The sequence below is a fragment of the Benincasa hispida genome, chromosome 4 (assembly GCF_027475165.1).
Source record: "Benincasa hispida cultivar pf3 chromosome 4, pf3_genome.v1.1, whole genome shotgun sequence".
In the NCBI taxonomy this organism is placed as follows: Eukaryota; Viridiplantae; Streptophyta; class Magnoliopsida; order Cucurbitales; family Cucurbitaceae; genus Benincasa; species Benincasa hispida.
In genome coordinates, this window is record NC_143481.1 from 43,288,524 (window position 1) to 43,360,612 (window position 72,089).

Sequence of the window (72,089 nt, forward strand, 5' to 3'; positions counted from 1 at the left end):
GAGCGCGTGAGACGTTGCAGAGAGCGAAGGAGGAAGATGGAACCTGGATTAGCCGGTTGCCGGTCAATGAGAGATTATAATAAAGTTAATATTTATTTATATAATTCTTTTGTTTTGAAGTTTCTAGATACTCTACACCTACGGCCGGCCTCCACCCCTGTCTCCAAATGCCGTTCTTTTTTTCTTTTTCCAATATAAATGTTTTTATAATTCTATCTCAACCGCATTTCGAGTTTTATCTGTATTTAGGGTGTTGAGTTATGGTAGATTGAGTCCGAAACTCTATTTGTGATGTACAGTTTGTCGATTTGAGTTTAATTGGAGCATTTGATGTAGTTTTTCTAAACAAATTTGCTTGTTTTCAAATATTTATAAATATTTTCAGCAGTTTTATCATTTGAAATAATTTCTTTTATTAAAAGTTTTAATACTAAAAAATTCTTAATTTTTTTTCTATTCTTAAAACATAACAAATTCTTAGCAAATAAATATATGCTAGGCATAAATTTTGAATTCAATTTTTGAATATATATATATATATATATTTATTTATTTATTTATTTATTTTTTCATTCCTAAACACCAAGAATATTCCAAACAAATGAAAACTTTTCACTACTACTTAACCCTCGATGATGAACAATGAAGAAGCTTATAAATTGGACAACTTTTTGTTTTTCCTTCGAAAAAAAAAAGTAACATATTTTCACCACACAATTTAAATACTCAATTACATAATAATTTTATCTACATCTCTAAGTCAGGTCATATTCCAATAGAAATAAACATTTTCTCTATCCTCTATCCTCAATTTTTAACATTGAATTAATTTTAACTCAACATAAATTTCGATTTAAAAAGAAAAAGAAAATAAAACCAATCCTTATCTTATTTTTCTGTCTTTTTGTGGAATATGAAATTCAATTTTTATAGTTAATGGATTTTTTTCATTTTTTTGTCATTCTTTATATTTTACATGGATAGAACGAAACGATTTTTCTTTTTTTTTTTTGTTTGTGTATATTCGTTCTTTGCAAACATTTTATTGTGCAAATGTCGTCTTTTACTCATTTTTTTCACAGATGGTTGTGTTTGGGTGAGAGAAGTACAAATTGGGATAGAGATGACTATAGTATTAGGACTACGATAGGGGTAGTCACTCTAACGCGATACATTATAAAATGCAATAATGTGTTGACATAAGATTTGATACGTTTTGGAGGGTCGGGTCATTAATCATAAATACGTTTGTGAATGAGTCATCCATACAAAAAACTCGACATAGTGCTTATATTAACATCCTCTATATTAGAGATATCTACGAGGCAAGGTGGGGCCAGAGATGTCATTCCCCATCTCATTCCCGCTTCCCATTACATTCTCCATCCCCATGAAATTTTCCATGGGGATCGGGGCGGGGATAAATTTTTCCCGTTAGGTTTTTTTTTATTATTGTTTTGAAAAAAACCAATTAATTTAAATTGAATGGATTTTAATTAAATAATTAACTCTATCATTAAATTGCTTATTAGTTTTGCCTAACAATTTGACCTAAAAAACTAATAAACTTTTATTATTCACGTATATAATCTAAATGTAAATATTTAATTTAAACATATTCATTCTCTGGATGAATAAACAATAAACTTGAAATTTAAATGTAATGTTTACATAATAATAATTATAATATAACATTAAATAATTATACTAAATAAATAAATAGAGGCTAATCGGGACGGGGTGGATGGGAACCCGTCTCTTTTAACTCTTTTGTCCCCCACTCTCTCCCCCATTTCTCGCCTAATCGAGGAATCACACAGAAATTAGACATCTCTACTTTAAATGCTTAGTTCCCCCACCAAAAATAATAATAATAACAAATTATATATAAGGGTTTTTTTATAGCAAAAAGTTCCAAAAGTACTTCTACTTTTGTAACTTGTTGCTATAAAGTGTAAATATTTTTGGAATTTCCCTTTTATATATATATATATATTTCCAAAAATTGATGTGACTAGTAATAAAATTTAGAGAAAATATTAATTTAAACTCCTAAATTTAGAGATGATATTGATTTAAACTCTAACTAATAACGATATCAATTCACACTCTTCATTACTTTTTATTTAGAAATTTTCATATGAAACTTATAATTGTATCAATTAACTTTCTAAACTTTTAGAATTGAATCAATTTATGGTATGTTTGGAATGACTAAAGGAAAAAATCATTTTTATTAACTTTTTTGATAAAAATTGCTTAACTTTAAAAATAGTTTAAAAACTATTTTGAGTTGGTTATCAAACACTTCAATTTTTTTCCAAAAATAACATACTTTCAAAATTAAACACTTGAAAAGTTAAACCACACACTCTTAGACTCTAAAAAAAATTCATTGTGAATTTTTGCATATACTCTAATCGTCTGTCTTGTAAAAACCAATATTTGAAGAAGTCTACACACGTGTTTGAGAAATAATGCATGGATGATTTTCAAAGGCAATTGTAATGAATGGTCTAAATTGATTGGTTTATAAAAATTTAAAAGTTTAATTGACTCAAATTATAAATTTCATACGATATTGATTGAATAAAATTTTAAGGAAAGAGTATATTGATACACTTATGAAAATTCAAGATTTAAATTGATATATTTTTAGTTCATGGTTTTAATTGATACAGCTTAAAAGTCGAGAGTTTATTTGTTCCTCAGAGTTGAAACAATCGTATTGAAGTGTTTGTTTAATAAAAAATGACCATATCAATAGTCAAACCAACAAAATTGATCAACGTATTAACCGTCACATCAACATTCTATTAGGTCAATTAATTGTCGATTAAAACCAAAGATAATTTAAAATTATTTTCTAAACCTCACGAATTGAAGTGTTTATTTTGAAATTTATGAATTAAATAGACATCAACCTATAGAATGAAAGTGCATTTTATCTTATATATGCCACTGATTTTACCCAATAAATTGTTACAAATTTGAAACTAGAAAGACTAAATTGTTACCTATCAAAATTCAAATACCAAATTGATAGAAATAATTACAAATTAAAGTATATGAACTAAACTGTTACTTTTATGAAAGTTGGGGCCAAAATTATTTTTCAACCTGATTTTTATTATAAAGTTGAATTTCCATTTTAAAATTGGGGCAAGACTTTAAAATGATATTAGAAAAAATAGACAAATAAAATTTTAGAAATAAACTTAATTCGTAAAAAGTGGATAACTAAATACAATTATTATCCAACTGAAGTTTAATTTGCAAAATTTAGTTTGTGTTTGCTAATATATATATATATATAGTTGAAATTTTTGATGGGGAAGTTTGGGGTGATTTGATCGCATTCCAACGTTTGTACAACTTGTTCGCAAATAAAGATCTTACCTATTAAAAGATTATGGAGATTTTCAAAAATAAAAATAAAAAATAAGAAAAACTATTTACACAAAATAATAAAATTTTAATTTTTTTTTAGAGAGGTTGATAGAAGTTATCAGTGTCTATTAATGATAGAAATTAATAGAAGCCTATCATCATGTTTTTGTTGTTATTTGTATAAATAGCTTGACATATTTTGTATATGTGAAAATTTCTCAAAGATTATACTACCTTCGATATATTTATAAGGTTTAAATACTATTCTGGTCCCCATGCTTTTAATTTTTGTTCACCTTGATCCCTACACTTTCAAAATGTTTATTTTAGTCTCTATACTTTCAACTTTGGTTCATTTTGGTCTATGTACTTTCAAAATCATCATTTTGACCCTTATACTTTCAAAATGTGACTATTTTGGTCCATTCATTCCTATTTTTCCTTCATTTTTAAGGGATCAAAATAGTCACTTTTTTAAAGTTTAATGACTAAAATGAACGAAAGTTGAAAGTTCAAGGATTGAAGTGAACATTTTGAAAGTATAGAGACTAAAGTGAACCAAATTTAAAAGTATAGGGGATAAAAATGAATATTTTAGAAGTATAAATACCAAAATAAACAAAAACATTTTCATTCGCACATGACACTTTCATAAATTAATGTTTAAACAAATAAATAATAAAACAATAATCTTAATTATATGCCTTGTACAACTTTGCTTTAATTAGGCCAAACTTTACTAATAGCTTATGAAGCCTCTTAGAAACCTTCCAAACAAATATATAATACATATTCAAACCACACACTTTAAACTCTTTTTGGCCCTCTCTCCTTTGCTTGCTTCCTAAATTCCACAATTGAAATTAGGAGTATAAGTAATCAAATTCTACATATCTAAAACACAAGGCTGGGCTTATTGCTTAGTTTTAAAGATTATGAATAATATCTATGCCATTACCTATATAAAAGTTCGTGTTTTAGAACAAATCCATTCCGAATACACGTTAGAATATTCATAAACATTATCTAAAAATCGTAAACATAAACATTCCGAATACCCAACTCAATCACGTTAATGTAGATCAATACGCACAATTGACATCTCCTTTTTATATGTGTAGATAGTAGTCTATCACGATCTATCACAAATAGATAATGGAATTTTACTATATTTATAAATATTTTAATTCATTTTCTTATAATTAAAAACAGTCTTAAATGGGAGATGCAAATAATATTAGATACAATTCCAACTTTAGTCCTTGAAGGAAAGTAAGAGATGGAATTCAGGAAGTTTTATTTTTCTGTTTTTAAAGGTGAAGCTTACAAAGTTATTCAACATAATAAGGACAAAAAATATGACCACAAAACTACAAAAGGAAATCCAACTTATGCAGTAATATTTAATCAACACCCCAAAAACTGGAGGGTTCTTCGGCAAAATTTGGTTAATATTTGTTTCCAATAATCAAATTGAAGAAGCAACATGATATAAAATATCGATTATCATTTCAAAGATCAATTATTATATTTATTAAATATTTCCTTCAAAATATTTTGTTGACGAGATACAATTTTTATAACTCGACCCCAAAAAGTTCGATTTTTTTCCCTAAAAAAATTAACTTGAAAAAGACATAAACATCTAAAATCTTTAACATAATAAAAGCAAATCAAACTAGGTATAAAGTGCCCCAAACTCACTATGCCCTCTTTCGAGGAGCTAACTTCGTCCAAAGAGAATATATTTTCGTAAGATCCACACACTCTCAATTCATATCGCTTTGATAATGTCAGATGAATCTAACTCAACATAAAGGGAGAATAAGCCGAATCTTTGAAGAACTCAAAGAAACAAGACAAACCATGAATCATAGTCGGTGCTTCCAAATCCTTAATCGACCACGATTTTCTTGCTTGTCTACAACCTATTCCAACCAGAGACCTAACAAGGTCAAAATTTGAACATATATGTAATGTATCGAGTTATTTAATTTATCTAACTTCAAATTTAACTAACATAAAACTAGATTAACAATAAGAAATTCATATTTTGTATTGCATATTAATTTTTACATATCATAAACTCACAAACTTAACATGGTTTTACACAAACTCATTAGATTATTTGGGCAATTCAAACTTAAATTTACACAAAGCATGAGCTTTCCAACCTAAAAACTTTACTTAAAATGGAGAGCCAATTAGTATATATATATATATATATATAAAGATATCAACTTTTCTAGGCATTTTTAGTAAAAGCTTTGGTAGGCATTGATAAAAACATATGAGTAATACTTAAGAAAATAGTCTCAACTTTTTTTTATATATAAAAAAAATCAATTTTTAAAAATTATGGTTGACCTCGGTTGCAAAAATAAAAATAATAATAAATAAAACCCAACCAAAATATTATCTAATACAAATAATAATTTTGTGATACAGTTCAAAAGTAACACCACTCAAAATTCTCAAAATAAAAATGAAAAATAAAGTTAAAATAATATTTTGGTACGTTCAATTTTAGTCACTGTATTTTTAAATATTTACTTTTATTCTCAATATTTTTAACTAATCTTAATTTTAATCAACTACTAAAATCGAATAAATTCCAACCTATAATACTAAAATGACATTTTGACCGATAAAGGGAAATTTCATTGTAATAAACTTTAGAAGTATAATGAATATTCATAAGAACAAGATGATATCTCGTCATCATAAACAAAAAGATCCTAAACAAAACAATATCAAAAGCTTAAGGCTTCATTATTGTTTCTTGCAAGGTTGATATTCCATTATATATAAACAAGTTCATTTTTGGATACTAAATAACACAAAATTATTGGCTTGTCCCAATTCAAGATTCCATAATAATGTGGACAAAATTTAGGCATTCAGAAATCAGAAACAGTACCAAACTTTCTCAATCGATCATAGCTTGTTTTGCACATTTGTGTAATTTTTCTCAAACTCAACCCGTTTTTATTTCAATTTTTGCAGATGAAGAACAAGAAATTGGAAAGAAACCTCAAAAAAGCTTCAATGTTAATGAGGAATACCTTTGTACATTGAGGACCAAATCCTTCAGTGAATTTTTCACAAAAGCTGAATTCATTGTCGATGAATCGCCGCCGTCTATAACCTCCTCCTCCGCCGCCGCGGATCGCTGCCGGAAATTATCGGAAACAATCTTGCTGCAGCCTGTTCGGTTGGAAGCCGTTCCTTCCATTCTCGAATCGTCATTTCTTTTGATGTTACCAGAGCTTAAAGGCCTGTTCATCGATTACTTGAATGTTAGTGCCAAAGCTTCAAATCTCTGCACTCGTCTCCTCACGAACGTCAAATCAACTCGATCTAAATCCCGCTGCATTCAACAATCGCTCGATTCGATCGAGAAATGCTTTTCGTCGGAGACGATTGAATCAATCGCCTCAGATCTTCTCTCATTGAGAGCGCCATTTTCCGATCTGGACAAACGCGATTTCACGCTAATCCACGCCGATTACACGGCGATTTCTCGTCGTCTAAACTGCACGAGGAAGAAAGTAGAGAGAAAAATCAGAACGATCAAAATCATCGATGGAATTACCTGCGGATTGAACAGTATTACAACTCGCACTCTGACTGACTCAGTAATGGCGAAAGATCCAGGTCCAGTAATTTTCGGTTACCGACTGAAATCCTTGGGCAGAAAGCTTGTCCGGCATGAGATGCTTAGAAATGGCGGTCTTGAAAAAGTAGGAGAAAAAGTGGAGGCGGCGGCGAAGGGAAGTTATATAATGAAGAGAGAGTTGGATACGACAAGCCGACTGGTGGTCCGGCTCGGCGACGCCGTGGATCATGGGAAGGCGATGTTGCGGTTGTTTGGGGGAAGGAAGGAGGATAAATTTGCAGTGTCGGTGGCCATGGATGAGGTGAAGAAGAACAATGTTAGCATGAGAAAGCAAGTTGAAGATGTCGAAGAGCACTTGTATTTGTGCATTGTTACCATTAACAGAAGCAGAGCTTCTGTGATTAAACAATTGTAGAAGACAACAAAATTAGGGATTCTTTCGGATTGGGACCGATAAACCTTACAACAAATTTCTATAAAATGTGGATATTCATCGATATTATATTTATTTTCTGCCCTTTTTCCCCCGTATTTCATGAATGTGTTTTAAGATACATTGGAAAATGTTTTGGGTTTAATTTTTATTTAGTTTTTAAATTTTAAAATATTATACATTTAATTTTTAAGTTTTGAGTTTGATTTTAATTAGTCCATAAGTTTCAAAATATTATAATTTTACCTTTAAGATTTGAATTTTACTTCAATTTGGTCTCTATGTCTCGAGATTTATACTTTTAATCTCAATTTTTCACGAAATACTCACTTTCTGTCTTTTAGAGTTAATTTATGTTAATAAATTAAAATTCGTTAAAAGAATTATAATTAAGTTTCACTATTCTTATCACTTTTATAATTAAATTTAAAATTTCACTTCTAATTTTTCACTTTTAATCTTAATTTTTCATTAAATACTCACCTTTTGTCTTTTAGAGTTAATTTATGTTAATAAATTAAAAATTGTTAAAATAATTATAATTAATTAAAATTTCCTATTTTTATCACTTTTATAATTAAATTTAAAATTTCACCTCTATTTTTTCATTTTTAACCTTAATTTTTACTAAATATTCTGTCTTTTGGAAATAATTTATGTTAATAAATTAAAAATCGATAAAAGAATTATAATTAATTAAGTTTAACTATTTTTATCACTTTTATAATTAAATTTAAAATTTTATTTCTAATTATTTTTAATTAATTAATAGAAATTAACGTCAAAGATTGAAATTAGGTATTAATAAAAAGTTGAGGTTAAAATGTAAAATCTTGAAATCTATGGACAAAATTGAAACAAAATTCAAATCTCAATGGTAAAATTATAACATTTTAACACTTAAGGACTAAATTGAAACAAAACTCAAAACTTAAGGACTAAATGTATAACATTTTAAAACATAGGGACTAAATAGAAACTAGAGCCGAAACTTAGAGACTAAAAAGATATTATTCCCAAAAATTTAATAGCATAATATATACATACAATGATATATCCACAGTGAAAAATTTCAAGATTTTGATAGCTTCTAAACGCTGATAGCGAAATTTCATTTTTTTCCCCATTTCAACAAATTTTTGAGAAATTTTTGTTTTTTCTATTAATTTTCATACAACTACCTGAAATTTTCATCGACATTAATATTTCCATCAAATCGGGATGTCGATATTTTTATCGACATCAGTATTTCAAACCTCGATACAACTTTAAATTTAGTACTAAAATAATAGTAATAATTATAATTTAGAGAAAGCTATTTTATTACCTGGTTTATTATTTTGAGGTTAAAATATCATTTTTGGTGTTGGTAGTTTTGTTTCATTGTGTTTTTGTTATTTTCTTTCTAATGTCTCTCTCTCTATATATATTTGTTATTATCATTGTGTTTTCCAAAATCAATTTAATCTTTCAACGTCTTTAGGTGAAGGAATATTGTGAACTCTACTCCTTATTTGGTCAAAGTAATTCGTAGATTTCACTACTAAAATATATTGATTGCCCTATTAACTTCTTACACTATGAGTCTCGAAAGTTCATTACTCTCCAAATTTCACAACTTCACTCTACTTCGAAGTCTTCAAATTCACGTGATGTCTTTTTCTTACCTGATTTATTATTTAACCAATTTCTATTAAGAAAATAAAAGAAATTTGAATGAACAAATTCGAGATTTATTAAAAGTATATAGACCAAAATTTTATTTGTTTATTATTTTTATTTTTAGAACAGCCATATTTGTTCTTTTTCAATCAAGACAATATTTTGCAAGATCATGAATTGGTATTACAATAATTCTTAGAAGGATTTTTTTAAAGCAGATTCTTAGAGGAAAATTGGAGAGATATTATAGTTGCAAAGAATAAGAAGATTGATGTGAGATGACCACATTTTGTTGTATTTACTTCTCAAGTGTTACCTAGGAAGTAGAAATCTCCCATGGATCATTATTGTTACATTTTTTTACAACTATAAGAATGAAGTGCAAAATGTAACTGAGGAAAAAAATAATTCTCAAATGAAAAATAGCTATCAGTATTTTAGGTTCCGTTTGATAATCATTTAGTTTTTTAAAATTAAGTCTACAAATACTACTTCCGCCTTCAAATTTATTCATTTTTTATTTACATTTTATCAATGGTTTAAAGAACCAAACCAAAATTTGAAAACTAAAAAGAGTAGGTCTCATTTGGTAACTATTTTATATTTTGTTTTTGTTTTTGAAAATTAAGCTTATGGACACCATTACCACCTCCAAATTTCTTCATTTGTTATCTACTTTTCACGGATGGATTAAAAATCAAGCCAAAATTTGAGAATTAATAAAAGTAGTTTCAAAAAGTTGCTTTTGTTTTTTGACCTTGGCTAAGAATTCAATCATTATACTTAAGAAAGATGCAAATCATTGTATGAAATATAGATGAAATAGACTTAATTTTTAAAAACAAAAATAAAAAACTAATTGATAATTAAACGGGATCGTAGTTTTTAAAAATATATTTTTTTTGAATTGTACTGGAAATTCAACTATTGTACTTAAAAAAATACAAACCATTACAAAAAAAAAATGGAGAGAAAATAACTTTAATAAATAAAAAATTAAAAATGAAATGGTTGTTAAATGAACTTTAATAATTAAAAAATTGTATAGATAAGTACAGCATTTGTGAATATTGAGCCAATAACACAGTAAAATGAAACGATGAGATGATACTAACAATTAAATAGTGGATATTAATTATTGTGATTGCTGACAAGTTGGTCTCTATTTTCTCGACACTTGTTGGTAGGGATGATATTTTCCTTTGATTTTTCTTATATTCTAGACATTTTCATTGATTGCTCAATAAAGTAGCAATAAAGAAAACCCAATAGGAAAATTTTCAAGGGACTTGTCAGATGGAAAATTTTAAAATAATAAATTTAATAAAAATATAATTTATATTTCATATTTTCATATATGTGTTTGATAGCAGAAACAAAAACTAGATTCTGATTTAAATAGTTATTTAAAATGTGTTTGATACTAATATATAAAATATCAGATTAGTTGTAATTATCTACTAAATAATAGTTGACAGTAAACTGTATTTGCTCTGAAATTGAGAAGCACAATAAGAATATGGATACCAATAAAATATAATATTAAAATAAATATAATATATTATAATAATAGTATATAATATAAATAAATAACAAAATAAGATAAAATAAGATAAATAAACATTAAAATAAATAAAGCATGATATAAAATAAAATATAAAAATATAAAAATTATGTAAATATAATATATGCAAATTTAAAATTCTCTAAAATTCTCCAATCCTTTCTTTACTTTTCTCACCAATGTGTGTGTTGGGGTTGATGCCCTAAATCTCGTAGGATCCTATAGTTTGTAAACATTGTATGAACAAACTCTTTATGTATTTAATAAAATATATGATATTTTATTAATTTTCTATAAAATATGTGATATTTTAGTTGCATTAGCCACAAACCAATAAACTAATATCCAAGATTATCTTTGTAACTTAAACATGTATATGGAGACATACGGGTGGATCATGTTTAAGTGATAACCTAAATAGTCTATAGTATATGGATAAGGTTGGGCACCTTATCCTTGTGACACTACGAGTATGACCCATTTTGTAGGTGTTACAATTGTTGTAAAGTGCTACAAATGATCTGATCCTGATCATTCATGTATTAGACATGCGAGTAGAGATATTCTATACAAAGGAGTTTATATAAGACCGGACCACGAAATGTTTAGTCTCATTATATAAAGTCGTTCATAATTGAGACTTACATTTCACCAGGATGACCATAGGTAACATGACTTGAATCCTGAGTGAGTTGTGAACTCTTACCTATGAGCACGGTCCTTTGATTTGTATGGGTGAGAGTGGCCAGATCGCCGACTTAACAAGCCTACCATTTTAGGGATTCGTCTAATTGGGGAGCTGAGAACATAGCTACACAAGATGAAATTCACTCCTTCCCCAAGGCAGGGGTAAGTAGATAAATTATTCCCTTAAGGGCTGATTATAGGTCTTGAATAATGTGGCACCACACCCTCTCCTAGCCCACGAGGGGTTTAGTCATAGTGGGATTATGATATATTATTCATTAGAGGGATCAATGGTACTTAAGGAGTTAGATGTAACTACAGGGGAAAAACAGTAATTTGGTCCAACTATACTTACGAGCAATTTGTGAAAGGTCATCGTACTGTTGATTGCTTATATCCAATGTACACAGAAATATAACTATAGTGCGAACAGTGCAACTGTCGGTCTTTAGTGGAGTGCCCGACAGTTAACGGATGGTGAATAATGTAATTATAGAGCTTAATTAATTATTCAGGTTGAATGATCTCTTACCGAAGAGTTCCATGAGCACGTTCGGATCGCTCCGATCTCACCGTGATCGAAATACACATTATACATTCAAAACATACAGTTATGCAAACAAATATTAATTAACGGCATGTTAAGAACAAGATATAACAAGGGAGAGAGCTCCATACCAGTTGAAGACAGTTTTCAAACTTTGAAACTCAACGCAGTGGAACCCTCCACACGGTCACCAACGGTCAACAGCAGCATCAACAACAGTAGCACGAACAACCGCAAACACGAATACTGGACGACACCACCAGAAAAGAGCCCCGGGTATTCTCAGAATGAGAACCCAAAGCGTGGTCTTTGGTGAATTTGGTAGAGGAAGAAGGAAACACGAATCGTGTAGGCGATAAGCAAGTGGGAGGGAAAAAAACGCTATCGCATAGCAAAATGCTTCTCGTTTAGGAAAAGCTACACGATCGTGTTGGTTTTACTAAACGATCTAGGAAATGGTATACAATCGTTTAACAAAATCGGCACATTATACGATCATTTAGAGAAGCTATGCGATCGTATAGGAAATAGTGTGCAATCGTTTAGGCGCGATGTAGACGATCGTTTAGGCGGAGAGTTACTATCGTATAGGCTCTCGAAAAAACTTAAGCGATCGATTAGATTTTACCAACGCGCGCTCCACTTTTTCTTTTGGACGATTGAACCCTCAATTAAAAAATGAAACCATTTCATTTTTTATTTCATCTGTTACAATAACCGAATCATTCCCACTAACCCACGTCCAAACGTAATTTTTGGCTTAATTATCATATAATTAACCAATTAATTAATTAATAAATATATTCATATTATATTTTTATCCTATAGTTTGATATCACATATCTACTATAATATTTTCTCCTCTACTTGATATAAATCATATTTATATCTAATTTCCTCCAAAATAATGTATCTCATACATTTAGTAATTATATCATATATAATTAACCAGTCTAATTATATCATATATAATCGAACTTTCTTTTGTCAATTTGAACATTTCAAATTAACCCAAACACTAGTTCTCAACTTTATCCAAACTACCCAGGGGACCTAATGAACCTGTGGCTCGAAGCTCCAACGGTCCGTGAATAGCTGACTAAACTCTTTAGCCACGAGATCCACTATCCGTTAACTGTCAGGCATTCCACTAAAGACCAACAGTTGAACTCTTCTTACCACAGATATATTTCTGTGTCCAACGGATATAACCAATCATGAGTACGATGACCATTCACAGATGCTCGTAAGTATAGTTGGACCAAATTACCGTTATGTCCCTGTAGTTACATTTCACTCCTTAAGTACCACTGATTCCTCTAATGAACAATACAATATAGTCCAACTATGTGTGAACACCTCTCGGGCCAAAAGAAGGTGTGTGGCGCCACATCGTTCAAGCCCTAGAATTAGCCTTTAATGGAGCTATCTATCTACTTACCCCTGCCTTGGGAAATGAGTGAATTCCATCTTGTGTAGCTGAGTTCCCAGCTCCCAAATTACACGAATCCCCAAAATGGTAAGTTTGAATCTGCAACCTGGCCACTCGCACCCATACAAATCAAAGGACCGCCCTCAATGGCAGGATTTTCCAACTCACTCAGGATTGAGGTCATGTTACCTATGTTCATCCTAGTGAAGTGAAGTCTTTGTCATGAACGGTGTTATATAACGAGACGTTAACACTTCGTGGTTAGGTCTTATACAAAATCTTTGTATATGACGCCCTCACTCGCATGTCCCCAACACGAATGATTAGAATCAGACCATCTGTGACAAGTCACAACACTTGTGACCATTCCACAAAGCGGGCCGCATCCATAGCATTACCAGGATAAGGCTTCCTTCCTATATCCATATACTACAAACCATTTTGGTTATCACTCAAGACATGATCCACTCGTATGTCACCACATACATGCTTGAGTCACATACAGATAACCAGGGATTTTATGTTTATTGGTTTGTGGTAAAGCAAATAAAACAAGCAACTGATAAAAAATACAAGATGTGAAGTAAATATCATATATTAACAACACAAGCGTTCATACAAACTATTTACAAACTGCAGGACATGAGACTTTAAGGCATCAACCCTAACACATGTACCATCAGAGCTTCAAGCTATAGGTCCATGAGGTCCCCATGGTAGCTTAAAAGGATTTATTTGAGAATAAGTTTTTTGATTAATTTGAATTTTTCAAATTAATAGAGGGATTTAATTATATATGATATGATTAAATTATTTCAATTATATGTGATATAATTGTCATAATGTATTTGATACATTAAAGCTTAGTGGGAGAAAATAAATATTTGAATGAGATTCAATTATATTTTCCATGGATGAGATTCATAGTTGTTAAATTTAATATAAATATATTTATATTAAATGTCATATAACAGAGAAAAGAAACTATAGTTTATATTGTATGTGATATAATATTAAAACTATAGGTTATATAAATATAATATGATAAGTTAGTTATCATATATTTTTATATTATATTATTATTATTTGAATAATATGGAAGGGACTTGCCCCATCTTTTCTCTCCACTCACATTAGTGGGTGGTGGTTATCTTTTATGGCAAGAGAAATAAAAGGAAAATGGTTTTTCTTCTTCCTCAACATTTTGCCAGTGTGTTGGATGATTGAGAGAAATTTATAGAAGTGTTTTGTGAGTTTGCCTAGTGTAAAAAAAAATCTCAATCTTCTTCCTCCTCCACCCTTAATCTTTCCCTAAAAAACCAAAATAGACAGAGTCCACCACTCCTGGATTCTCACCCTGAGAATATCAAGGTTTCACTGTGGTAGTGTCCGAGTTTTTGGTTCAAGATTATCTTGAAGAAGGTCTTCAAGTTGTATGATGCGTTGTGAATATGATGAAATAATGGTGTATATTACGATGGTGATGTATGTGTTATGCATGCAAGTTTTTCTAAAAAAATCCAAGTATAAATCCTACTAGGTTGCTTGGTAAGCCCAGGGTCGAACACAGGGACTATGGAGACAGTATGCGACGGTGATTTCTGATTCCTTTGCGGTGACAAATAAAACAATGAGTTGGTTGATATGTTTGTTTGAGGTATAGATTCTATGCAGCGGAATTGAGAAAAGAAATGATAACAACGAAAGTTACAATGAGTATGCGAGGAACGGGTTGAAAAGGGATTTAGCTAACACTTCCTAAGATTGCGTTCAAGTTATGCGATCATGCCACACACATACAACAACAGGTCATCTCTCAATGCAAATGCTATAGCTTCTAGTTTTAGGACGCATGCGAAGTATACGATGATGTCTATAAGACTTACGTCTAAGCCTCTATTCTTGTTTATGCGATGATGAATGACACACACATACACAAGGCGACCGCATACTACCATAACCTATTTCTAGGGTGCATGTGATGCATGTTAGCAAATAGAACTTATCTTTAAGTTTCTATCTCTTTCTTATGCGGTTCTAATCTTACTTTCTCAAGCCTAGATTTTAACCTAGCTCTTTCAAGTCTAGGTTCTTTCTTTAGACTCTTTCTCGAGTAGCTCTAAAGGAGTGATGGATGCATACATAAGACAAGATGATTGCATGAAATGAAGATCTTAGGTCATACTAGCTAAGTGTTTCTCGACCTATTCAGAAGTTTAATTACTCATGCATAATGTAAAGAGAGTGAACAGATGTAGAGATACAATTTCAATTTTATAAATGAAATCAGAATACAGAATGATAATGGGAAGTAAGGATAGGGAGCCTGGTAGTAATGTCTTGCTTCCTAAGGCTTTTACATTGTATCTTTCTCTACTCTGCCCAAAAAAATATTCTTGCTTTCGCAAGAGTCAACCCTCTATCTGTTCTCAACGCTTCCCGATACTCTCTCGAGCTCACCAAGGACGATTTTCTGGCGTCGTCTCTCTTCCCTCGCCTCCGCCTTCTAAGTATATAGAAATTACAGACTACGGCTATCTATGTATATTGCGGAAAAGAACTACAAAATTCTAACTGCTGAACTGGAACCGAACATACTTCTTTAATGAAGGTGGCCTTCGGTATTTATAGAGCTTCAAGGTGAAGAGCTTTTCTCTCAAATGATTGCGCTGATGGGATGTAATTAATTCTCTGCCTGATGCGCTGATTAATTGTCACCGAAAAGTTGAGTGTACTTGCTACAGTGTATCGTTAACGGCTTGTTAACTAAATTCGGATTCAACCGTCATCAGCTTTCTATCCCATCATGATTTATTAAGCTTTCACCTTGATGCTCCGTCTCTATGCGGCTACCTTCTTGAGCAGATCTTCACGAACGCATACGATCCCATAGCTTTGCGGTCGCAATCTTCTAATGCGCTCGGACGCTGAATTCCTTGGATCGCAATTTTGTCTTGCGCCAACGCATTTTCCTGCACAAAATACGTAAATTAGCTACTTTAATGCGATGGGTGCATGCGATCGTAATGTTCTCAACTTAATGCTTTTGGACATGATTTTACATATTTTTACTGTCACAATCCTACATTGTTTTACATCTTTGTGTTGTAATAACGTGTATTTTTGGCCGTTATCATTGTACGTGCCCGTTCGAGGGAAATTCGTAAAGAAAAAGTCTTCAAAGGTGAAGTTTTTTTGGAATCCTTTTCTTGTAAAGCATGTTATAGTTTAATTTAAATGCATATCTATTTGTATGTTTACTGTAAACTTTGTATTCAATAATTAATGGAATTTGGTCGATCTGCTTCCGCTCAAGGTTCTCCTCATACGAATTCCTTCAATTAGTATCAAAGCTAGGTTATAGATTTCTGATTCCAAATTCCATTATTGTATTGAATTGTTTTACAGTAATGGCGGGTTTTATAATTTGCATTCTATTTACGCGATGAATGGTTATGGATGTTTTTGTTGATGGATGTTTCGGGATAAAACTTTCTGTTTAAGGCTTTCTTTATTTTTTTTTACAAATTTGGTTTGTAAGGGGCCTTACGTTTTTGGGCATTAATATTGCAATCAAGTCTATAAATTTGTTAGTTTTGAGTCGCTTGTGGTGTTCCAGAGGCTTCAAAGAAGAGTTGCAGATCGGTGTTTCAATGGAGAAGACGAAACAGAGGTTCCAGATTTTGTAGCTACAGCTAAACGATCGGGTAGCTTTTGTTATGCGATCATGTAGAGTTTGCTACACGACCGTGTAACATTTGCTAAACGATCGCATAGTTAAAGCTACATGATCGTGTAGAGTTTACTACACGATCGTGTTGCGTTTGCTATAAGACTGAGTAGGTGCTCGCTGAACGATCACGCAGTTTTTTAGATGCTCAACGCATGCTTGCTTGCTACACGATCATGTAGACTTTCACGCTCATCGCATTGTCATTAGCTACGTGATTGCATAGGCTTTCGTGCTCATCGTTTAGCTGCTCAATGCATGGTTGCTTGCTACATGATTGATAACTTGTAGAAATACAAGTTACTTGTACCACATTCTTAGAATATGCGACAATAGATAGGAAGAAAATGCGCTGGTCATTGCTAAATTGGTATAAAAAAGCAAAGTTTTATAAAGATATCGCAAAACACACCCACTGATTGCATTTCATGGGCAAAAAGTTGTCAAATTCTATGTTTTGCAGGAAAACATGAATCATCGTATGCGACAACCCTTCAAGGAAAGATGTAAACAATGCATGCCTTGAGATTTTTGAAATCGTACAACAGATACTTTGATATACGTCCTAATCGTTGACCATGATGCAACGCTGATACTCTCACCTACCTCAAAAAATGATAGTAACCAGTCAGATACTCTTATCAAGGTAGACAAGTGCATGGCTCTAAAAATAGAGCCTCAGCACAACAAAGTGACATATAGCGAACAAGATCAGAAAGCCCAACTTTTACAGGGAACCTTCTATTCCAAAACTCCAAATCCCCATATAGAAGGTCACCAGAGAATTTACCTGAGAAGAAAGTTCACCAATCCACTCCACGAGTCACATCACGCCAACAAGATTTCACCATCAATCCGTTTTGTCAAGAGATTGACATTAATCTTGCAACCATTCCATTCTCTCTGTATTATCATTTTGTAGAACATTGTTAACTAAGATATTAGTTAAATTTGTATATGAACGATTTAGTAATTCAATATTATCATCATGTTCATCTCCATCTTTTTCATTTCCTTGTTCATGAGTCACTAAACCCCCAGGGTATGGAGAAAGGTTAATCGAACGACTTGATCCATGTCGTGAAATGTTATCGAGTTTGCTTAACACTGGCTTAAAGGCATACTCACCTGTGAAAGCAGAGTTGAGTATGATAATCAACTTCTCGAAAGAGAAAGGTAATAGAACTTGTTAAGAAAAGTAATAAGTACTTCTAGAGATAGAAATAACCTTGCGTTCTACAACACTTCCCTTTTTCACATCATAGAGATATGACTAGTGTGGTAACCACCGAAAGGTGTGAGCCAATGGGAAGTAAAAACCACGATCGCGTCTCCTGTATGGATTAATGATTTCCAAATAGCCTTCCCCTTAACCCATTCATCTCTATAGATTCTATTCAAAGACTTGCCGCATTGCTCATCCGATCACATCCTGTATTTATTAAGCTTTCTGAGACATCGCCTTTTATTAATGTATTACCAAAAATTAATGCATCTTTATTATTGTCGCATGATTTATCACTTTACAACACTACTGGATCTTCAATTAGAGTTGTTGAAGAGCCTATTACCTCAACAAGAGTTGTTAAAGTAGGTTCATCTAGTAGGTCAAATCCACCTCAAGTGTTGAGGGAACCTCAACATAGTGGGAGGGTTGTGAACCCACCTATTCGCTATATAGGTTTAACTGAAATCCTGGCTATGGTAGCTAATAGTGAAGTTGAGGATCCATTGTTTTATAAGAAGGCAATGGAGAATGTTGACATGGATGAATGGATCAAAGCCATAGATCTCGAAATGGAGTTTATGTACTTTAATTCTGTTTGGGGTCTTGTAGATCAACTTGATGGGGCTAAACGTATAGGTTGTAAATGGATCTACAAGAGAAAACGGGGTGCTGATGGGAAGGTGCAAACCTTCAAGGTTAAACTAGTGGAAAAGGGTTATACCCAGGTAGAGGGAATCGACTATGAGGAGACTTTCTCGCTTGTTGCCATGCTGAAATCTATCCACATTCTCCTATTCATTGCCTCATATTATGACTGTGATATATGATAAATGGATGTCAATACTGTTTTTCTATATGGCAATCTTGAGGAGACCATTTATATGGTGCAACCCAAAGGATTCATAGTCTAAGATCAATGGCAAAAGGTTTGCAAGCTGAATCGGTCCATTTATGGACTGAAACAAGCATCTCGATCTTGGAATATAAGGTTTCATACTGCGATAAAATCTTATGGCTTTTATCAGAATGTTGATGAGCCTTGTGTCTACAAGAAGATCATCAACAATTTAGTAGTTTTCCTAGTGTTGTATGTAGATGATATCCTACTCATTGGGAATGATGTAAGCTTACTGACTACAGTTAAGAACTAGTTAGTGACCCAATTCTAAATGAAAGATTTAGGAGAGGCTCATTTTGTTCTTGGCATTCAGATCTTTCGGGATCGAAAGAACAAAATGCTAGCATTGTCTCAGACATCATATATTGACAAGATGTTGATCAAATATTCGATGTAAAACTCCAAGAGGGGCCTATTGCCTTTCAGGCATGGAGTTACTTTGTCTAAGGAATAGTGTCCTAAGACACCTCAAGAGGTTGAGGAAATCAGACGAGTCCCCTATGCATCTGCCGTAGGCAGTTTGATATATGCAATGTCATGTACTAGACCTGACATTTGCTATGCAGTTGGGATAGTTAGTAGATATCAATCTAATCCAGGAAATGATCACTGGATAGCCGTCAAGAACATCCTCAAGTATCTTTGGAGAACGAGGGACTACGTGCTTATGTATAGTTCTAAGAATTTGATCCTTATGGGATACACATACTCTAATTTTCAGAATGATAGGGATACTCATAAATCCACTTCAGGATCAGTGTTCACTCTTAACGGAGGCTCTTAACGAAGGGGTTGTAGTATGGTGAAGCACCAAGCAGGGGTGCATCGCGGACTCCAACATGGAGGCCGAGTATGTAACGACTTGTGAAGCTGCTAAGGAGGTTGTTTGACTCAGGAAATTTCTGCCTGATCTAGAAGTTGTTCCAGACCTGTCAAAGCCTATCACACTTTATTGTGATAATAGTGTTACTGTGGTGAATTCCCGTGAGCCTAGAAGTCATAAGTGCGACAAGCACATTGAGCGGAAATATCATCTCATCCAAAAGATTGTGCATCAAGGGGACGTGATTGTCACAAAAATAGCTTCAGAGCATAATGATGTTGATCAGTTTACGAAGGTTTTCACGGCTACAGCGTTTGAGGGTCACCTGCAGAGTATGGGTTCATGGGATAGACCATGGCTGGACTAGAGCAAATGGGAGATCTTATACTGGGTGTGTTATGCCTTAGTTTATTGTTTTGTGTACTTGTAATTTGATTATCTTGTACACCACATTAACTTTAGGACAAGTGGGAGATTGTTAGGGTTTATGCCTTAAATCTCGTATGGTTCTATAATTTGTAAACCTTGTATGAACAAATATTTCTGTGATTAATAATATTTGATATTTTATTCACTTCGTCTATGAAATATATGATATTTTAGTTTCATTGACCACAAATCAATAAACCAATATCTAAGATCGTTGTAACTTAAACATGTATATGGAGACATACGGGTGGATCATGTTTAAGTGATAACCTAAATAGTCTATAGTATATGGATAAGGTTGGGCACCTTATCCTTGTGACTCTACGAGTATGACTCATTTTGTAGGTGTTACAATTGTTGTAAAGTGCTACAAATGATCTGATCCTAATCATTCATGTATTAGACATGCGAGCGGAGATATTCTATACAAAGGAGTTTGTATAAGACCGGACCACGAAATGTTTAGTCTCATTATATAACTCCGTTCATAATAGAGACTTTCATTTCACTAGGATGACCATAGGTAACATGACCTTAATCCTGAGTGAGTTGTGAACTCCTGCCTATGAGGGTGGTTCTTTGATTTGTATGGGTGAGAGTGACCAGATCATCGACTCAACAAGCCTACCATTTTGGGGATTCGTTTGATTGGAAAGTCGGGAACTCAGCTACACAAGATGAAATTTATTCATTCCCCAAAGCAGAGATAAATAAATTGCTCCCTTAAGGGTTGATTTTGGGTCTTGAACAATGTGACGCCACACTCTCTCCTGGCTGGGGACGGGTTTAGTCATAGTGGGACTATGATCTATTGTTCATTCGAAGGATCAGTGGTACTTAAGGAGTTAGATGTAACTATGGGGACAAAATAGTAATTTGGCCCAACTGTACTTACGAGCAATTTGTGAATGGTCATTGTACTGTTGATTGGTTATATCCAATGGACACAGAAATATATCTGTAGTACGAAGAGTGCAACTGTCGGTCTTTAATGGAATGCCCGACAGTAAACAAGTGGTGGATAATGTGATTAAAGAGTTTAATCAGTTATTTACGTATCGTTGGAGCTTCAAGCTACAGGTCCATAAGGTCCCCTTGGTAGCTCAATGGATTTAGTTGAGAATAAGGTTTTTGGTTAATTTGAAATGTCCAAATTAATAAGAGAGAATTTAATTATATATGATATAATTAAATTAATTCAATTATATATGATATAATTAACATAATGTATTTGATACATTAATTAGAGGAATAAATATTTCAATATGATTCAAATATATTTTCTATGAATGAGATTCATAGTTGTCAAAATTTAATATAAATATGATTTATATTAAATGCCATAAAATAGAGAAAAAGAACTATAATTTATATATTATATGTGATGCAATATTAAAACTATGGGTTATAAATATAATATGATAAGTTGGTTATCATATTTATTTATAATTATTAATTATTTGATAATTAATTCCCTTTTTCTCTCTAGCCACCTTAGTAGAAAGTTAATTAGTTTTATGACAAAATGGAATAAAACAAAATATGATTTTATATTCCAAGGGACAAGCGTTACACGATTTGCTTGAGAGCCTATGCGATAGACTCAATTCTCTAAACGATTGAGAGATCTTTCTATGCGATAGACTGTTGTCTTCCTCGATCATATTCCTCCTCAATCCCACAAACACCCTCTAACTAAAATAATCAGAGTCCACCACTATTGGGTTCTCACACCGAGAATACCAAGGTAACTAAGTGGTAATGTCCTCTACCTTTTGGTTCGAGTTTGGTTGCTGCTTGTTCGAGGAGATTTCGCGCTTTTTCAACGCGTTCATGAACGTATGAGGGATTTATTTGAAGAAGAGTTCTTCAAAGGTATAATCTTTAAACCCTTGTTTCTTATTCAAAAGCATGCTGTAATTTATGTTTTGATGCATAATCTGTATTGTTGATTGTAAATGTATGCGTTCAATCGAAATGGAATTTGTTAGCAATAGTTCCTTCAAAGAAATATTTATTTTTCACTTCATTCAAACTTTCTTTTCATTGAATTTTTACATCATGTTACCTCAAAATTCAACTGATGTGAGTTTTTTTTTTCTTTTACCATAAAAACCTTTCATTTTAAAGAAATCAAATTTGAGAAAAATAATATATATTTATTTTTAACTTCATTAAGACTTTTTTCATTCAATTTTTACTTAATTTCACCTCAAAATTAAATTAATATTATTATTTTTTTGTTTCTTTCACCATCCAAAGCTTTGATTTCCAAGGAACCAAATATGAGAAAAATAACATATATTTATTTTTTACTTCATTCAAAACTTTTCCATTGATTTTTCACATCATTTCACCTCAAACTTTATAATTGATGTTAATTCTCTAATATTCTTCTCATTTTCTCTTAAGCTCTATCTACTTGTAGAGTTTTCTTTATCTTCTTTATTTTCCATTATGTCGTGTTATGTTTGATATTATTCTTTTTGTATCCCTCTTTTATTTACTGTTATGTTTTTTATATCCTTATTATGTTATGTTATGGAAGTTTAATGCACGTTATGGTTTTCATTTTTGTATCCACTTCATTTTATAATAAACAATTTACAATTATTTTGTACGTAAATATTTCATATCCTTTAATTTTGTAATTAATTACTAATATTTCTATTATCATTTTTTCCATTTATTTTTAAAATTTATTCTCTCACATCGACATTTACACATATATTTTACAACATACATCTAAATACCATTTTGCTTTATAGAAATAGTAATTAAAAATGGTCAACTATATTCTAACTGAAACACAATCAAAGTTTCATCAACTAATTATAGCAATTTTCATCAATTTTAATAAAATTTTCTGAAATTTCCATCACTATTTCTATAAAACCAAGACCTCGATATTTCAAGCGTTAGGAGTAACATTGTGATATATACAAACAGATCATAAAGAAGAAAATTTGAATTTTCCTTTAAGGCTTTAACTAAGTTAATCCAAACCTTTTTAATTTTATTATTTTATTTCTTCTTCTTTCTTCTTTTTTCTTTTTCATTTATAACAAAATTGATACTAGTCTTCTGTCAATGTCTAGTTCTAATATTCATATCATTGTTAGAGAAAAAAAGGAGAAGAAACTAAAATGAGAGAAGTAAATTTGAAAATATTTCGGATCCAAAAATGTATATGAATGGATTATAAATATTTGACATCTGCCCTAAATCCACGAATCAAGCGAATTTATATTTACTAACAAGTCTATCAGTGATGGAAGCATCGATATAGGTGATAAAAGTAAAATCAAACTTGTGTTGCAATCAAAATCAAGTTTGTGTATTTGATAATCATGGTATAAAAGTGATTGATCAATCCAAAAGGGAATGAAGAGAAGCTTTTATTGCTATTGTTAATAGGCCATGGAAGAAATCACACAAAATGCAACCATTGTCCACCATTGGCATACTATCGACCTCAAGGTTTGAGGTTTGATTTTTCCATCCCACACTTTAATTACAATACCTTTCAAAAAAGAAAAGAAAAAAAGAACATTGCCTTTTTTTACTATCATTTATACACTAAAGAATTTGTTCCATCCAACATTGATCAAGAAAATGATAACCAAGATTGAAGAGTTTAAATCCAAAACCATTCTCACCATAAGCCAAAAAAATTGGAAAAGGGAATTAAGAGTGGGCATCCCAAGAACTCAAGGAAACTCTATAAATGAAAATCTGAAAAGAAAATAAGAGTTTCCTGAAAATGAAAGAGTTGATAAAAAGCAGAAAACTATTCTAAGAAACTTTTTGGATTATCATAATATCAACAATTTTTTAGCAGTAGGTTGAACTATAGTCCTCCCATTCCTCGTGAAAATCTTTTGTTGGAATTCTCAGGGATTGGGTAACCCTAGAGCATTCCAAAGATTACGAGAGCTCTGAAACAAAGTGTAGTATTAAAATCTCTAATTGAGTCAGAATTATGAATGGTCTTGAAGGATGTTTCACAGTCAATAATGACTAGTGAAAGGTGGTTTATACTTATTATGAAAAAAAGAGATCTTTGTTAATATTGGTTCATATTTTCCTATTCACATGGATACTAAGATCGGTTGGAACAAGAAAGTTTGAAGATTTTCTGGAATATATGGTATATCAAAATCTAATAAGAAATACATCACATAGAATCTTATGAGGAGGCTTCCTAATTGTGATGATTCGCCATGGATTATTAGAGGGGACATAAATGAAATTCTTTGGAATCATGAAAAACAAGGTGGACCCGTTAGAGCCAATATTTATTTAGAGAATTTTAGAAATACTTTAGATGATTGTAATTTGAAAGGTATGAATTTCAATGGTAATATGTTCACATGGTCTGGTATTAAAAGGTGTTAGAATATATGAAAGACTTGATAGATTTCTTTGCAACCATGCCTTTGAAGATTTATTCCCAAATCTTAAAATTTCTCATCATGATTGGGATGGTTAGATCATAGACTAATCTAATGCAATTTAATATCTAATCAAATTCAAAAAGGCAAAAATGACAATAAACGTTTCAAATTTGAAGAGTCGTGGACGTTACACGAGGAATGCAAAGAGATAATTTCTTCTGCTTGCAATTGGAGAGACTCTCGTATGCCTTCTCACTGTTTAGAAGCAAATCTTCACTCTCGTACTAAACCATTGACAGTATGGGGGCGAGAAACTTTTGAATCAAAAAAGAAACATAGTTAAACAATATAAAGATGCATTGAGAGAAGAGTATGGAAAAAAAATTAGAAGATTTTAATAAGATTCACTCTCTAGAGTTTGAACTTGATCTTTTATTAGAAGAGGAAGAGATATATTGGAAACAAAGATCTTGTGAAGATTGGCTCCGATATGATGATCAAAATACTAAATGGTTTCACAAAAAGACATCAATGAGCGGGAGTAAAAACGAAATCCTTGGAATTAATGATTGCAATGGAAATTGGTGTGAAGATCCTAAAATTATCGAATATACCTTTTTATCCAACTTCGAAGGAATATTTACATCATCAAATACTTCTCCAGTCAACATTGAATCTATCTTGAGTTCTATTTCTATTAAAGTCTCCAAAAAGATGGATGAAGATTTACTTGCTCCTTTTACAGAAAAATAAATCATAGATGTTGTTCATTAAATGTTCCCAACTAAAGCTCCTGGTCCAGTCAATTTCTCAGTTATATTCTATGAAAAATATTGGAATATTGTGGGTAAAAGTACTAAAAATAAATTGTTTATAAGTTTTAAATAAAAGAAAAGGTATCAGTTCTATTAATACAACCCATATTGTTTTGATTCTTAAAACTTCTCATCCTTGTTCTGTTAGTGAATATAGACCAATAAGTTTATGCAATCCTTCTTACAAAATTATTTTCAAATCTATTGCTAACAAACTTAAACCTCTTTTGGAGCATTTTATTTCTGTTTCACAGGCAGCTTTTATCCTAATCGAGCAATCTATGATAATATCATTTTAGGCCATGAATGTTTACACTTTCTCAATGATCACAAAAAAGGTAAGGAAGGCTATTCAACTATTGAGCTTGATCTTAGCAAAGCCTATGACTGAGTAGAGTGGAATTTCCTTCCAGGAATTTTAATTAAAATAGGCTTTGATCTTCTTTGGATGTCTTTAATCATGGATTGTATATCTTCTACAAGTTTTTCTGATTTATTAAAAAGGGAATCTAAAGGAAAAATTATTCCATCAAGAGGTTTCTGTCAAGATGATCCGCTATCACCCTACTTTATTGTTATTTTTTGTTGCTAAAGGTCCATCTTCCTTAATTTAAAATCCTATTTTAACTAACAATCTTTCAGGTCTTCGTTTGAATAATTCTAATCCAACTATTTTCCATTTACTGTTTGCTGATGATAGTCTAATCATTTTAAAGCATCTGAATTAGAAATGATTAATCTTAAGAATATTCTCATTCTTTGTGAATTAGTTTTCGGGGAAAGTATTAATTTTGATAAATCTATTATGATTTTCTCTTCTAACATTAACAAAGATCGTGTAAATTTTTAAAGTAGTTTATTAGGCATCTCAAATGTTGATAATTTAGAACAATACTTGGGTTTTCCATCTTCACTCACAAGAAACAAATCTGCTGAACAATATCTAAGAGAATATTCAAAAAGTTGTCCAAGGATGAAAGATATCCTTTTTTTCTAAAGCCGGAAAAGAAATCTTAATCAAAAGTATTGACCAATCAATTCCAACTTATGCAATGAGCTTATTCGAACTTTCAAGGTTTTTTTTTGTGAGGACATAACCAAATCATTTACAATATTTTTGTGGGGATCAGAGAGTAATAAGAAAAATATTCATTGTATGAACTGGAAGAAGATGTGTTTACCAAAGGCACTGGGTGGACTAAATTTTTATGATCGGAGTGGTTTCTACCGAACATTAATTGTCAAACAAGTTTGGAGAATAGTGAAAAATCCAAATGCTCTGGCTTCTATTGTTTTAAAAAGCATTTACTTTGCTGATTGTTCAATTATAGAGGCAGTTGTGAGTCTTAATTCATCCTTTATTTGGAGAAGTTTTGTTTGGGCGAGAGACCTATTATCCAAAGAATTATGTTACAAGGTAGGCAATAGAAAATCAATACGTTTTTTTCTCATATCCTTGGTTACCCAGACCAATCTCATTCAAACCCGTCTGTCTTAATCCACTATCCTCATTTTTATTGGTGGTTGATTTTTTACATCCTATGGGAAGCTAGAATGAGGATTTATTATTTTATTTACTAATTGAGGATGATGTAGAATTTATCAAACATTCCAACAAATAGATGAATTCTTGACAAGTTAATTTTGGCATTATGAAAAGTCTAGTTCATATACCGTTAAAAGTGGTTATCGACTCTTTATGAAGAATATAATCGACATGGAAAGCTAGAGATGTCTAATTTCTCCACGGGGACCCATCCCGAACGGGGCGAAAATTCCCCGATTAGGCGGGGAATAGGGGAGGGAGTGGGGGAAAGAATTCCTCGTGAGCTAAACCGAGACGAGGATAGGGAACATTCCCCATCCCCGCCCCGATTAGCTTTTACATATTTATTTAGTATAGTTCACTAATATTATGTTATTATTATTATATAAATATTACATTTAAATTTCAAATTTGATTATTTATTGGGAAAGATAATGAATATGTTTAAATTTATTTTATATATGTGAATAATTTGATTTATGTTTATTTCTTTCTATTAAAAAAGATTAGTTAGCTTTTTTAGGTCAAAATTTGAGTAATTTATCTTTAAATTCAAATTGTCATATAAAACTAACCATAATAAACAATTTAGTGATAAAGTTAATTATTTAATTAACATTTGCTCACATTAGTGATTTAAATTAATTGGTTATTTACAAAAAAAAAAAAGAGTAACAGGAAAAAATTTTCCGCGGGAATCCCCGCTCCGATCCCCATGAAGAATTTCATGGGGATAAAGAATGAAATGGGAAGCAGAGAGCGGGGAAAGGGATGGGGAATGATATCCCCGGTCCCCCGTGGACATCTCTATGGAAAGCTCTAGTAATAACAAAATGGTTAATGTTTGGAAAAATCTCTGGAAATTGAAAATTCCAAACAAAACTAAACACTTTTTTTGGAAAACATTAAATAATATTCTTCCTACCAGGACAATATTAAAAAGAAAATGAATGGAAATCACACCTTATTGTCCTATATGTAATGAAGAATTTGAAACCATCGATCACACGTTGTGGATGTCAAAGAGCCATTGAAATTTGGAGTCGGATCTCTGATTGTCCAATTATATTTGACGATTTCAATCTCAGCTTCATCGATAGATGGATTCACATTAACAATTCATGCAATTAGGAAGAACGTGGTCTAATTGTTGTGATGTGCTGGAGTATTTGGTCTGATCGGAATAAGGTTGTGCACAATTCCGATATTACCGATTCTTCAATCCGAGCTTCATAGATTCAAAATTACTTATCAGAATTTTCCAAATACAAGATTCCTATAAATGAATACCCTAAATCCACTTTAAATTTTATTGTGTCAAGCCATTCAAGATAGTTACGACCTCCAAATGATGCTCTGAAAATTAACGTTGACGTTGCTCGAGGGAAATCTCCTTCAATTTTAGGGTTGGGAGTAGTATGTAGAAGCTCAAATGGAACCTTGAATGGATTAGCTCTTGATGCTTATCCTATTCCTCAATTCCCCCTCTACCTGAAATGAAAGCAATTTTAGAAGGTCTTCGATTGGCAAAAATTTGGGGAATTTCAGAGATTCAGACAGTTTAGAAGCAATAAATTTGATAAATGGGAAATCGTATTCTCACAGTGAGGTAAAATGCTTACATGCAGAGATTTCTGAGCTTGTTGATAAATTTTAGCCATTTCATTTGAATACATCATAAGAAATCTAAATTTTATTGCCCATGAAGTTGTCAAAAGAGCTGGAAGATTTTGTATGTCTGGTGTTTGGCGTAATTAATTTCCTTTATGGGCTAGTTCTCTTATTTCTAAAGATATAAATTCCAAAGTTGCCCTTGAGGTTTAATAAAAGTATACTTTTTCTAAAAAAAAAAAAAAAGGAAAAGAACATTTTTGTTCCATTTTTCATACTAAATGTAGTATTATATTTTGTTTGTTACTAAAGTTGATGGATGATATCCTTCCATTATTAACTATAAATTAAAACATTGAAAACATGTGATACTTGTAAGATCATACCATAACACTAGAAAGGGTGAATAAAGTTACTTAAAAAATAAAGTTTTTTCTATAAATTTAAATTAAACTAATTCAATCTAAATAAATAAATAGGAAAAAAAATATTTAACACAATGAATCAAAACAAATTACTAAGCATGCAATTTCTCATAAAATAATTAGGGCATAAAATAAAAGAGTATGGAGAAAGTGATGACACCGATAATTTTTATAGTGGTTCAAAGTTTCAATTCCACTCATCCAGATTCCTTTGTGGGTATTTTAGTATAAGAATTCTCTTAAGGGTGAAAACCAAATCAATTTACCATTCTTTTTTTGGATTCAAGAGTGAAACCACAATTAATCCTTTTGTAGGTTTAGGATCCAACATATTTCAATCTTTTTCAATGAGTTCAAGATCAACTACAATCATTTTTTGTATTCACGATTAACCCACTACTATCAAATCCTTTTTTGAGTTTAGGATAAACCACTACATTGAATTCCAAGGTACTCTCATGCCTTATTATAAATTTATAATGAATTGATAAATTTGTATTCGCACAAAAAGAAAACTTTCACAAGAGTAGATTATCCAGATTTGACAACTAGTATGCACTCCACAAAACTTTCTTAATAAATAAAATAATCAAGATTAATTAATTGGGACATATTTAAGATTTTTAGGCACTTTTTGAAGTGAAAAAAAAAAGTGGTGGGATTGAATTGGTTAGTGGAAGCATATAAAAGTTTTTATTTTGATTTAGGGGTAAATGAAAATTACAAACTAAATTAAAATACAGACGACTTATGTTGTGATTAGTTGTTAAGCATAAAAATGAGATTATGACAAATTTACTTTTGAAGACCTTTCTTCAATAAATCTCAGTAGTGATTCCTTTACGAATTCTCCTCCTTCTTCTACGTTAAATGCTTCCAAAAAGCCCTCCTCGCTATATCTCTTAACAAGGACCAGTTTGTATGAATCCTTTCGAAAGAGGAAAAATAGATGGAATTAAAAAAAAAAAAAAAAAAAAAATCCTTCCATGTATTTTGAGAGAGAGAGATGTGAATATAATGCAAAGGGAGAGGATTAACTCCCCACTCCCCACTCCCCACTCCCCACTCCCCCTTCATTAGGGGGAGTTATTTAATTAAAAAAATAATAATTAATAATATATTAATTAATTATCTTTTTTAAAATAAATTAAAATTTTGAATTATATTCAAATGGTATATTTCTTTCCTAACTTGTAGTTTGAATGTGGATCTCATTCATATTAATATATAACTTATAATTTTAATATAAATCTCATTTATATTAAGTTAATGTTTGAATCACATTCAAATATAATAATTTTTCCATACTATATAGTTTTAATTATAAATCAAATTTATAATTGACTATATGTAACAATGTATCTATATATATTATATTTTGTATTAATCATATCATATATAATTAATATATGTTTCCTTAAACTAATTTGAATGATTCAAATTATTCTTTCAAAACTTTATAAGCTCAAATGATTCAAGATTAATTAATTTAATTAATTAATCAACATTCATTAACTATGAAGCAAACTACTATATACTCATAGTTGCATTCTTATGCACTATAGGACATGTTGCGTTCATGGATATAACCATCATGTAAGTTGACCTTTTATGAGTTGTTCTTAATTACAGTTGAATCAAATGTCTGTGTAGCCCCTCTATCCTCTAATGAACAATTTGTTTATGGTTCAACCCTAAATCATGTCCCTCTTAGGCTAATGAGAAGGTGGAGCCCATTATTCAAGTCTTGGAGTCAACACTTAAGAGAATTACTCATCTACTTACGCTATATGAAAATGAGTGAATTTCTTTTTGTGAAATTATGTTCCCAGCTCCCTATTTGATCAAGTCCCTAAAATGGTAGGCTTATTGAGTTGGCGACTCGGGCCACCCTCACCTATGTAAATCAAAGGACAAGTCCTCATAGGTAGGAGTTCATAACTCACTCAGGATTAGGATTGAGTTAGATACGATCATCCTATGAAATATTAATATCTTCAACAAACGGAGTTACAGAGAGAGATTAATGATTTCACCGTCCAGTCTTATACAAATTCTTTGTATAAGATACCCCCACTCACATGTGTCTACATGAACGACTTGGATCACATCGTTTGTAATACTTACAAAATGGGTCATATCCATAGTATCATTAGGATAAGACACCCAACCTTATCTATATACTATAGACCCTTTAGATTATGTGTCTACATAAACGACTTGGATCACATCGTTTGTAATACTTACAAAATGGGTCATATCCATAGTATCCCTAGGATAAAACACCTAACCTTATCTATATACTATAGACCGTTTAGGTTATTACTTGTGTAGGAATCGAATTCTTTGTCCAGAAGCGTGTAATTGTTGTTTGTCTTAATCGTATTGAGTGGATTTTTACATATAACAATAAAATAGAGGAATTTAACATGCTATTACGTAATTGAAAGAGAAAGTATTGTTACCTTTAAAGATCAGTCTTCAAATTCTTTTCCCTCTCCAAAGGAATTGGTGTTTCACAGCATAGACAAACAAGAAATATTGAGCAAAACACCACCAAGAAATCTTCTTTGCTATTTTCTTTGGACAAGGAGATTGATGGGAACCTCTGCGGAAGGGAAGGAAAAAATAGACAATGCTTTCTCTGAGAATGAAGGTTGGGGAGAATTGTGAGAGTGTGCGAGAGAGACGAAAAAAACATGTGAAGTCGAGCCCTTCAAAGTGCAGACCATTCTACAAATTAAAGGTAAAGGGGGAGACGGTAACTGCCATCTCCCCATGTTTCCCTCTTCCCCATTCTCGGAGAGTTAAAATTGAATTTAATTAATAAAAATAAATAAAATAAAATAAAATAAATATCAATATATAATTTAATTAATTTCAATCCTATTCTAAATATGCATTTCTCACATAATCTATAGTTTTAATATAAATCTTATTTATATCAATTATAATCCATAGTTGTACTATAAATCTAATTTATATTAATTTTTTATTTGAATTTTATTCAAATGTTTATATTCTCATGTTTTGTAGTTTAATTTTGAATCTAGTTCAAAATTAATAATGTATATTAATTGTATCATATGTAATTAATCATTATATTATAAATTGCTATTGATATACTAGGTTGCTCATTATCCATACGAGTTTTAGGTATGAATACTTTAGTTGTCTTTTATTTAACAATCTAAAAAATATTACAATATAATTAGGTTCTCAAATTGAATAAAAAGTAAAACCGATAGAAATCCATCGTTAGCTATTATTGGTAGACTCTCATTATATAATATGGTACAGTAATTAATTACTGATAGAATTATATAATAAATAAAAGTCCGTTACATTATTGACTATATTATTGAGTATTACTTTATGTAAAATTAAAGTCTATCAATGATAATTAATAATAGACTTCTAACTAAAAAAAGATTATTACTCATATATTTCTAATATCTTTCTAAATAGAACTAACACTTCTATGACAATATTAAAATAAAGTGAGATTACCATTAATTATTGAATGCAATTGAGGTTGAATTTTGTGGGAAAAAAATGAATAAATTGGTAGTGGTGATGGTGAGGAGATTGGAGAAGAAACCAACTTCTTGGTGATGATGAAAAAGAAAGAAAACTATTTTCACATGAGTATGATTCTTTATTGGCCGATATTTTATAGAACAATGATTGGGTACAATTTAGATTGTACATCACATAAAAAAGAAAAAAAATATTTTTTTACAAAATGAAAATACTACGAAACAATATTTCATTAGACCATATTTGGAATGCACGCATCAAAGGAAACACCCAAATTTTTTTCTATTTTATATGCATAATGATTAGGTGGAGCATATATACAAAAAAATCAAAAAATATTTGTTTTAAAAAAATGGCCACGTGTCATTTTTTCATTGGATGTAGCTTGGGCTGCATCTAAAATTCTTTTCCATTTTATATGGGCGGAATATCATTTTTGATACGTATACAATTTATTCATTATTTTTTTTAACATTTTGCTATATTTACAATTATTATAAGAGTGTTCATTATTTAATTTATTAACTTGCTTTATGTTTTTTACTTATTATTTTATAATATTATATAATTTATAATAAATTATATAATACATATTTTAACTTTTTTAAAAAATAAATTGAATTTATAACATAAATTACTATATTGTTATCTTTATTTAATACAATTCTGTATTTTAAAATTTAAAATTCAAGATAAAAAAAATATTATATTCAAAATTTATATTGCTTTAGACTTTGAATTATGAAAAAAAACATAAAATAAAATCCAAATGGTGATACTAATCACGTACTTATATTCTCCTTTATTTTATAATTGACACGTCGTTAGATATTATTTTTATTGAGTGGTCCCACTAACTTCTTAAATACTTATTTCATGAAATAATAAATGAAGATAAATATAAATTATTCTAAAGTAATTAAAGCCCACGTGTAAATCGTGATGTGTATTGTATTATTATTTTTTCTTTTTTTTCTTCATAAATATAGAAAAATGAATTAAAATATTTATGAATATAGAAAATTTTTATTATCAGATGGAATTATAATATTTTACTATTATTTATAAACATTTTTAATAATTTTATTATTTAAAAATAATCTCTCTCATAAAAAAAAAAAATCGCAATCTACCAAACTTTATATATCGAAACAAGATAGAGTGTGATTGATTTTTATTTGTCAAACCCACCAAAAATCTGTCAATATTTTCAATTCATTCCCAACAATATGTTTGGTGAACTTTAATTAAAGTGGACCATAATAAAACTTTCAAAATATATAAATTCATCTCAAATACATACAAATTACATTGAAATGAAGGTTATTTTTATTTCATTTTTAATCATCTAAACTTAAAATTTAAATATCTAACCTCTTTATCGAAGCTAAAATATCTCAATTATTTAAATTGACAAATTAAAGTTAATGTTATAATTTAAAATACAAAATTAATCAAATCACGTTAAATTAATTTTAAATTATGTATATTTGTAAAATGTTTCGCTAACGGTTTTTAAAATAAATTTAATTTCCATTAATCACCCTTTTATAAATTTCGAAAACATAGTCAGATGATGTTTTTATTACGTCAAAATTAATATGATCGTTTAGCCAATTTCTATAGAATTAATCAACTTCAAAATATTAAGTCAATGTGAGTATAGGTCAACTGACATCGTGATCACAAGATCCATGTTTTGGATCATTCTATTCTTACTGTACTAAAAAAACTTCAAAAATATTAAATTTAACATCTATCGTAAGCATAAATTTGAGAATGTCAAGTTTTATCAATTTTTATCTCAAATTTTAAATTTCCTTAATTTATCTCAAACTGTTGTAATTTTAAGGATATGGTTTCCAATATCATTGAAAGATTTATTTTTATTTATTTTTTATTTTTTTTATCTTGTTTGTTATTCCATGTACTCACTCACTACAAATCTTAATCCGTTATTTCGTTAATTAGTTGTAACTAGAAAACACATGCGATATATGAAGTCAATATAAATTTTTAAAAACAAAATTAGATTTTTTCTCTGTTCTGTGTTGAAATTGTGTGAATTTTAAAAAACTACATAATATTATTAGTTAATTTGATAATAAAGACACTGTTTGATTTTTTATTTTCATTTTTGAAAATTAAATCTATAGACACTATTCCCACTTTTAAATCTCTTATTTTATTATCTACTTTTGATTAATGGTTTAAAAAATCAAACTAATTTTTTAAAAGAAAAAAATAATCATAATAAGAAATAACGAGAAAATAGACTTAACTTTAAAAACTAAAAATAAAAAAAATTAAATAATTATGACAAAAAAAATTATAATACTTATTTGAATTCAGAGTTTTAATTCGATAAAATTGAAAATTCATAGTTTAAATTGCCAGTAAATTTAACATAAAGTTTTTATTTATTTATTTATTTCTATGTGGGGATGGGTTCATGCCAACAAAAAAAAATAGGAACTTTCTATTGAGAAAAAGTGTAATGATAAAGATTAGGAGTCAATAGGTTGAAGAGAAACGATAAAAAATGCATCTCAATTTTCGATTCCGATTCACTTTGGCCGACATTTGAGTTTTTCATTTTTCTCCTTTCAAGCGCAACGGCAACAACTTAAACAGTAATACCCAAATTATGATTCACGTGATCCATTTCCAAGCTTAATTGCGCCTCTCAAAGTTTATTGGAACCATAATTTCAGTACCACAGACGACGCAGAATGCCAGATTATCCCCCCTTCGTGCCTTCAATTCTGTTTCTGTTTTCTGTTTCATCCCTCTAGCGATTCTGAATGCTGAGTTCTTACGTTCAACTGGGTTTCTTTGACTTCTCCTGCTTCTCGGAGTTAGTTGTCTGGGTCTCTCTCTAATTCTTTCGTTGAGATTTTTTGAGACTAAGGCGCAGCTTGTGGGAGTTCTTGATTGGCAGTGTAGTGGGTTAGTTTTCTTTTCCTTTCTTTTTGGTTGCCATTGTTGAAGGCACCCTTTGGATTTATTTGAACTTTGGTTTATGCTTTGGACGAGGATTGCTTGCCTTAAGTGCGAAGAACCCATGTTGTTTCTCTTCTGTTTTCAGCTCAAACTGTGCTTAATCTAATGATTTGTGACTTTTGGAATGTTGCTTGAGACTTTTTGGATTGTGGGGTTCTTCTATTTGGGGCGTTCTTAACTGTGAGCTGATATTGAAAATTGACACAATTAGGTGTTAATGTAGTTTTGTCATTTCTCTGCTTCACCATGCTTTTGAAAATCTGGCAGAAGGAGCTAGCACTAGCAGTATAGAAGTGAAGAAGGATGTGTCTGTGGCCAATGGTGTACGTGGATCTTTAGTTAGCAAGCATTTGCGTGAAAATTTTTACTGGGTAGCTGTTGACACATAGCCAATTCAGCTATTATCAATTTTTGTGGCCTTCTGAGTCTCATGAGTTCAAGAATGTTGGTTCCTTTACTTGAAGAGGTCAGTGTACAGCAATCTCAAGTTCTACTATTCTTTACGGTTACATATATTTTGAACATGGAAACTAGGATAACTGGGTATTGAAACTACTGACTTTGGAATTTGTTTGAGTTTATTTTTTATTGTTGCTTGCTTTTAGTTCATAATACTTTAACAAGCTTTCTCTTGTAAGTATAACTATAAGAAATAGTTTATGTGAATCACTTGATCACTCTTTGATGAAATTAGTTTGTTAATTATACATGTAATTCTTAGTGTACAGTCGAAATCCTAGGTCACTAAGAGTTTTTCATTTTTGTTTTTATTTATTATTATTTTTTAATGCATCTCTGTCTATAAATTATCTCATTTGTTTTCACTTTGCTTTGTAAAAATATAATATTCAGATGCTGAATAATTTTCATGGTAGTGTAAATATATTAACATTATGTTTATTCATGAAAATAATGATTATTCTGGGATTACTTGAAAATGATTTGTGTGGCATCCAATATTTCAAATATTTTGTATTAACCTTTTCTCTGGTTGATCTTTTCTAGAGTACCCATTGACGTCTTAAGAAAAATGAAGTCATTGACATTTTTGTAGCTACTGATATATATATCCTAGGGCACCTGACAACAATAGCTGAGTTTTTTAAGTAAATGTTTTAACTCTCAATGTTGTGCTGAGAATTGGAACTTAACAATTTAATTTGGCTGCACCTCCAAGAATTTGTGCTGTTTTTTGTCATATGGCAACGACATCTCTTATTGGTTATCTCCTTTCATGTATCTCAATGAAAGCTTGATTTATTATTAAAAAAATGGTTATCTTGATATCTTATTTGAATGTCTGAGATTTTTACTTGCAAATTAGTTAGAAAAATTTTGCATCATTGTTATTTCTATAGCTCTTGCAGTTTAGACTACTAATTGCAATAGGTTGAGATGGAACATAAAATGGTCATCTTTTGCAGAGCACCGCAGCATATGGAGGACACAGGCAGCATAGTAATTTACTATCACATCAGTGATAAAGAGAAGCACGATAGGTCATTTACTTGACTCTCCACAAAGACAAAAAATCTGGATTTTTTCCACATGCGAGGAACTTACTACTCCAGTGCTCTTCAATCATATTCTAATGACTGTGTAATGATCAATCACAATGTGAATAACACGTATTTGGAAATTGGAGGTTAGATTACTTGGAAGACCATTTCCTTCATAATTTGAGGATTCTAGATATCCCCGCTCATGGAAAAGGTTGTTCTGGGAATTTTAGGTTAGGAACAGCGTGTTAGTGCACCTATTGGCAGTGGAAAAAATCTACTATCGGAGGAGGAAAACGTCACTTTTTTCAGATCCATGACAGAGTGGATTGGTACACAGAGGCCCGACCTAAAATTTGATGAATTGTCAGGGGAAAAACAGGTACTTATTGGAATATCACATTCTCCTTTAAAAAAAATTGAGCACATACATCTACATCTTGATATGATTGCTTCATCATGCATGACGATAAATGTGCCCGAATGCTCCCTTGTAACTTATTCTAGATGCTTCTTGCTTCTTTTTGTAATCCTTCTAATTATCTAGGTGGAAGATTCCTTTATCCTCGGTCCTAACTTCTTGATTGAGTGTTTCTGAGAGAATGTATCGATAGTCTTGCTCTTTTATTATTCTTTCTTTTTTGCTCCATGTTCCTTATTCTAGATATGCTTTGACTCAATGTTTGTTATGTGTTGGGTGGCAGAAACAATTACTTGCAGATCTAGTGAAGATACAACGTGATGGGACTGTAGAAGTTGATATAGAGAAAAATGCCCCTGCTGCTTCAGAACTGTTAAAGCTTCATCCTACCTCGGAAGGGTCATCTCCCAGAGTTGATGACATCATTTCTGAGTCCAACAAATTGATTCCAAGGTTGAAGATTGCAATACTTGTGGTTGGAACAAGAGGAGATGTGCAGCCTTTCTTGGCCATTGCAAAGAGGCTCCAGGCATGTTGAAATAGTTAATTAGTTTTCACTGCTGGCACTTTATTTTTATTCTCTCTCTGTTTCACCATATGTTTTTTTTTTTGAACTCTTGATCTGACCATCTTGGAGGTGCGAGTGAATGAATGTGCAGATAAATTGTTTTACTGGATTTTATCTTCACAATTTGTTATAGAAGATTTTGTCATTATGAAATTTATATGACAGTGAGTCGTCCTGATTGAAAAAAATATGTTGCGCTGAATTTGACTTCTCTAGCATTGCAGCTAGAGTCTGTACCTCATCCATGTTCAATTTCAGGGATTAAATAGAATACTTTTTTTTAATCCATTTCCCATCACTAAAAGATCAAATTATAAATATAAACTCGATGTGGTTGATGTTTTATAGTGATTTCTTCTTCTTCTTCCTCTTCTTGTCTTTTCTTTTTCTTTCTTTCTTTATTCTTTTTTTTTTTTGGGTGAACCCTGTATAATTCTCTGAGCCTGCTTGCAGGAATTTGGTCACTATGTTAGGCTTGCCACTCATACTAATTTCAGAAACTTTGTGAAGTCTGCTGGTGTTAACTTTTATCCTCTGGCTGGTGATTCTCGTGATTTGGCTGAATGTAAGATGCCCTAAATCTTGAAGACTTTGAGGACACTAACATTATGGCAGAATTTAAATGTTTTACACGTGTCTTTACCTGTTATTTAGTTGGAGACTCATAAGACTAGAGATAATTGCATAATTATTATAGAATTTATCAGATAAGCGACCAAAAATTTCGATAAATGTAAAACAACATTTTGGATAGATTTTTTCAACGAGAGCCAGTAACTTTACCGGCAAATTTATGTCTCCATCTTCTGAAAGTCTGTTGGTTATTGATGCTTTTGAGGTGACCAATTATGTCAGAAGGCAATCATTTAGACATTATTCGTTTATTATTTCACTACCTCTTATTGACCAGAAGCATCTTTTATTCCCCTATAAAGAAATTCTCTGATCTTGCAATGTGTCTGAGACTGATATTGTTGCTACTGCCCGCCAGAAGCTCTTTAATAGATTTGATCTTGCTTGACTATGTATAGATCTTTCTACATTTGAGTTTGATATCTTGATTTACTTATTCATGTCCTTTATAAGAAACTGACTTTAATTTCATCGACATGATGAAATTTAATAGACAAGAACCCTCTACAAAATTGGTGCAAATAGTAGCAAGATCACAATTACCAATCTCTTCATGGAGAGTCTCCAAGAGGAGAAAATAACACTATTGCTCTAAAATTCCTCATTGATGAACCTTGAAATAGATATCCTATTTTTCTTTAGTCACACTTTGCAAACAGCAACTCTAATTGCATTGACCCACAAAATTTAGCAATCCACATTAGAGGAAAACCACGTGCAAATGTAAGTGAACAGAAACTTTCTTCTAATAGAAAATGAAAGGTCATTAAAGGAATAGTTGATCAATTGATTTATCTTGTCCGCTAGGACGTCTTGGTTGAATCTTGTCTTGAGTATTCAATCTTCCCAATCCAGACATTTTTTTTCTTCAAATTCTTAGGATAAGGATGTTCCAAATGCCTCTCTCAATCTCATAGGAAGCTGATTTATCTCTTCAAATGATATATTCATTTCTATTAACTTTGATATTCTCATGGGGGTTCTTGTTAAAGGAAAAAATTGCTGATATTATTATATTTATTTCTCTAATTTTCCCTGCTGATATTATTATATTTATTTCTCTAATTTTGCCTGATATGGTTTGGTATACTCATTTGAGCTTTTTCTCTTCTTATCCAAAAAAAAATTAGAGCTTGCTCCCTTACTATCTATCCTTTTATTCTTTCTTTCTCAGTTGCTTGTCTTGCATTAATGATTTTGTAAAATTCAATTTTAGATATGACCAGAAACAAAGGTTTCATTCCATCTGGACCGGGAGAAATATCTGTTCAAAGGAAACATCTAAAGGTCATTATAGAGTCCACACTTCCTGCTTGCACTGAACCAGATCTAGAAACTGGGATGCCTTTTAGGGCTCAGGCAATTATTGCAAATGCGCCTGCTTATGGTGAGTGATTGTAGGCAAAGTTAAGCATCTCACTTCAATATCATTCTTCAGGTGTGTTTTCCAACAGATGCTTGTCGACCATTTGAAAATTTGTTTAATGTCCAAAAATAGGTCCAGGTCATTGATATCATTTTGTTAGTTGCTTTTCAACTACACCTTTATTATTATTATTATTTTTAAAAAAATCATGCGTGCATATTTATATGAGACACACGATGAAAGTTTAGAAACATGAACTGTAAATTATGACCAAAGCATCTCTTTCAATAATATTGAGATTTTAGTTGTTTTAAATTATTAAGCTGTAGCTGTATCTTCAATTATTAATTAAGAAAATAAGATGGACAAAGAAAGGAAAATAAATCAATTAGATAAGCAGACAATTTCCCACAATAAAGTCTATCATTAAACATTTGATTCATATAATTTTTACTAAATTAGTAATTGATGGGTGGAATAGTACTTCTATTGAAGGGTTAGTTTTCAAATTTCACATTGTGCTTGTTTGATTTGGGTTGCAGGACATACACATGTTGCTGAAGCTCTTCGTGTACCTTTACATATATTCTTTACAATGCCTTGGACGTAAGTTGATTATAATTGTCATGTTGTGCTGATGTTGCTAGTTTCCAGTATACATTTTTGGCAAAAAAATATAAGTTCTAATTTTGTGTAAAGGAAAGATCAGTGACCTTCTGTTTAGGATTTCGCATCAGGTGTTTGGTTTGGATTATGTTTACTTTTCTTTTTTCTTCTTAAAATAAGAAACCAACACATTTACAAAAGCTCCCAAATACAAAAGTGGAAGATAGTAATTCTTCCAAGCAGCCATATAGATTACAATATGGCACTCCACTTGACCAGATTGAAAATTAGGACATAGTTATAAAGAAGTTTGAGTTGAGTGTCTAAAAAGATCTCAAATCTCAGGGGAGCTTATTCTATTTGAAAATTTCTCTAACTTACAATTGGACATTGTTTTTGTCCACCACTGGTGGTCATTTCATTCATCATTGAAATTCTTGTTTCTTCTTCACAAAAGATTTCTCTGTTCCTGCCATCTATGTTTCCAAAGGATAGTGTAAAAGCATTTGACAAAAGGACTTTGAAGTTTTGGTTCTATTCAGTGATTTGGATTACATTCTTAAGGAAAAACAATTGCTGTTTTACACACCTCAATCCTTATTTCTCAAAATTTTCTCTTTCACATGCCTCATTATGAAAAAAAAAAAAAAGAAGTTTGTTTTGACTGCTAATGGTGAGTCATATTTTACCATGCAACTACCTAGTGTTGATTAGGTAGGTTAATCTGTGAGGAAGTCGTTCTTAGTTCTAGTTGCATAGGTTGGGCATCAATTCAAGCCAGGAATGGGCCAAATGTTTAAAGAAAGGAAAAAGACCTGTAATTCTTGAAGCTTATTTATGGTTATCATCTCCTAATTTTCTCAATTAAATTAATATTGATAAAAATTTTAAGATCACACCTTATGTTTTCTTGATAGGCAGGCCAACAAATGAGTTTCCTCATCCATTGGCACGTGTACCCCAAAATACAGGTTACTGGGTATGTACTTTTGTTTGGAGTCCGAAGTCTCTCTCTTTCTCGTACTTGCAAGATTTTCTTTTTATGTGTCAGATGTTTAGCTGATTTCACTAATGTTACATCACCATTATTGCATTATCCAGCTTTCTTATATCATAGTGGAACTACTGATATGGTGGGGAATAAGGGGATCCATTAACGAGTTCAGGAGGAAGAAGTTGAATCTTGCTCCCATTGCATATTTTAGTACATATCGGGGATCAATTTCTCATTTGCCTACGGCCTACATGTGGAGTCCCTCTGTTGTGCCAAAGCCAAAGGGTACGATGCAAGCTTTGATTTAATTAAATATTTTGAAGAATTATTTTTATTGATCTTTTTCTTTATTGGTGTTTATTATGTCTTTGCTTTTATATGATTTACTGTCTTAGTTAACACTGATATGGTCGTATCAATTGAATATGCGATAATGGTTTGTTAGTTAGTAATTGGATGGATGGTCAGGGCTAAAGCTATTAGGACAGAGTTCAATTGAAATTTTAACAAAGTAGCAATACGTTCTTCTCTTATTGCTGGCTGATGTTTATCCGAACAATTTGGTTAACTCTCTGGAGGTGAGCTACGGAGGAAAACCTTGGATTCTGTCATGGCATGGATGCTCCTACTGGAGTACCGGGTGTTCATTTCTCTCAATCATTGTGCAAATTTGCCGTGGGTTTTACTATTGTGAACTGGGTATTTATAAAAATTAGATGGTCAAAGAGATGACACCCAGTTGAATTATCATCCTCTGCTTGCTATCTCCAAATCATTGGATGGGGGCCGATTTAGAAATCCTCGTTACTGGGCACTCATCCATCTTGGGCTGAGATCTAGATTAATAGAAGTTGGAAACTATACTCAACTATTATGATACTAATCTTGTTTACATTTTTAGTCTGAAGAAAACAGAATGTACTTCGTATCCGAGAATCAACAAATTCGACTCCGCATTGTTCACAAAATTTCGAATCTTCTTTTTTATCTCCGATTACTCGATAATTTCCACAAGCAAAAATCGTAAAATTCTCGGAAAACGCCAACGAAGAAGTGCCTTGACGCGCCGCAGCCACTACTTCTCCTCCTTTTATGCAATTATGAACTCCACGAAACTTTATCAATTCCAACGCAGTGCCCAGTGTGCAGTATTGAGGAACAGTAAGATTATTAAAGAAAGAGATGATTAGAGCTTGACTTGGAAGGTTTATCTGGTCGGGTGTTTAAACTAAGATAGAAGTAGAGAACTAAGATAGAAAAAACCTCTCAGGTATCTTTCTGTCTTCTTCATTCACTATTTTTTACCTCCTTGCACATAAAAGAGTAGTTTAATGACCACTATTCATATGACTTTCATTTTTTTTTTTTTGAAAGTGAACTTCATCTTCTTTTGCTCACCTTTTATTTTAATAGTTTAGGATATCTTGCGTCATTGCCGACTCTGATTTCTACCTATATTCTAAGTTTGCCGTGCTTGGAGTTTGTGAATACTTATAATTATGTTTTATACATATGGTCAATTGGTGTAACTTATTTGCAGATTGGGGGCCTTTAGTTGATGTTGTTGGCTATTGTTTCCTGGACCGTGGATTCAAGTATCAGCCTGAAGAGTTGGTCGTGCAGTGGATTCAAAAAGGAACAACACCCATATATGTAGGATTCGGGAGTATGGTATGATAACCTCACCACAATATATGTAGTTATAACATTTTTGGTCAAATCTCAAAGGTTATGGATTCCATTTTTCAGGGAATCCATTTTTATCTTGCAACCATTGGATAGGATCCTTGGTTGTAAGTGTACAATTTTAAAATTCTCTGATAGGAATTTTGGTGGAGTGTTAAAAATTATTAGTAAAAGATAATTGTTACCCAAACCTACGAGGCAGTAGGTTTATTCACAGTGATTTAACACTTCTTGATTGTTATTCAATGTGCCCGCGGACTTTTCTTCTAAATATTTCTCAAGTATGTGAACCTTTGGTGTCAAAACTATTGGACTTTTGTTTTTGTTTGGTCAGCCTCTTGCGGAGCCTCAGAGGACAATTCATATCATATTGGAGGCATTAAAGGATGCAGGGCAAAGAGGAATAATTGACCGGGGTTTGGGAGGCCTAGGCAATTGTACGTGTATTCTTCCTTTTTGCATTTTAAAATTATCCCAATCAATGGCTGTATCCTACATCTCTTCACTGCTTTTAGTTTATATGGACGCTCTATAGCCATCCTTTTTTAGTCACCACAAGCTATGAATTTGATACTTGTCAATGGTGTGGTTGGTTAGGCTGTCACTCTAGTGAGAATATTTATCTGTTGCATCTCTTTCTTTCAAACACAAACAGTTATTCTTTCGACAAGCTTATTGAGGTTTTTTGTTGTGCTTTCATGGAGTAGAGACCCAATGATCTTTGTATCTTAAATCATCAATTGACCCTAAAGCTTAAGTTAACGGGTGATGACAAATTTAATATTATAACACTCCTCATTTATGGGCTTGAAATATGAAGATCCAACAAGTAGAAATGAATATTAAATGGGGAGGAAATAACAATGTAGGGGCTTGAACACAAGACCTCCCTGGACCACCTACTTTGTTGACTCAAAAACTTAAACTGATGTGTGAAGATAAATTTAATATTATAACAGTTGTGATAGACATTTATAGCAATTTTTGGTTCTTGAAGGGGGAATTGGAAAGAAGGGATAGCATGCAGTAGGTTTTGAGTGCAACACACGTTCTGTTACTTGAAGAAATTGCAAATGACTATTCTTGGCGAATAAGCTTTAGGCATGGTATTCTGGTCTCTACTAGGCATGGCATGTAAGCAGTTCACCTTCAGGTAGGGGGATGGATAAAAATGCATATCAAATGTAGACCGAAAAATGGTATTCTGCAAGTATGTTACATGTTCGGTGTCCTTTTCTTTCACACATAAAAGCAAAAAACTGTAAATTCTGCAACTACTACTTCAAATTTTCATTTAATATAAATGAGAAACTTGGATTAGCGGATCCTTTGTAACCATCATGGGTTGGTCTAGTGATAAATAAGGGAACATCCCCTTGATAAAGAGCTAAGAGGTGATGAGTTCAATCCATGGTGGTCACCTACTTAGGATTTAATATCCTACGAGTTATCTTGATATCCAAATATCGTAAGATCAGACGTGTTGTCCCATGAGATCAGTTGAGGTGCACGTGTAAGTTGGTCCGGACACTCACAAATATTTAAAAAAAAAAAAAATTAGAGGATCTTTTGTTGATTGGAAAGACTGGTATCTTGGTGAATCATGCCTCAAAGTACCAAGCAAGGTCATCATATAGACTTGAATTGTAACGTATATGTTAGAAATAAAACAATTAAATAAATAAAGGAAGAATAATTACGACGCTCATCGACATACTTGTGGAACCATGGCAAATGATTTGAAAAGTGATGGTATAATATTTAGACAACCTCTTGATGAGGAATCTGAAATATTCAAGTTCGCTGATGTTGATATGCTCAACTATAAAGATGTTGATTTTGTTTGTCTTGTTTATATAATGCCTAAATTTATTTCTTGCACTTATTAATAGTGAGAAGATCTCTATGCTGTGAAGCCCTTGCAAATGTAATAATTATCGTTGATGAGTGATGATGATACAACAAAAATTAATAAGAATCTTTCAGATTTTGGCTGCTGATATTATTCTGATCCTATTAACTTTGATGAGTTTGGGGATTGTAGTTATGCAATTTAGAGAGAGAAGTTCCTGAATAGCACTGTCTTGTACAGGTACAGAACTTCCTGAAGATGTACTCCTTATACAAGACTGCCCCCATGATTGGTTATTTCGTCAATGTTCAGCTGTGGTGAGTAGTACCTTACTTTCTAAAACGTTATCCATGAAGAAGACTCCGAAGGCTTAAGCTTTTCAGCATTCTGTCACGCTCTGTTCACTTCCACAGACAATCCTCAATATACATTATTTTTGGAGGAATAGGCTCATCACTAAAGACTATCAACTGAACTAATGATAGGAAATTACTTTAAAAAATGTCTACTTATGGAATACTGTATTAATGCGTTTTAAGTCATCTATTTATATTATATCTGGGCTTCAGGTTCATCATGGTGGTGCTGGAACTACAAGCACAGGACTTAGAGCTGGGGTAAGAAGTTTTTTGATGATTCAGTTCTGACTTCTGATGTTTCCACTTTCCATACTGTGAGAAAGTATGGTTTAACTAGATTTAGTATTAACAATGCAGCTGATAGATGTCTCATGGGGATATTGTTTTATGATATATATATTTTCTCTGTTCTGATTTTGAAATTTGAAATTCAGTGCCCTACGACCATAGTACCATTCTTTGGAGATCAATTTTTCTGGGGTGAGACAACTCATCAGAAAGGCCTTGGACCTGCACCGATTCCTATATCTCAGCTAAATCCCGTGAATCTGTCCAATGCTATTAATTTTATGCTCCAGCCTGAGGTGGGATCATCAATAACGATTGCTGTTAAAAGTAGCATGTTGCGAGACTTGTTTTCTTTTTGCAGTATTTCATTTGTTTGTCAATCTTAAAGCTTCTACAACTTTTGATAAATGCAGTTTTTCAAGTTTCAACTCAGTTGAAATAGAATGTTCAATTTTGTAAAACATACTCAATCTTAACGAGATTCTAATGACCCAGGTTAAACTTCGAGCAACTGAAATAGCAAAACTTATCGATAGCGAGGATGGTGTTGTGGCAGCTGTTAATGCATTTCATCATCATTTACCTTCAGAGCTGCCTCTTCCACCTGCATCCGAAGAGGAGGAAGACTTTGCAAGCCCTCTGCAATGGCTTCTTTTAAAAGTGGAAAAATGGTGCTGCCTTCCTTGTGGTCTTAGGTTTTGATCTGCAATGCCATTTGAGGTATAGGTACAACAATATATTCTTTTCATTCTTAGTTTTTGTATTTCATTCATTCAAATATCTAATTCATAAAACTTGGTAGATGAAAATAAATTATTATGTTCTTTTAGTAGTGTCTCAATGGTAGTTCAGAATAAGCAGAATGTAGAGACTTGAGTATTTAGTGCAATAGTATTCTTTGACAAACACTTGAAATTCTCAAGATACAGATAAAACATGAACTCATAGTAGCTAGTGGCTCATAATTATTCTATTGCAAAGATCACTTTACTTTCTCAAGGAGCAAGACCTTCAGGCGCAATGGATGGTGGGAGTGGAAGTGATGGTGGTGTTGGAGGATTGCTTCCTTTAGTATCACAATAGACCGCTAGAATGTTAGCTTCTTCTACTGTATATCCCAATGAGCCGAGTAATGTTGACCAACACTTATGTTGGATGATTTCGATCGATTGACAACAGTTGGGACTTAAGTTAAATTTTCCGCTGAGAGAGAATGTGATAATTTCACTGCTACATGCTTCGAGTTGAAACAAAGATCCCCAACAATTTGATGCATTGTTTTCTAAATTCAATCGTGTTGCTAGGCTTGGCCTAGACTCGACCATGAATGAGAAGGCAAAAACTAGAAGACATGTGAGAATTAAGAGCTTTGAAAGGTAAGCCATTTTTTTTTCTTTTTGAAGAAACTAGGTAATAGATGAGAAGAAGGCTAAATTTCTGTGTTTGCCATGGGCTGTATGGAGTAGGGTTTATATAGGGGCATGAAGATTTTGTTTATTTTATGTAACATATAAATGGAAAAATGAAGGGATTTCATTTATTTATGAAATGAAGTTAATGAGTTTATGTAACTCACCATTATAAGTGATCCCCTTAATTAATTATCTTTAACTACTAATTAACTCTACTAATCACAATCATTCTCTTTGCAGTTTCTTTTTTCCCTTCTTCCTTTGAGCTTCCCAACCTTTCAAATTTCAATTTCTCAACCGGGAGATTTTTCTAAACTTTACATTAGGACATTTTTTTTGCTGGTTTATTTGTACATTTTGCATTGAATTGTACCTTTGAATGGAAATTACATATGAAATTAGCATCGAATTTAATTATCATAGCCCATTAGAGAATTCAACACAGCAGAGTAAGAGATTGAACAATTGATCTTGGAGATGGTTATAGTACTGTATCCATTAAACTATGTTCGAGTTAGCAACAAATTAGAATTTAGGAATGAATCACACGGTAGGGATGAACATGATAGACCGAAAAAATCGAGCCAATCGATTGAATCGAAGTCGGTCGGTTGGTGCTGGTTTGGAAAAATTCCAAATCGACAAAGGTCTCAAAAATCCAAAGAGTAAAATCAACCGATTTTTACTCTTCGACGGTCGATGTCGATTTGAACATTTACTAAATCGAGTATAATCGATTCGGTGGCAGTTCGATCGAAAAACTGACTTCCTCTAGCGCATGGATAATTTTGCTTTAGCTCTCTATGTTGGGTCTCGTATGTGCACACCTTGGCTTGGATTGTAATCATTGGGAAGAAACTATTGGAACTCTTTTTCCTCCTGTCAGTTTTTTTTTAAAAAAAGAAAAATAAAGAAAAAGAAAAACACTAAAAGTACACTGTAATTATATAAATAATTATCAATTAATTGCATAAGAAGGAATTTGGGATTTAATTTAATCATGATTAATGCTTCACGCTTACCAATATGGTGATTAATATATTATATCCTTAAGATAAATGGGTTGTTTAATTTAAGGCTAATGGAGCTCATATGCATCACCTTTAAGAAATTTAAACCAAAAACTATGTTAAAGCAACTTTGGACAAACCAAGAAATCCCATTTAATTTCTTAAAATTGCATTATCAGAAAAATATTTAATGTAATTAAACACAGCATATCAATAATGAAGATTATTCTCTATAAATCCTGGGTTATAGGCCACTATCTTTTTAAAATCAATCTTATTATGGGGGATTTGATCTTACAGAATCTAACTTTAATTTATGTGAACTTGGTTGGCTAAATTATTTTATAGTGATTATTATTTCTTTGTTATTAATTAGTGGTTTTTTTTTTCATCAGTGAAAGAGAGTTTAGTTCAATAATAATTGATATGATTTTCTTTACTAAAAAGTTAGAGATTCGATCTCCTATCCCGCAATTAAATAGATCCATATTAGAATGGAGAAACAATAATAATAAAAAAAAGCATAGAAACTGCATTTCTTTCTTATTACTTTCTTAGTTGCTTTCTTTTAAAGATAATTTTTAAATTATAAATTAAGTCCTTAAATGTTTAATAGATCTTTTAAAGTTTTGATTTTGTGACTATCAAAAGTCTCTGACATAACTTAAAAATTAATTGGTCTGTTAAATATAAAATTCGAATATTATGTCTAATGAAACTCTTTCAATTTTGCGTCTAATAGATTTCTAAGTTTTAAAAAATTTGAAAGATTAGGTCATGTTTGGTAATCATTTAGTTTTTAGTTTTTGGTTTTTAAAAATTAGTCCTATTTTTTTTTTTTTTTTTTTCATTTCTTACTTTGATTTCTTTATTTGAGTACAATGGTTGAATTCTTAGCCAAATTTCAAAAACAAAAATAACATTTTAAAAACTACTTTTTTTAGTTTTCAAAATTTGACTTGTTTTTTTAAACCATTGGTAAAATGTATAAATAGTGTCTGTCGACATAATTATCAAAAGAAAAAATAAAAAATAAAATGGTTACCAAACGGGGTCTTAGAAATTAATTTTGTAATTTTTAAAAGTTTGGACCAAACAGCCATAGCTCAAAATTAAGGGGGTTAAATTCGTAATTTAATCAAAACAATATTATAAGTTAAGCTAAATATCATCATTACATTAATTGATCACAAACAACCACTTCCATTCCTACTACTATGCAATAAATATATATATTTATTGTCAAGTGAATGTGATGGTAATGATATGACTGGAAACTTTTTGTTTAAATTCAAAATTAGCCCAAACTTTTATTATATTATATGATAAAGATGGCAAAATGATGCAACAAACTGAATATTTGGTATATAAATTCATGTCTTTGAGAGAAAGAGAGAGCTTCATTAGCTAATTAACTATTTTTGTGGCTTCGTCCATGGTGGAAGACCTGCAATTGAGAGGGAAAAGTGAAGAATCCACCATGAAAATTAAAGGGCGAAGAAGAAGAAGAAGAAGCTTTTTGAGGTTTGTTAATGGCACAAAAATATTGAAAGTTGCTCAGTGATTTGAATTTAAGGTTTAATTATGGTGGATTTATATATGTATATGTATATGGTGCTCACTTCTCATAAGTCTGTCACACTACTTATTTTCATATGCTTTCAACATCATCTTTGTATTATTATTGATAAATATATAAGTTATTATATAGTTTATTTGTACCTCGAGTTTTATAATATTATAGGGTGAAAAGTCAAACTTCTATCCTCGAAGTGGATGATACGAGTTTTGTATCAGTAGAACTATGTTTTTTTTTTTTAACCATCGATCTTAAGGATTGGAATACATGTCAATTATTGGCCAAATTATGCTATTTTAACCACTCAAAAATTGATCAAAAAGATATCAGAACACTTAGAATAGCGACTCAAAACATAGGTTAGTAATTTATATTACAACCAAATTATTAAGAATATGATTGCAGGTTTTTACTTTGTTGTTTATGCCTACTTTTTTTTTTTTTTAATATCTGTGAGTATCCAGATCAATTTCTACCACCTGACCAACTCATGATAGTTATGTCTATTTGATTCTTAAACGTTTAAAGGTGTCTAATAGATTTCTGAACTTTCAATTAAGTGTTCAATAACTCTATGAATACTTATATATATATATATATATATAATTTACAGATCTAATAGACACAAATTGAATACTTAGGGTTCCATTAGACCTAAATTCATATTTCTAGCTAATAGATTGATCTATTGGACATTTTTAAAGTTTAGAGACCTATTAGACATAACACTGATATTTTTGTTTTTGGGATTAAGCTTGTAATTTAATGTGTAGATAATATAACCAAAGTTCAATTGACAATATATATTTTCGATCAAAAAAGTTAGAAGTTCGAATCTCCCACTTTGGATGATGAACTAAAAAATACATTAATATATAGTTAATGTTAATGTAATAATAATCATGCATGGTAGAGAACATTTAATTTGACAAATGAAAATCTCTTAAGCTCACAAGGGATAATTTAGGGTTATAGAGATTTGAAAGAGATGGCTCACCTTTGATTGCTACATATAGTAACAATATCATTACCATATAGTGTTCTTAATAATTAGATCAATTTTATAATGATTAATCTTCTTTGAGTGTAACAAAGTTTTCAAAGGTTAGTTGATATAAACAATTCTTAAAATATTATTCTTTTTAACTCTCAATAATGGCCTAATCGTTTGTTGGTAGTTTTTTTTAGCACTAATTATTTGATCATTAGCTTTGACATTAACTAGTTAGTTTTGGTTACTCAAAAATAAATAAAAATTAGTTTTGGTTCTATTTTTTTTTATTATTATTAATTTGATATTTGTGCAAATATTTAAATAGACTACGATAAACTACTGCGATAGATCGTGAATATTTTCAGTAGATTTGTCATTTAAAATAATTTTCCTAAATATAACTAGACCATAAAAAATTAAAGGCTTTACTTGATAACAATCTTACTTTCGATCTTATGTTTTTGAATGTTAAGACTTCTTATCTTCTTTGTTTTGCTATCTATTCTAAACAGATATTTATGAAATTTAAAGACAGTTGCAAATATAGCAATCAGGTTCAAAGCATTGGTAGATATAACATAATGTAGAAAAAAATTACGAATATGATAAAATTTAGATAGTCAATCAGTGATAGACTCTTATTAGTGATATGGTCTATCACTAATAGACTCTATCAAATAGAAGATTGCTGATTGACTTTACTATATTTGCAATTTTTTTAAAATGAGATTATACACTTGGTTATTATCCCTAAAAATGTTACTCATTGCAATTTACCCTAAAATTTAAGCTAAATTTCTGAAACTACATAAATTTGTTTTTAACCATTTCCGATGTTGTTCTTGTTTTTGTTTTTTTTAAACATTCGCTCATAAAATATATTTATAAGAACATGAAAAACATACCAAAAAGGAAAAAGAAAATAAAATAAAAAACAAACATAGTTTTAAAAAATAAAATTACTTTCACTCGCGCCCTCAAAAGTGAGTTTGTTATTATAATAATTACAATCATTTTTGTTATCAGGAGAGAAGCACTCGAGCTGCACACATCTTTATACAACTCATTCAACTATTCAAATATAAACCCTCATGTGACAAACTTTTTTCTTAAACAAAAATATATTTTCTAAAAAGGTTTTTCTTTTTTAATTGAAGGAGATAATGCATAGAGATGAGTGTAGGATGTACCTAAGTATTATTCTCATTTGCAAACAAATTTTTTAATACTATTTTTCTAGCACTTCTAAATTTTTTTACAGATTAAAGTGTTACATTATTTTATTTTATTATTATTATCATAATTTTGATAAATATTGATAAATTGCGATTTTTAGTTCTAAAGGTAAAAAGATTATAGCTAAATACTCCTCAAGAATAAAGGGTAGAAAGAAGATGATCATGGGGTGAACCGAACTTTTTTTAATTTAAAAAAAGTTCCAGTAGGTCATGGTGTAAAATTTTAGTCGAAATCTCGAAATTTGAAATATCGAACCACTCAAAATTTCAACAATATGTCAAAAATTTGAATTGTTATTTATTTTTTATATTTTTTTTTATAAGAAGTAGTTATATCAACTCAGTTTAAACTATAGTTCCGATTATGTGCCAATAGCATAGTTTCACATATCAATGTTATTTTCAACTATGGATAAAATTATCGCGACATTATGTCAAAATGTCCATAAAATCAAGTAACTGATAGAGATATTGGAGGGTAACATCGTTTTTCTAATTAACTTTACTTGAGATAACTTGAGAAGGAGGAATAGACATTGGTCACAATAAATGGTTTGAGTTTACTCGACACGATAAAAAAAGAAATGAAATGTTGAAATGAGGTTTTAATGGAATAGTTAATAGAGAGACTAAATTGTAACAATTTTTATAGTATAGGGAAGAAATCATTACTATGACAAAAAGGACTAAATGTACAAAATAATCTAAAAACTATGCACATCAAGGAGCAAAAAGAAAGCTTTGAAGAAAACTTTAGGTCCATTATAGTCAAGTGGGACCTTATGTGTCAGATTTTGATTGCTTATGTAAATATTGGATTGTTTAGGGTTTAAGAGTCTAAAAGGCTTCCTACTGTTCCCAACAGGCCATACATTATCTTTTATATACTAGGGTCTCGCTTGCAAATATATATATATATATATATATATATATTTCATTCTTACTCAAAGGCCTCCATTTGTGGTTAATGTTTGAATTATTCTCAAACCAAAAGAATATTACCAATAAGATTTAGAATACAATGGACGAAAACTTCGAAGATGACAATTTTTTAACGTAGTGAACATGGTTCAATCAGCTCATGATCAATTTTCTGATGTGCCCAATATGTTTGACCTTATGTTTGATGATGTTAAGAAGCTTTTATACCCTGGATGTAAAAAATTCATGAAGTTTTCAGCTCTCGTAAGATTGTACAACTTAAAGGTTAGGTTTAGATGATCTCGAAGATCCCAAATGTAAAAGCTTTGCATTTCATCCAAAAAGATAGAAACCGCTTGCTCTCAAAATCACTCTCAATTTTGATAGAAGAAAACTCTTTTTCCATTCACTTTAAAAAATTCCCACAAGCTCATCTTTGCCTAAGAGAATAGTAGAGAAGTCTTTTTGGTGGTGTCTTGGATGTGTCAAGAGTTCTTGATACGAAGAAGTACCGAGTTTTATAGTTCAGCCACTATGAAGTGGTCGACAAAGGTAATTTGTTTTTCTCCCTTAAAATTCTTGTATGTGCATGTTTAATTCTTCATTGTATCACTATTCTGTATGAAATTCCTGTAACAAAGTTGAAGTAAAAGCGATCAATCACTTCCACTATGGGATTCAATCCATTCAATTATGTTATGTTATATAAGTTTAATGCTATGATTTGTTAGAACAAATATCACAATAGGTTACTGCGCCGTGGAGAAATCACTACCTTGAAAGAAATTACGACGCAACCTTGGTATTAATCGTTATGTCGGTTGCTCCCCAAGATTAACGTAGCCTCCAAATTCAGACGTGAACGTTTCTTAGAATAGAAAACAGTAGAAGAAAATAGCATAAGGAAATTCAGTTGTGTGCCTCCTCTCTCAGGTCTGAACTGTGTTAAATAGCAGAGGAGAAGAGGAAATGAACGGTTAGAAGACACGAACGGTCATAAAAGAAATGAACAATCACAAACCGTTCTGAAACGAACGGTCATAAACGAATGATCATAAATGAAACGAATGACGAATGGTTCGTTATCTGTAAAAAAATAGGAAAGGTCAACAAAATATTAATAAAAAAGATTTAGTAATAATTTTATTAAAAAATACTTAAAAAGATAAGTAATAAAAATTTAATTCTTTTTTTTCGTACAAACACGGTTACCCAAACCCACTCATCCGATTAGACAATGACGCGCATGTGATGAAAAAATCATACTTCTACCACCAACACACTTCAAAATTTCATATAGAATGCCTTGATATTTATACCCTCTAGGCAATTCTAAATCTATCAATGTGGGACAAAACTTCCCACTCCCCTTGGTCCTTCACTTCTCCTATGGGCCTAAGCCCAAAAGTCATTTCTAACGTAATTTTTGTATCTCTATTATGTTATATAAGTATAGAGTTGTGTCTTTGTACCCGTATTATGTTACGTTTATTATATTTTTCAGAAGATCCTCATTTAGATGAACATCCTCCTATTGATATATCATTGATTCCCATTGATATTGGCATGACATAATTCCAATGATGTAATATTAGTAACTTGTTCATCTTGTGTTATGTATTTTATTTTTTTGTGTGTGCAGACCATTGGTGGGCCATGCATGGTAATAGTGCTCCAACGGTACAGAAGGTAGCCGTGCATGTTTTGTCTCAAACAGTTTATTCATCTGCATGTGAGCGACACTTCAGTACATTTGCTTTACTACACACAGCAGCATAATCGGTTAGCTAATGAAACACTCCACAACCTTATTTACTGCTCAATCCAAACCTTGAGATTGCTTAAATAGCTGCAAAGTCTAGTGTCATTGTGGAGCAAGTGATACAGAAGACGTTGTGACGTCTAAAGAAGGGTTAAACTTAGATAAATTTGACATATGTTTAGAAGTTGGTTATGTTGAAGCGGAGCTTAAAAAAGTGAGGAAAGAACATCCAACTTATGACAAAAATGGAGATGACAATATACACAATGAAACTACATACTGAGACTTCATGCGAGTCTATGATAGTCCTTCAAGACTTGTCTGACTTTCCATCAAATAGTTGTTATCCACATAAAAGAAGTAAGGTCTATACGTTAGTTGTACGCATTTTCATTTAAGTAACTATCTTCAACCTTCTTAGTATGAAATGACTTGAAAATAATATTGTACTTTCTATCGTATGGATTAGATGTTTTAAGATCATATTTTTTATACTAAACATTTACATTTTAAACATACAATTTATAATGATATGCAATTATTTCATGTCTCGTTCAATTTTGTAATTAATTATCAATATTTAATATTATATCGATATCCCAATATTTCTATCCACATCAACACTTCGGAACTTGCAGTGGGTCACACTCTTTTCCTTCAAACATTGGAATCACAATCGAGCAGGGGCAAAATACATTATACAAGCCATTCAAATAACTAATAAAAAAAGAGTGAAAAGATTAATGAAATAAAATTTAAATAGAGAGAGAGAGAGAGAGAGAGAGAGAAGGTAATCTCCATGAATGATGAGAGTGAGGTTCAAAGAAATTGTTCTAATTCTTTGCAGTGAGTGAGAGTTTCTAATTTAATACAACTGCATTCAAACATCACCCTATAAAAACACTAAGGAAAACCACTAATTGCCAACTAAATTTTTTTCTTCATTTCTTACCATTATCTGAATTGTTCATTTTCCTGTTTCATGTTTTCTGTTGGGTGTCTTTCTTCTTGTCTATTCACATGCCAATTTAGTGTCAAAGCTGCTGAGACATATAGCAAAAGCCTGGAATGCAGACAGCGGGTATCGATAATCCATCGTAAACATGTCCTTACCGACCTTTCCAAACTGAAGAATGATCTTGTCATGGTCAGAATGGGTAGGTTGGGCGGGCTGGGGAGGTGGCTGCGACGGTACAGGGGCTTCTGCAGCAGGTGAGGTTGCAGCAATTAGCTGAAAGTTCTTTACAGATGCAACTGTCACCCTCCCACGAAAATTGAGACACCAACACTGCAACTGCTCGTGCCATCTAGGTGCCTTGTTCCGGAGAATCAAGGGTCGATCCTTCACCTCACCCTCTTCGTCAACAAGCATTCCCGCAACATCGGAGAAGCGGGAACTGCTGAACTCAGTGGAATGATCAATTGACTTGGAGAATGAGATGCTACGAAATGAGTCTTCGAGAGGGCGAGGATTGAGCTCAGGCTGGCCTGGAACCGAGCAACCTGGCTCAAGAGATGAAGTGGGGATTGAGTACATGGTGCAGTTCATTCTCCGGGGTCCCCTTGTACCTAATACATTCAACTCGTATGCAATTTGTGCAATGCTGTAGCTTCCAGCTGGGACCTTCGGTGAGACCTTTTTGGAGTAGAATCTTCGACTTCGCCCAAGGGTCGGAATTTGGTTGTTGTTGTAAGGAGGTTGTGTATCATATATAATGAACTTGGTTCCCAGAAAATTTGATCTGAAACAGAACAAACCACAGTTCATTTACATTTTCCAAAGTGGAAATTTCTCTGTTTCTTTTGTTGCAACAAATTTGTGTGGAGTGATGATGATCATAGTTCAGCAGTCTCATCAGTTCATAATAATGCATCAGATGTTGATAGCAGAGAAGATCGTAAACTTGAGATTAAAAGTTCAGGAGAAGCATACCTTAGCTTTCCTATATAACCGTTGCTCGATCTTGATATATCGTCCGCAGCCAATGATATAACATACTCCGTAGAAGTAGTTCTCCTGGTTCTTTTTGCAGAAAGAAGAAATTTCCCATTTTCAACAAGTAAAGCTGCATGGTTATTGTAATGGTTTAGAGTTCAAATCAGTATATTCGGGGCTAGTTAAAGCAATAAAGGATTTTTTTTTTTAATTTTTTTTTATTTTAACAAGAAAATCAACTAAAGGAAATTGTAATCAAAAGCTAAATTAGTTGCAACTTGTGTGAGATACGTCGGGTTTCTGTTTAGCCAATGAAGCTCACAAAACAGAAGTTCAAATGTTCAAATCAGTCTAGTTATTTCTCACACTAGAGTTTTGTGGTTAACTTATCGATAGTACGTGCAGCCAAAACTTATATAAATATTCAACTTCTCATTGAAAGATGACATGCCACATTTCCACAACCGTGTTACCATCCTTATATAAACGTTAGTTTCTTTTCAAACGTACAAGCAAAATGCATTTTGAATTCTTGCCAGAAGCTTTCTCAAGCTTTGTTTCAATATTACCCCGTGACCATGTTAAGCCAAGGGATAGAATGTGGAAGGCTGCCCCCTTAGTCCACCTTCCATATTACAATGTCAGACTGTCTAATAATATGAAAAATCACAGTTTTGGAATTCAAAAGAATTTGCAAATCGAGATATCGTTGTGGAAACACCATTGCAGCAAAGCGACAAGGAACTTAAGTTCATAATTGTAAAAGTTCAAACTTAAAAGAAAGATTTGCTTTCATCGTGCTACATGACATATAAATTTTGCATGGTTAAGAAAATGAGCTTACCAGGACTAAGGCAAAGGTAAAGATGATAGGTTAAATTAGATTTGTTCCTCTTGATAAAGCATTGAATAGTGCCATCGCGTGGCCCAGGCTGCAAAGAAAAGGAAGTGCATATCAGCACGGTTAAGCTATATAATAGTGTAAGCCACCAAATAGTCATTGAGCAGTCAAGCAAATACGAATAGACCGAGCACGACCAAGACATAGTAAATCCACAATCATCCAAAACAATTCCATATCAGCACGGTTAAGCTATATAATAGTGTAAGCCACCAAATAGTCATTGAGCAGTCAAGCAGATACGAATAGACCGAGCACGACCAAGACATAGTAAATCCACAATCATCCAAAACAATTCCTTGTCCTAGAGTGAATGCCGAATGGCATAGTGCTTTAAAAAACTAAACTTCATTGTACATATAGCCAACTAAAAGAGTGTGAAGTACACAAACAGATTAGTTATTAAAAAGAAAAGCATGTGCCCACCTGCTTCAAGGCAATTGGGAAGGTAATTTTTCCAGACAACTCGGGGCTTTTGACCATTTCTCTGCACATGTCCCTCCATGACCTACATACAGCAGCACAAGCAACAACATTTCTCCGAGAAGGCCAAGTATTCTCACTCGCCTCCAGTCTTCGGACCACATCACATAATAATTCGGGTGGAAGGCTAGCCCAATGGCTAGTCTGAATTAGCAGAGGCTCATCATTAAACTCATGAACTGGTCCATGAGATTTACCCCTGGAATTTCCAGACAGCCTCACCTCAAAACTACGCCTTGATAAGCTTCCAAATCCATCCCTCACATCACGAAGTATGCTACGGAATGACATTTAACCGGTTTTACAAAAGGCCTAGTTGTGTTAATGTATCTTTGAGGAGAGAGTACAAACAAAAAGGCGTTTAAAGAATGACCAGAAATCCATCTGCAAATTCACTAAACATTGATTAGTTTCCATCTACTATACTTAATAAACAAGAAATAAAAGGTAGGAGACATATAGAGTAAAGCAAAAAGCACGGAAAGAAGATTCTTCAAAAGAACAAAAAGCAAACCTCACATGGACCTAAAGCAGCATAAAATACCACTCTTTTGCTAGAAACATCTTTTCGTTGGCTCTCTATTTTCTCAAAAACTTCTTGATATCAAACTTTCTCTATAACAACATTATATTCAAATATGGAATCTTATTATAAGCAAGAACCATGCTAATGCTCAAGAATCAACCAAATAATTCACAAAAGAAAAGTGCATCCAGCACAATCTTGTCATATTTCCTGAACCCGTTTGAACTGTCAAAATTTCTTCCGGATAAGAACTTTCCCAGAGAGTGAAGACTAAGTAAACTTCAACATCGGGTATTGTGTCCTTTTCTTCGATTCATTTATTCAATAATTTGACTAAGAAAATAACAAAAAAGATAAAGATGAAATTGACAAAAAAGAACTGGCACACAGTGAAGCAGCCATAGATTTTCATGGTCTAAGAATTCATATGATTATTCAAAAGAGAAAATTCAAAATCTGATTCTAATAACTGATCAAACAAGCCAGGAAGAAAAAGCACAAAACACAGGGCAAGAAGACTATAAAACAAGCCTCAATGATGCTCAAAAACACATTATTTTACCACTAAATCTCCCACAGATCGATAAGCGACACTCGAGAAAAGGCAAAAACTCAAAGCCTCCCAATGAAGCCCTGCAACAATGCTAGCTTCTAAACACAAACTAAATCTAACCAGAGAGGAAACGTTCAAGGAAAGCAAAATTGAAAGAAAATGGCCGCAGATTTCAGAAAGTAAAGGATGAACTTGGAAAGCCACAAAAAAGCAAAAGCACTAAGGAAATTTTTGGAATCATTGCAACAACAAGAGGATTGGGGCAGGACCCAGTTGAAGATAACCCACTAAGAAGCTCCACAAACCAGAATCACAAAAACTTTTTACAGTAAAATCAATTGATAACAACAAATACAAGAAATTGAAATGAAAAATTCACTGATTAGAACAAAAACAACAGATGGGGTATGGGGGTCTGAAGATGTTATGGCAGAGGAAACATAGAATCAAAAAGGAAACAAAAGAAAAAGTAAGAACCCCAGTTCTAGAAAACGATAAATTTGTTGAAAAAAAGAAAAAAAAATGGGAACCCAGTAGAGGGCGGCCATTGCTTAAAGGGTTAGAAGCGAAAAGGAAGGTAATCACCATTTTTTCTTTAGCTTGGAAGGGAACCCAGAGCAGAGCAAGAGCCTCAACTTTTTGCGCTCTCTCTCTCTCCAAGGCCGGACTTCTTCACCAATTCCTTTCTCTTAAATCGAACCCATGAACTGTGTATGTCTATACTTAAATAATAAAGTTGCTTCTTTTAATTACTTTATTGTCTTCTTGTTAATTAAACCAATTTTCTTTCAGATATCCAAGTTTTATTACTTTTTTTTTTTTTTGGGGGGGGGGGGGGGGGGGGGGGGGGGGGTTGGTTAATAGCCAATTAGTTATTGTTTGATAATAGTTATTTTAGGCTTGTTTTCCACCCTTTTATCGTGGTTTTTACTTTTTTTTTTAATTAATTTATTTATTTTATTAAAAACACTTTTTGTCTCATATTTATGAAATAAACAATTTAGTTTGTGAACTTTTGTTTGTAACGATGTAGTCTATGTATTTTTCAATTTTGTAATAATTTAGTCTTTAAACTTTAGTATGTAACAATTTAATCTTTGTATTTTCAACTTTATAATAGTTTAGTCCCTAAAGTAAAAAAATTAAAATTAGATGTCAATTTTTAATATTTTATGATATAGACTTTGTGTTTTATAAAAAAAGAAAATTGAGTTTCTAATTAGTTTATTGATTTACTTATGCAATAAATCTTAACATTAATTTCTACTATAGGGACTATATCGTTACAAATTAGTACAAGAACTAAATTGTTACATACTAAAGTTCAAGGATTGAGTTGTTATAAAGTTGAAAGTATAAGGACTAAATTGTTACAAACCAAAGTGAGGAACTAATTTGTTACTTTCATGAAAGTGTAAGGACTAAAAGTGATTTTTAACCTATATTTTTTTAAGAATTATTTGAATTCTTAGTCAAATTTGACCGACAAAACAAGTTTTTTAATACTACTCATTTTAGTTTTAAAGATTTTGCTTCGATTTTGAAAATGTTTTTTTCTTTATAAATTAAAGTAGATAGCAAAGTAAGAAAAATCTTAATAAGAAATAATGTTTATAAATTTATTTTTCAAAAAACAAAAATCAATATAAAAAAAAGTTACTTAATTTGATTACTATTTTGTTTTTTAAAATTAAACTTATCCCTTCTTTTGCACCTATTATTTTCTTGCTCCATTACTTACTTTGTAAATATGTTTTTAAAAGTCTTAGTCAATTTTTGAAAATTTGAATCTAAGCTAAATTTTGAAAAAAAAATAATAATTAAGTTCTTTTTTTTTAATAATTTAAGTGATAAAGTGAAAATCATAATAAAAAGTGAAGAAACCACTAAAATTTTAAAAATAAAATACTTAAAACGAAAACCTACAGGACATTTGGGGCAAAAAGTTGGTTATTATAGTTAAATTATATAGTTTTTTTTTTTGTGGTATAGATTATTTTAATTTGAGTTATAATAATATGTGTTTGAGATGGAAATTATTTTAGTTTAAGAAGGAAATAGTAAACTCTGTAACAAAAAATAAAAAAAAATAATAAATGTAAAATAGTAAAAATGGGAGTAAATGAGAGTTTTGAAATAGTATTTGGTGTAACTAATTGGGGAATACAAAATAGTATTTAAATTGTGTTTGGAATCCATTTTCAAATATTTAGTTTAAAAATAAGTTATTTTTTAATAAATTAGAGAGTTTGACAACCACTTAAAATAGCTTTTCAAATGTATTTTAATAAGTTTAATCAAAAGTGCTTAAATAAAAATAAGTTTTTTTTTTTTTTAAAAAAAACACTTATTTATTAAGTCAATCCAAAACGGGCCCTTACTGTGGCAAGATGAGGTTATTATAGTCTTAGGATAATCCTTGCCCCAAACACACCCCAGCGTACCATGTATTTTTTGTTTTTGAAATTTATGTTTATTTTTTAATCAACTTCATACTATGATTCTCACATTATTTTTATGAAACACTTGAATTCTTAGTCAAACTCTAAAAATAAAAACAAAAACAAAAAATTTAAAATTAATTTGTTAGTTTTAAACATTTGACTTAATTTTTTAAAACATAAGTGAAAAATGAATAATAATAATACTAAAAAAAGAGTCCATAAATAAAAATAGTATTTATAAGCATAATTTTCAAATATCAAAATTGAAATGATTACAGAATAGAGTCGAAGTTGTTATCGAACAAATGTAACTTTTATGTGTATAATATATATTGAAAATTATCTTTTCCTCTACTTTTATTTGCTTTGCCCCTATATATAAATAAATAATTCATTAACATTTCTTAGAAATATATGGAGGAAGAAAAAAAGGGTAACGAGAGGATAGCGACACCATATCAAGATAGAGATAATATTTATTTATTTATTAGTGAGTGATATAATAATTAATATACATATAAAAAAAAAGAAGTTAGCAAGAAAAAAATATATATTGGTAGTTGAAGAAATGATTTTATTAAATATTATAATTTTTAGATGTGCATTTACAAGTTTAGGCTTGGTCAGTTGACAATTAAACCGTGGCACTCGTCCGTTAACTGACAAAACAGAAGTTTGAAGAGAAGTGATCGCATATTTGGTCCCATTTTTAATAACTAACGGCTAACGCGACGTTAAATCGTAAACAGCGTTAGAGCAGGTAGGGAAGGAAGCAGTTATCAAGTACGTTGCAGGCCATGGTCTTTTCTGTGTGGAAGCATCTACTTGTCGTTCATTTGACGAAGGATAACGTTATCTTATCCATCGTACGGTTATCTGTCTACGTAACCTGCATTGATTATGTTTTGTACCATTCTTAACTTTTAACTCCCGAGACCGTGCGGATAAAATGGGGATTACGGTATTAAATTTCTATTAAATCGTAAAAAAATTTATGAAATATTTATATAAAAAAATTGTCATGTAAATATACTATAAATAATAAATATCTGGTTTAAATATTATAAAATATTATTAATTAATTTAAATTTATTTTTTATTTTATAAATTTTTTTCAAAAATATCAATGGAAATCAACATTTTATTGATACTTTTATCGAAATTTCTATAAAATTAAAATCACGATATTTTTGTTGAGATCGACATTTTAAACCTTGCTTTCACATATGTATTTTTAAGTTTTCTTTTTTCTTATCAAATAAGAGGTGGATTCAAAATTAGATGTCTATATATGGTTCATGAAGTTTAAAACTACATATTAGGTCTTTAAATTCTGAATTTTATGTTGGTTTCAATTTTGTATCCAACATGTTTCTTAAATATTTGAAATGTTTAAAATTAAATGTTATATCTTATATAAAAATATAACTTTGTATCTAATAAATTCTATGTGATATATATTTAAAAGTTAATATAGTAATGAGTCAAAAATTGAAATTTTAAGTTCCAGTTAGTTACAACATTAAATTCTATGTCTAATAAAATTATTATTTTAAAAAATAAAATTATGTTTAAAATTATTAGATACAAAAATTAAAAGTTTTTGAATCTATCATATATTTCTAACGGATATATTAGATACAAAATTAAAAGTTTAACCACTTAATTTAGAAAATAAACTTATAATTTAACGTTCACATAAATATAATTTTAAATGCAATGATGAATAATATTGAGATAACGTAATATTTACATATTTACCCAATATATATATATGAGCAAACATTGAAACTTAGAATTGATTTTTTTTTACTACAAATTTTCCTATCATAATTTACTGAAGAATAAAAGTATTTATATATACATACGTATGTGAGAAATTTTGAAATGAAATTAAGTTTTTGGTTTAAAAGTTAAAATAAAATATAAATATATTTTGTAAAATTTAAAAATAAAACTAATATATATATATATATATAGTTGAAAATAAAAAATAAAAATTTTAGAAAATATGTGTGAGAAAAAAAAAATAATTTTTTTTAAATACATATATTTATTAAAAGAAAAACTTGAGAAGAAAAAAAAGATAGAAAAAGCAACTATACATAACATACATATAACTAATGTGAACCTTTAAAATTATAGAGATTAAAATGTATGAGATTGGGATATAAAAACCAACATTCTATATTACTTCTTAAATAATATACATTATATATATACGCTAAGGATCAAAATAGTAACTATTTTAAATAATTATTTTTGAAAATACAGATCTAAAATGATAAATATGTTGAAAAATTTGGAAATTAAAATAGAAACACACCTAAGTTGACCTATTTTATATCTTCCCATATGTTATATTATCCTAAACCATAATTGCTATATTAAAGTGAATCTCCAAATCTAATCCTCTTTATTTTTATTATGTTTGAGTCACTATGAGATCATCATGTTATAAATTTTACAAAACTAATTGTTATGTTTACGTTACCTCAATTATATATAAAGTTAAACATTCATTCTAAAATTTTGCTATATATATGCAAAATTATGGCAATACCTTATTTAGCTAGATTTCAATACAAGTATTGAGTCTAATATATTTGATGTTTTTTAAATGTCGACATATTTTACATATGAGAAATAAATTTTAGATAACATAGTATTTAAAAACCTCTAACATAAAAGAATGAATAAAATAAACAAATATTGTGGTTATATATTCTCCTCCGTTTTTTGTTTTTTTTTTAAAAAAGAATTGGAATTGAATGTCACATAATAGCAAATTAATTAGTTATTGTTCTTTCATGAAAATCGAACATGCTAATTTCTATGTGTTGGAGTTGATGTCTTAAATTTCATGTCTTGTAGTTTGTAAAAACAAAGCACATATCTAATAAAATATCATAAGAGATATTTTATTACATTAATTCAATGCAATAAACTAAGATTTAAGGTTATTTTATGAAACTAACATGTATGTGGAGACATACAAGTGGATTATATTTAAATGATAACTTAAATGGTCTATAGTAGATGAATAAGACTGGGTACTTTATCTTTGTTGTAGATGTTACAATTATTATAAAGTGCTAAAAATATTTTCATTTTACTAATTTAAAATTATTTGCTTCATTTTATTTTTATTTCAGTGATAAGCTTCTTGAAACGTTGGAACTAAATTAGTTTAAGAATATGTACTTGGTTGATAGTCTTGCTTGGTGTGGTTCGAGTGTATATTGGAACCATTTTTTTCAATTATATATAAACTAAGTTTGTCTTACTTGGTTGATTAAGTTTGTTTGGTGTGGTTCAAGTGTTATTTCATTCTTTTTACTTTTATTCTAATGATTAAGCTTGTTGAAATTTTGAAATGTTGGAATGAAATTAGTTCAAGAATATGTATTTTGTTGATAGTCTTGCTTGATGTGGTTCAAGTATATATTGGAACCATTTTTTTAAAAAAATTATATTTTAGCCTTTATTATTTTATTTGGTTATTCTTTTGAGTTTGTCTCAAAATTTTATATAAACTAATTTAGATATTGTTGTTGATTATGGTTCATAAGATTTTAAAGTGTTGAGATGAAAATTAGTTTATGGATATGAATTTGTTTGATGGTCTTACTATCATCTTTTTGTTTGGTGGCTAATGTGCTTATATAATATTTCCTTGGGTTATATTTTAGTCTTCAAAATATTTTATTTGTGTTATTTTTTGTTTGTCTCATGTTGTTATAAACAAGTTTTAAGTCTTATTGTTGATTATGATTAAGTTTACAAGCTTAAGGTTACGTAATTTTTCCTTGTTATTGTTTGTCTCTTATGTAGATTAAGTCACATATTTTACTTGTTATTGTTTGTCTCTTTTGTAGATTAAGTCACATATTTTACAATCATGGATAAGTCATGGATGAAAATGAATAGAATGTCAACTGAGTATGATTCAGGGGTTGAGATGTTTATTAGAAATGGTCTACAACATTCAAATATGCCGAATGTCATGAGTTGTCTATGTTTGAAGTGTGTGAATGTAAAGACTCTAAATGTGAATAAGAGATCACTTATTTTTTAATGGTATAGATCAGAGTTATCAGACATTGATTTTTCATGGTGAATCATTACCGGTTAAGAGAAACAATGAAAATATATCTACTAGTGAAAAAGATGAAGTTGATGAGGATGATGTCGATATTGATGACACAACTGGAATGTTTGAGGCTACACACAACTATTTTAATGAAAAATCCGATAATTTTGAAGAATTACTAGATGATGCGAAGGAACCATTGTACCCAAATTATAAAACTTTCACCAAAATATCTACATTGGTAAAGTTATATAATTTGAATGTTAAATTTAGATGGAGCGATAAGAGTTTCGTTGAGTTGTTGGAATTAATTCGTGACATATTACCTAGTCCTAATGAAATTCCAACTTCTACTTATGAAGCAAAAAAGATTTTCCATACTCTTGGAATGAAGTACGAGAAGATTCATGGATGTAGCAGTGATTGTTGTTTGTCTAGAAAAGAATTCTCTGATGCAAATGTATGCTCCATTTGTGGTATGTCAAGATGGAAGCTTCATAAAAATTTAAAGGACCCAGAAAAAGTCATGTGGTATTTCTCCCAAATCCCAAGATTTGAAAGAATGTTTCAAAGTAAAGAAACATCAAGTTTATGGATGTGGCATGCCAAAAAAAAAAAAAAAAAGAAAAGAAAAGAAATAGATGGTTTATTACAACATCCCAAAGATGCACTATCGAGGAAAAAAGTAGACAATTTGTGGCTAGAGTTTGGGTCAGAACTTAAAAATCTTCGTCTTGCTCTTTCCACATATGGGGTCAATTCACATGGAGATCTTAGTAGTAGATATAGTTGTTAGCCAGTGATGTTAGTGATATACAATCTACCTCCATGGTTGTGCATGAAGCGAAAATTTTTATGTTGACTGCATTAATATCTGGTCCTAAGCAACCGAGAATTGACATAGATGTTTATTTAGCTCCATTAATAGATGATTTAAAAAAATTTGGAAAGATGGGATAGAATGTTACGATGCATATGAAGAACAACGTTTCATGCTTAAAGCTATTTTATTATAGACCATTAATGATTTTTCTGTGTATGAAACTTGCGTGGTTATACGGTTAAAGAATATCATGCATGTTCAATTTGTGGAGAGAAAACTTCATCCACTCATTTACCAAAAAGGAAAAAGATGACATATCTCGAACATCGCAAGTTTCTACCACGTCATCATCCATATAGGAAACAAAAGAAAGCTTTTAATGGCGCATAAGAATTAAAATTTGCTCTAGAATCATTAAATGGGGAAGAAATTATTGCAGAAACAAGTAAGAATCAGTATTCATTTGGTAAGAAAACTATCAAGGAAAAGAACAGTGGGGATAGTCCTTCAATTTATTAGAAGAAAAAATCCATTCTTTTTTAGTTAGAATACTGGAAATATCTTGATGTACGCCATTTTTTAGACGGGATGCACATTGAAAGGAATGTATATGCAAATCTTGTTGGCACATTGCTTGATATTCCTGGTAAAATGAAGGATGAAATAAAAACTCGATTAGATTTGGTGGAGTTGAACATTAGATCATAGTTAGCCCCTCAAGTAGGAGAGAAAAAATTCTTTTTACCTCCAGCATTTTATACATCATCACGAGCTGAGAAATTGAGCTTTTGTAAGACACTATCAGAAATTAAAGTACCTGAAGGCTATTCATCGGACATCCAAAGTTTAATGTCACTCACAGATTTGAAACTTTATGGACTTAAGTCGCATGACCATCACATTCTTATGCAACAATTATTACCTGTAGCCATTCGTGAGATGTTACCCAAACATGTAAGACTTATAATTACTCACCTATGCTTCTTCTTTAATGCTATATGTTGCAAGGCGATTTATTCATAGGGTATGCAAGTGGATATAGTTTTCACTCTATGCCTCTTAGAGAAGTACTTTTTTACCATCATTCTTCACAATAATGGTACACTTTGTAGAGCATCTCGTAAGAGAAGTTGAGTTTTGTGGACCTGTTTATTTGAGGTAGATGTATCCTTTCGAACGATACATGAAAGTGTTGAAAACTTATGTACGAAATATAAATTGACCAGAAGGATGTATTGGAGAAAATTATATTGTCGAGGAGGCTATAGAATTTTGTTCTGAATATATATTTGGAGTTAATTCTATTGGGCTAAACTTATTGATAAGAAAAGCGAATTTAAACATTGAGTGGTCCTAATATGTTTATGCTAATTAAATATGTATGTTCATGTAGAACATATCGAGTGATCCTTCTTATCGTTCGACTTTATGGAAAGAAGTACGAAAAAAAAAATAATGAATACTTTAATGATGCCATTCGAGAATGTATCAATCGAACTGTAAGTTCATATTGTGCAAAACCTAAGATGACATATATATAATGTCTAGAACTTGTGATAACTTAGATATTGTGTAAAAATTGTAATTGTTGGGGTTTGTGCCCTAAAGTTTCGTGTTCCGTAGTTTGTAAACAACTTTGTAAGAATGCTTGTGATGTATAATATATATGATATTTACTTCACTTATTGACTTTGCACATTTAGATTTTTTTATTTTACCACAAACCAATAAATTTAATATCCATGGTTGTCTTTATGTAACTTAAGTATGTATGTATTGACATACAAGTGGATCATGTCTTAAATGACAACCAAAATGGTTTGTAATATATGGATATAGGAGGGAAACCTTGTCTTAGTAACACTACGGACGTGGCCCGCTGTGTGGAATAGTTACAAGTGTTATGACTTGTAAAAAATGGTCTAATCCTGATCATTCATGTAGATGACATGCGAGCGGGAGCATCCTATACAAAGAGTTTGTATAAGACCTGACCTCGAAGTGTTAACGTCTCGTCATATAACTCCGTTCATGACAGAGACTTCACTTCACTAGAATGACTATAGGTAATATGACCTCAATCCTGAATGAGTTGGGAACTCCTACCATTGAGGGCGATCCTTTGATTTGCATGAGTGCGTGTGTCCAGAGCACCAACTAAAACCTACTACTTTGGGGATTCGTCTGATTTGGGAGCTGGGAACTCAACTTCACAAGATGGAGTTCACTCCTTCTCCGAAGCAGAGGTAAATAGATAGATTGCTCTCTTAAGGGCTGATCCCGGGCTTGAACGATGTGACATTACACACCTTCTCATAGTGCGGAGGTATTCACACATAGTAAGACTATGTTGTTGTATTGTTCATTAGAGAGATCAATGGTACTTAAGGAATAAGATGAAACTACAGGGGCAAAACGATAAATTGGCCAACTGTACTTACGAGCATATGTGAAGAGTCATCGTACTGATGATTTGCTATATCCAATGGACATAGAAATATATCTATGGCAAGAAGAGTTCAACTTTCGGTCTTTAGTAGAATGCCTGACAGTTAACGAATGGTGGATATCATGGCTAAGGAGTTTAGTCAGCTATTCACGTATCGTTGGAGCTTCAAGCCATAGGTCCATAAGGTCCCCTTGGTAGCTTGGATACAAGTTGAGAATCAATTTTTGGGTCAGTTTGAAATGTTCAAATTGACAAGAGGGAGTTCGATTATATATGATATAATTGAACTAGTTAATTATATATAATATAATTAACTTTATGTATGAGATGCATTAATTTGGAGGAAATTGGATATAAATATGATTTATATCTAGTGGAGGAAAAATCTATGATTAATATATGATATTAATCCATAGGTTATGAATATAATGTGATTATATTCATTGTCTATTAATTAGACGGTAAAGGGGTAATAGGATGGCATCTCTTATGTTTTTATAACGGATGAGTAAGTTGAAAAATTATTTTGAGATGCTTAAATAGCTCACGGTATGTTAAGCATTGAATGTGTGGACATTGTGTTGAAGAATGTCATCGCTTAGCAAAACCTATGCCTAAACGATAGTGCTTAAATGATCGCTTAACGCTTACACTCGCGCGCGTTATTTACTAAATGATCGTTTACCTTTTCCTCAGTGATCGTTTAGCACCCGATATTTACTAAACGATTGTATAGACGATTGCTTAGCTTTTCCTACACGATCGTTTAGACGATCGCTTACCTTTTCCTACACGATCGTATAATTCACCTAAACGATCAAGCATTTTGTCTATATGATAGACGAGCCTATCTCCCACTTTCTTGATCGTTGTATACGATCTCCCTTCCTTTTTCCCTCTACCAAATCCGAAAAAAGCCCACCCTTTGAATTCTCACTCCGAGAATACTGAAGGCTTTGAGTGGTGGTGTTGTCCCCGTTTCCTTCTGTTTGTGTGGAGATTGTTCGAGGTAGACGATTGGGTTTTGCTGAGCGATAGCTTACCGTCTCAGCGAAAGTGAGATTTGCTGTGAAGAATAAGTCTTCAACTGGTATGATCTCTCGATCTCTTATTTATTGTTCCTTTGGGCATGTCACTAATTTAGCATTATAAATGCATATTAATATATTTGAATGTATGTGTGGAAATTCTGTCACAATGAATTGGAAAGATACGCTTCTGCTCGTAGGTACTCTTGAATAAGAGTTCTTTCAGTAATATGTTTTATAAGATGAATTAGCTAAAGTGTACATGAAGGTGAAGTTGTTTTGACAAAAGCATTAGGTACGAACAAACATTACGGAGATGTTAAAGGAGTGGGTGATTTCGTTTTCCAATCTCAATATTTCAAGTTAGTAAAAGCAAAGTCCATAATGAGCCAAGAAACTGAAGGAGCCTCTGATGAAAAGAATGCTCAACGTGTCAAAGTATTAAGAGACAAAATTCATAGAAAACAATCTCATCAAACTAGATCACCGGTTGGAAGTGTCACATATAGTGCATCTGAAGAAGAGAATATTGAGAAGATGCCTTAAGAAAGCTCTGGATAATATTGTTGCAGTAACCACAGTATTTGATGATGATGTGGCAGTTCTACCGTTAAAGTACTGATAGACATTGTCATGGGAGAAGATTTTCCAATACCAATTCTTGTGAAGGGAAAAATAGTCTTTAAATCAAGCAATGAGCAACTTCATAACATAGTCTCGTGAACTTGTAATTATGGCTAACGAGAAAAAAGTATACCTCTTTTTCACTCTATAAGTTTGGTTATTTATATTTTTTGTACTTTGAATTTGTAACTTTGGTTATGGTAGAAGCATTCAACAATTAAGATTTTCGGGTACTCCTCCACATATACGGACACCAACGACATCATCAAGCTCTTAAATGGACATGTCATACACAACATGAACGATGTAGACATGATTCATATCAATTTGAACGAGCACATATTTATAAAGGACAAATTTGTTTATTTAGGTTTTGATGATCTAATCTATTATTGCAGTATAGTTGAAATTGGTTATATGTATATATTGACATATATTGCGTAGGTATTACTCATCTTGATTCACAATCTTCATGTATATTTTTTTTCATGTTTAAATAATAACTTTTTCTTTGTTTAGGTATCTTTGGATGAGTGTGACTGTGATATTATCAAGAAATTTTTTATAATTGATCAAGCAAAAATAACACCATATGTAAAGTCTTTAGATCTTCGATCTAAAAATATAGCCAATCAACTAGAATTGGCTAGTGGATCAATTAGTTCTTATTCCATATAACACAGTGTAAAAAAATGACAAATTCTTTAGTTATTTTTAATTTGCATTATACGCGTACTAATATTTCAAAATTTTTGCTTATTATAGTTATCATTAGATATTGATTGTAATCGATCTTCAAGAAAATTGTGTTTATGTTTTGGAATCTTTCAAAGTAAGGTTCAAGAGGAATTTCATGGAGTTATAAATATGTAAGTTTAACTGAACTTTTTTAGCTCTTAATTCAAGTATTTATGTTTGACTAATGTTTTCAAACTATTTAGTGGATTGGAAACATGACAAGCCAAGCACGATCTCCAACACCATCCGCCTTCTCCAAAATGAAAACCTATAAAGGTAAATTTTCATTCATATTTTAACAAATTATGTTCACTCAAACATAAGAATAATTGTTTTCAACTTCTTCACATGTAGTGCCTCCGTCAGTTAGATTATGTAGGGTGCAGGTACTATGTGTAAGAGTATATACACGAAATAGTACATAATCCTATTATTCTCATTACTAACCTCATATGCAAATTATTTATTTTTTATATACTAGCTACAATTTAATAAATGATGTAAATTTATGTTGAGTTTATCTT

At 31.2% G+C, this 72,089-nt stretch overlaps 4 protein-coding genes across 7 annotated transcripts in view; 2 read left to right on the top strand and 2 right to left on the bottom strand.

The window, feature by feature from the left end:
• The window catches only part of LOC120075829 (Basic-leucine zipper (bZIP) transcription factor family protein), a 4,243-nt gene extending 4,150 nt beyond the window's left edge, over window positions 1-93 (bottom strand). Inside the window, exon 1 of the mRNA XM_039029517.2 lies at window positions 1-93. This exon is cut by the window's left edge and continues 986 nt beyond it. The gene's annotated coding sequence lies outside the window, so the exon portion shown is untranslated.
• A 3,874-nt stretch (window positions 94-3,967) lies between these two features.
• On the top strand, window positions 3,968-7,506 carry LOC120075148 (UPF0496 protein At3g49070-like). Its single transcript, XM_039028328.2, has one exon. It carries the CDS (start codon window positions 6,270-6,272, stop codon window positions 7,422-7,424), a length of 1,155 nt encoding a protein of 384 aa, XP_038884256.1. The 5' UTR covers window positions 3,968-6,269; the 3' UTR covers window positions 7,425-7,506.
• A 27,751-nt stretch (window positions 7,507-35,257) lies between these two features.
• Window positions 35,258-47,622, top strand: UGT80B1 (UDP-Glycosyltransferase superfamily protein). 3 transcript variants are annotated; one of them, XM_039029450.2, is made up of 16 exons: window positions 35,258-35,725; window positions 36,047-36,245; window positions 37,204-37,424; window positions 37,512-37,660; window positions 37,983-38,228; window positions 38,721-38,832; window positions 40,117-40,287; window positions 40,809-40,872; window positions 41,794-41,851; window positions 41,974-42,151; window positions 43,407-43,537; window positions 43,887-43,989; window positions 45,645-45,721; window positions 45,974-46,021; window positions 46,198-46,347; window positions 46,547-47,622. In XM_039029450.2, the coding sequence occupies exons 4-16, from the start codon at window positions 37,595-37,597 to the stop codon at window positions 46,751-46,753; spliced, it is 1,611 nt and encodes a 536-aa protein (XP_038885378.1). In that variant the 5' UTR covers window positions 35,258-35,725; window positions 36,047-36,245; window positions 37,204-37,424; window positions 37,512-37,594; the 3' UTR covers window positions 46,754-47,622. The 3 variants fall into 3 exon arrangements, with proteins under 3 accessions (XP_038885378.1, XP_038885379.1, XP_090169504.1); XM_039029451.2 differs by having other exon boundaries at window positions 35,306-35,725; window positions 37,204-37,660; XM_090313378.1 differs by having other exon boundaries at window positions 35,341-35,725; window positions 36,050-36,245; window positions 37,204-37,660.
• An 8,158-nt stretch (window positions 47,623-55,780) lies between these two features.
• LOC120075876 (tubby-like F-box protein 8) lies at window positions 55,781-60,133 on the bottom strand. 2 transcript variants are annotated; one of them, XM_039029607.2, is made up of 5 exons: window positions 59,952-60,133; window positions 58,231-58,671; window positions 57,748-57,835; window positions 56,901-57,033; window positions 55,781-56,709 (listed from the first exon to the last, which is right to left on the bottom strand). In XM_039029607.2, exons 2-5 carry the CDS (start codon window positions 58,576-58,578, stop codon window positions 55,980-55,982), a joined length of 1,299 nt encoding a protein of 432 aa, XP_038885535.1. In that variant the 5' UTR covers window positions 58,579-58,671; window positions 59,952-60,133; the 3' UTR covers window positions 55,781-55,979. The 2 variants fall into 2 exon arrangements, with proteins under 2 accessions (XP_038885535.1, XP_038885536.1); XM_039029608.2 differs by having other exon boundaries at window positions 59,376-60,063.
• Between the last annotated feature and the right edge of the window lie 11,956 nt (window positions 60,134-72,089).

Excerpts from the sequence above, each read along its gene's own strand:
- LOC120075148 (XM_039028328.2), top strand. The coding sequence starts at position 6,270 with ATGTGGACAAAATTTAGGCATTCAGAAATCAGAAACAGTACCAAACTT.
- UGT80B1 (XM_039029450.2), top strand. The coding sequence starts at position 37,595 with ATGACAGAGTGGATTGGTACACAGAGGCCCGACCTAAAATTTGATGAA. Across the intron at positions 38,229-38,720 it reads CCATTGCAAAGAGGCTCCAG|GAATTTGGTCACTATGTTAG; the intron begins GCATGTTGAAAT and ends GCCTGCTTGCAG. Across the intron at positions 40,873-41,793 it reads TTCTTTACAATGCCTTGGAC|GCCAACAAATGAGTTTCCTC; the intron begins GTAAGTTGATTA and ends CTTGATAGGCAG.
- LOC120075876 (XM_039029607.2), bottom strand. The coding sequence starts at position 58,578 with ATGTCATTCCGTAGCATACTTCGTGATGTGAGGGATGGATTTGGAAGC. Across the intron at positions 57,034-57,747 it reads TTACCTTTGCCTTAGTCCTG|CTTTACTTGTTGAAAATGGG; the intron begins GTAAGCTCATTT and ends ATAACCATGCAG. Across the intron at positions 56,710-56,900 it reads GGTTATATAGGAAAGCTAAG|ATCAAATTTTCTGGGAACCA; the intron begins GTATGCTTCTCC and ends GTTCTGTTTCAG.